Source organism: Henckelia pumila, chromosome 3 (genome assembly GCF_033568475.1).
Source record: "Henckelia pumila isolate YLH828 chromosome 3, ASM3356847v2, whole genome shotgun sequence".
Classification (NCBI taxonomy): domain Eukaryota; kingdom Viridiplantae; phylum Streptophyta; class Magnoliopsida; order Lamiales; family Gesneriaceae; genus Henckelia; species Henckelia pumila.
This window is the reverse complement of record NC_133122.1, coordinates 202,784,568-202,856,656: the sequence shown is the minus strand read 5'-3', so window position 1 is coordinate 202,856,656 and position 72,089 is coordinate 202,784,568. Positions and strand designations below refer to the sequence as shown.

The window sequence follows — 72,089 nt, the reverse complement described above, 5'->3', positions numbered from 1 at the left end:
AACTTATGACTAATGGGCCCTAAGCTGTTAGCAGCCCACATTATAAATAAGTTATTGCAGTACAGAAATTACACAACAGAGGCTCACAATTTTCAAAAACCCTAGTTTTCTCTCTAAAAGTGGCCGCCCCCCTCCCCTCTGCTCGGGAAAATCCAGCCTGTGAATTTTGAATTGCAGTCTGGTTTAACGGATCAAATTCGTTAATTCTTTTCGTAGAAACTTCTGATAGATTTTCTAGTGCAATCTATCAGAGGGATTAAATCTCTGTTCGTGGACCTGATTGAAGAACAATTCGTCCATTAGTTCCTGGGATATACAACAAGAGCAGAGTAATCTGTTGGTGTCCATAATCTCGATTCGAGATTGGAGGTAAAAATTTATAATTTTTATTTAATTTTTACACGCACAATTTAATCGCAAAGTTTTGATACCCATTATGGAATCGTTCCATATAAAATTTTAAACTTCCGCTGCACCGGGTATCAATTCTGATTGATCTGATCGTCGTTCTCCAACAGTGGTATCAAAGCCAGGTTGCTCAGATCAAGCGATTAAATTAATCGATTGTACAAAAATTTTTAAGCCTCGGTTTTTGAAACAAAATAAATTTTTTTAAAATAAAAATATTTTTTCGGGCAAAACACGGGCAGCGATTGGATCGCTGCCCAGGGGGCAGCGAGGGTCGCTTCCCATGGGCGGCGACGTGATCGCTGCCCGGCCCGAGCCCCTTTGGGGCGCGGGCAGCCCAGGAGCGTCCCGGGCGGCCCGCGAAAATTAATTTTTAATTTTAAAATCAAAATTTTAATATGTTAAAATTCTATTTTTGGTCCAATCGAAAATTGTTTTTGATTGGTCCACGAGGCGTCGGATCGAATTGTTCGAGTCCGAAAATTTTAAAATTGATTTTTGGATAAATTTGAATTTTTGGAAAATTTATAGATTTTATCCGTTAAATCAGATTTTATGAAATTAATTATTTTTGGTACAATTGATGATAAGATATGATCTTATGGAAATATTGAGTAAAATATGATTTTATGTATAAAATTGGATTTTATATGTAAAATATGATTTTATTTGATAAAAAGATAAAATATGATTTTGTATGTAAAATAAGATTTTATATATGGAATATGATTTTATCCTTTTAAATTTAAATTGCCATTGCATGTTATCCAATAAATTAATTTTGAATTAAATGTTATTGGATAAGGATGATCGATTTCCATGACCAATTTTGTAGGTGTATGTTAGGAATTTACATTTGTTTTTATTGTTGTTGGATTTATTAATGGGCCTGGTATATGGCCCAATATGAATTGTCATATGTAATAAAAGTGGGCCTGGTTTATGGCCCGTTCCCACCCCTTGAAATGTATCCCCTACTTGTCATGGTTATTTATTGTAAATACATTAGACTTAGTGGGAGATGAAGATTTGAAGACGGAGGTGGGCCCAGCAGACAATAAAGACTGAAGAAATGTCAATTGGAAGCTCAATGTAATAGGATTGCATTGCATACCTGCATATTACCTAGGATTGGACTTAGACTCGTGATTGGCAACCACGGATCGATTAGAAATGGAATCGATCATCCTATATAATATATGATATTATAGTTGTATGCATGTTTTAGACAAAATTGTATGAATCCCGCAAGCATACAAATTTTAAAATGATGAGACAAATTTTCAAAATTAAAATCCCTCATTTTAAATATGATTTAAAATTGATATCAAGATAAATAAAGGAAATTTAAATATTGTTTAAATGTTCCTACCTTCCATCAACGATCAATGTATGAGATGCTACCCGCGGATACGGTCCGGCTCATATTATTGGAGGGGCCCGTTCGTCGGAAAGCTGTACATTGGATCGACACATGTTGTAAGTTGGGTGGAACTCCCATGGGATCGGCTCATATTATTGGGGGATCCACATGGCGACCGTCCATCACAACTTAATATTGATGGGTCATCTTGACATGTCACAATAAACGGCGTCATATTATTGGGCCCTTATTGGACATGAGGTAAAAACGTGGAGGTTGCTTTGGAAGCAATTGGACTCTACCTTTTGAAAATTATGGTTGGCTGATATTATTCGGGACCATAGTTTGTCAATTGGACTCCATGTTTCCACTAAGGAAAATAGTTTCCCGTTTTCACTAGAGGGTAGTGAAATCGTTAAAATAGTGGGAGTGAGATTCATAAAATAAATTTTGCCTATTTTATGTCTTAGTAAATTAATTAAACAATCACTGATAATTGTCTGTTTCTTTTCAGTATTTCATAAAGATGAATTCGCGCAATCCACTATTCTCTATCCTCGAACAAAATAAATTGACTGGCGCAAGCTATACGGAATGGTTCCGTAAGTTGAAGATTGTCTTGACCTCGAAGAAGATGCTCTACGTGTTAGAAAAATATCCTCCGAAGGAAGCACCAGCTGATGTAAGTCCGGAAGAGTTGGCCAAACTTGATACATGGTGGGACCATGATATCAAGGCCAAATGCTATATGCAAGTCTCGATGTCTGATGAACTCCAGAGGCGATTTGAGGATACCGTGAATGCTGCTGACATTCACGTACAACTCAAGGAACTTTTTGGGGCTCAATCGAGAGCTGAAAGGTTCGATACTGTAAAAGAGCTAATGACGTGTCGCATGCGTGAAGGTACTTCGGTCCGTGATCATGGGGTACGAGTGATTTGGCTCATACAGAAGTTGGTAACGCTTGATTTGGTGTTGGAGCATGAACTCAACGTGGACTTATTACTTCTATCTCTTCCTTCTTCGTTTGACGGATTTGTGGTGAATTTCAATATGAACAAGATAGAGGCCTCCCTTGAAGAGATGGTCAATATGCTTGTAACATATGAATCCACTTTAAAGAAGGATAAACCGGCTTTCTTGGTGGGCTCCTCTTCTTCTGCTAAGAAGGGGCCAAGTACAAAGGGTAAGAAACGTTTTGCCCCACCCAAGAAAAATGGACCCGAGAAGAAGTACAAGACAACGGCTTCAAACATGGAAAAGTCCAAGGATGTTTGCCATTACTGCAAGAAACCCGGTCATTGGAAACGTAACTGCAAGGAATATCTAGAGCATTTGCGAACTGGAAGGGTATGTTCTATATTGAAATAAATGTTTCACTTAATACTACTTCTTGGGTATTGGATACCGGATGTGGATCTCACATTTGCAATGATTTGCAGGTGATGACAAGAAGTCGCAAGCTTAGAATGGGTGAGACCCAGCTGAGGCTCGGAAATGGTTCCAGAGTTGAAGCTAAAGCTGTGGGAGATGTTTATTTAATTTTTCAGAACGATTTTAAGTTACTTTTGAGAGATGTTTTATTTGTTCCAGATTTGATTAAAAACATTATTTCTGTTTCTATGCTTGATAGAGATGGTTTTTCTTGCAATTTTGTGAATGGGATTTGCAATATTTACAAGAATGAATGTTTGATTGGAAATGGACAACTTGAAAACGATCTATATAACTTAAAATTAAAAGACGTTCCAATAAATTATGTTGATAAACCGGTAACAACAAACAAAAGGAAAATCGATAGTCAAAACCCGACAAACCTTTGGCATGCTAGGCTAGGTCATATTTCCTCAAGGAGGATGAACAAGCTAGTGGGAGAGGGCATGTTTGATATGTCTGATATTAACTCTCTATCTACTTATGAATCCTGCCTAAAAGGAAAAATGACTAAATCTCCTTTTAAGGGGAAACCTGAGCGTAGTCAAAATCTGTTGGATTTGATCCATACAGATGTTTGTGGTCCATTTAGAATTAGTACTCAATATGGCCACACCTACTTCATTACCTTTACTGATGATTATTCTAGGTATGGGTATTTATATTTAATGAAATATAAGTCTGAAGCATTTGAAAAGTTCAAAGAATTCAAGGCTGAAGTAGAAAACAAGCTAGGTAAAAGTATTAAAGCACTTCGATCAGATCGAGGTGGAGAATACTTAAGTACCGAGTTTTTGGACTATCTGAAAGAGAATGGGATTCTCTCTCAGTGGACTCCTCCTATGACACCACAGCTGAATGGTGTATCGGAGCGTCGTAATCGAACTTTGTTGGACATGGTTCGATCCATGATGAGCTTCACTGAGCTTCCACCTTCGTTTTGGGGCTACGCGCTTGAAACGGCGGTGTTGTTGTTGAACAATGTCCACACCAAAGCAGTGGACAAAACACCATACGAGTTATGGAATGGCAAAGCTCCTAAGTATTCGTACTTGAGGATTTGGGGATGTCCTGCTTACGTGAAGCAGACAGTGGGAGATAAGTTGGATAGTCGATCCACCTTATGTTATTTTGTAGGGTATCCAAAGAATTCAATCGGATATTATTTCTATCATCCTGCTGAAACAAAGGTGTTTGTTTCAAGGAATGCCACCTTCTTGGAGAAGGAGTTCTTATTGGATAAGAAAGGCGAGATGATGGAACTCGAAGAAATTCGAGAAGAACCCGAAATACAAAATAATGATCCTACACCTCAGGAACCATTGATGGACACGCCTATACCTAGAAGATCCGAGAGGACTTCTAGACCTCCTATTCGATATGGTCTTCTTCATGAAGGGGATCAAGATGAACCCGATGTTGGATGTGATCCAAGAAACTTCAAGGAAGCAATTTCTGATGCGGATTCAAATTTATGGCTTGAAGCTATGCAGTCGGAAATAGATTCGATGCATACAAACCAAGTTTGGTCTTTAGTAGATCCTCCCGATGGAATTGTTCCAATAGGGTGTAAATGGATCTACAAGAGAAAGCTTGGGCCTGATGGTAAGGTATTGACCTACAAGGCACGATTGGTGGCGAAAGGTTATACTCAAAGACAAGGAGTTGACTATGATGAAACCTTTTCACCAGTTGCAATGTTCAAGTCCATAAGAATCCTTATTGCCATAGCTGCTTGGTATGACTATGAGATATGGCAAATGGATGTGAAGACTGCATTTCTTAATGGAAACATTAAGGAAGAGATCTATATGACGCAGCCTGAGGGATACACATCCATGGGAAGCGAGCATAAGGTATGCAAGCTTCAGAGATCAATCTATGGTCTCAAACAAGCATCAAGAAGTTGGAACCAGAAATTTCATGAAACAATAAAAGATTTTGGTTTCATCAAGAACCCGGAGGAACCATGCGTGTACAAGAAAGTAGTTAAGGATGATGTGACATTCTTAGTACTTTATGTTGATGACATCCTACTCATTGGGAATGATGTAGGGATGTTGCAGTCAACAAATATATGGTTATCAGGTAGATTCTCGATGAAGGATTTGGGTGAGGCATCCTATATTCTAGGGATACAGATCTATAGAGATAGATCTAAGAGAATGATAGGACTCACTCAATCAACTTATATCGAAACCATATTGAAAAGGTTTTCAATGGATGGGTCCAAGAGAGGACATCTACCCATGTGTCATGGAGTTTCTCTATCCAAGTCTATGTGTCCCAAGACTGATGAAGAGATAGAGAAAATGACACATGTACCATATGCGTCAGCCATAGGTAGTATCATGTATGGGATGATATCTACCAGACCGAATGTAGCATTTGCTCTGAGTGTCACGAGCAGATATCAATCTAATCCCGGTCAAATGCATTGGAAAGCCGTGAAGGACATTCTTAAGTACTTACGAAGGACTAAGAATATGTTCATGGTATATGGAGGAAGAGAACTAAAATTGGAAGGCTATACCGACTCTAGCTTCCAAAGTGACGTGGATGACTCGAAGTCAACCTCTGGATTTGTGTTCATGCTCAATGGCGGTGCTGTCTCTTGGAAGAGTTCCAAGCAGGACACCACAGCGGATTCCACCACTGAGGCAGAATACATTGCGGCATCAGCTGCTGCTAAAGAGGTCGTTTGGATGAGGAATTTCGTCCAAGAGTTGGGCGTCATTCCTGAAGTTGTTGGTCCAGTTCCGGTGTACTGTGACAACACGGGTGCCATTGCTCAGGCAAAGGAACCAAGGTCTCATCAAAGATCCAAACACGTACTGAGGAAATACCACATCATCCGGGAGATCGTGGAAAGAGGAGACATCACTGTCGAAAGAGTGGCCTCTGCAGACAATATCGCTAATCCACTTACTAAGCCCTTGCCAGGACCATTATTTGACAAACATCGTGAAGCAATGGGTCTACGTAGTATGACTATTTGGCTTTAGGGCAAGTGGGAGATTGAAAGAGTGGGTGCCCGGTGAGCCAACTTGTGGCTAAGGGCTTTGATGACTCTTTGTATAAACAATCTTTTGTTTAATATAATTTACACTTTTATTAATGGCAATGACTTTATCTTTCTTCATATTGTTATATTGTGATATACTATTGTTGTTTTGATAAAGACCTTGAATATACTATAGTGTATGTAAGATGTGGTAGTACATGGGGATGGCTATCATGAAACACATCTTATAGTCACTGTATATTCTAAACAGTTCCTAGTCGATTGAGCCGTCCGTTAATAAGGATAAGGATCGCTCGAGATTGAGACTAGCATTTGCGATGCCGAGTACCACGTTTCATTGGTATGGAACATAGAGATGTTCAAAGCATGCAAATGGATATTCATACGATGAATGATCGAACTACCCTATCCGGACTTTCCAAGTGGTTATCACTTATCGAGTGGATAAAGTCCGCGGTTTTGGCTGTACACCATTAGTCCTTACTACTTGAAACATCATTGAGACTCTATATGCTATTACTGTACTTTGACTCGTTTACCGACTCTATTGGGGTCATCAGGTGTCGGGATTGGGTACAGTTATGACACATATAGGAGTCGATGCTTTGTTGTCAAGGATTCATCACATACTTGCGAGTGTGGATATCCTATGCAATCTGAGGAGATATTAGTGTGACGAATCTCTGGCCAGAGTACATGATGTGTTTTAAGAAATGGTTTCTTAGTAGCACATGCGATGTCACTATTTGATCTTCAAGATGCATTGCATAGTTATCGAATCTCGAACGACTCTCGATTTACCAATGGTTGTTGATTCGATCGGGATATATGGATGGAGGGACCGTACTGTACGCTAACCAAAATTATTGGTTCTTGCAGGCACTATCAGTGATACCTAGGGAATCATGGGGCGATGTTGCTAGGCGCTCTTACCATGATTCGATGGGCAAGTCAGAAATTGTTGTTCCGAGTCACAAGGAGTTGTGAGCCCACGGCTAGCTGTATCCCTGAACCATTGAGGGTCACACAGAGTAATGGATTTTTAATCCCCGTTGAGATAGTTAAATTTAAAGAGTTAAATTTAATGAACAAAGAAGTGGGACTTCTTATTTAAGAGTAGAGGAGTAAGATTTCCTAAAATGACATAGGGATGGGCATTTTTGGAAATCACTGAATACGGATTCAGAAAATTTATCTTGACTTTAAAAGGTGCAGAAATGGTTTCTGTGCACATTGGTGAAATTGGTTTATCAATCTGAGTCACGATTGTTAGCAGCCCACATTATAAATAAGTTATTGCAGTACAGAAATTACACAACAGAGGCTCACAATTTTTGAAAACCCTAGTTTTCTCTCTAAAATTGGCCGCCCCCCTCCCCTCTGCTCGGGAAAATCCAGCCTGTGAATTTTGAATTGCAGTCTGGTTTAACGGATCAAATTCGTTAATTCTCTTCGTAGAAACTTCTGATAGATTTTCTAGTGCAATCTATCAGAGGGATTAAATCTCTGTTCGTGGACCTGATTGAAGAACAGTTCGTCCATCAGTTCCTGGGATATACAACAAGAGCAGAGTAATCTGTTGGTGTCCATAATCTCGATTCGAGATTTGAGGTAAAAATTTATAATTGTTATTTAATTTTTACACGCACAATTTAATTGCAAAGTTTTGATACCCATTATGGAATCGTTCCATATAAAATTTTAAACTTCCGTTGCACCGGGTATCAATTCTGATTGATCTGATCGCCGTTCTCCAACAGGCCGTCCTCTTGGCATCCCACTCCTTGGGTAAGGCGCGTAGAGCTCTCCTCCACACTTGTTTGGTTGGATATTGTTCCCCGAGTTGGGCTAGCTCATTGATAATTTGAGTAAGCCTTCGGAACATAGTATCTACATCTTCGTTTGATTCCATCTCGAATGTTTCATATTTGAGTTGGAGTAGATCGATTTTCGTCTCTTTGACTTGATTAGTCCCTTCATGGCATATCTCCAACTTGTCCCATATCTCTTTAGCTGTTGAGCACATTGACATCCGGTTGTACTCATTCATATCTAAGGAACAATGAAGAATATTCATGGCTTTAGCATTTTGAGAAATTAATCGCATGTCCTCCTTGGAAAAGTCGTTCATTCCCTTGGGAATTTTGACACCCTCAACCTCTTTAGTAGGTATGTAGGGACCTTTCACAGTAACTTTCCAAAGATCATAATCTACGGATTGGATATATAGGGACATTCGGTTTTTCCAATATCCGTAGTTTATGCCATTGAAAAGAGGAGGACGATTTGTTGATTGCCCTTGAGCATAGTCGCTCGCTAAATTTGCCATAGAGCCTTTTTGAAAATATTTTGTAAAAAAGGTGGCTCTGATACCACTTGTTAGAACCTAATGGGGGGGGGGATTTAGGTTCTATTGGCAACTTTAGCAATTTAAAGCGATTATACAAGTATGCAAGCGGAAGACTTAAGCAATCAAATAATAAGTGCGGTAAATAAATGTGTAATGTAAATAAAGCAGTAAAAGGGATAAGAGATGTTTATGGAAGTTCGACGATAAATCGTCTACGTCTCCCCTTCTTGGTTAAGTCGATTAACCAAGGATCCACTAGCACTTCGAATGTCTTGGCCTTGATGGCTCCAAGGATAGCCTTACAACTTGACACGATCACCGCGCCGATACAACTCAACACTCTTGGCCTTAAGGGCTCCAAGGATAGCCTCAACACAACACTTGCCTTCACACTCAAGTGCTTACAACGATAGCACAACACACTTGGCTTCACACTCAAGTGTTTACAACAATAGCACAACCAACTCACAAACTATTTTTACAAACACTCTCAAATATATCACACAAACACTTTGATAGTGAGAAATTGCTTGCAAAGGAGAGAAGAGATGAGTTGGGATGTCTCCAAATGAACTTGGATGGCCTCTATTTATAGTTGGCAAAGATTTGAATCTGATTTGAGTGCTTGGAGCGTGTGTTAAGAAGTCAAGGAGAGACAAAAAAGTGTTCGGCGCCGCTGCCATCTTTTTCCCAGCACTGAGCGGATTTTGTGGAAAAATCATATCTTCCAATCTAACCGTTGGATTAATCTTAAATTTGAACTGAAGCTTTAAAACATCTAGATCTTTATTATGCACGGTGCAGATTTGATTTGAACAAGTCAAACGTTTCCAGTAATTTTCTGAATTCACTTCATCATGTTTTCGAACCTGTTCTGTGCAACAAATTTGAAAAATTCATATATCTTAATCCATCCGTTGGATTGACCTGAAATTTGGACAGAAGCTTTATAACATCATAATACGGAATCGGATTGGTGGAGATTTGATTTGAATTTCTTAAACATTCCCAGTTATTTTCTGAAGTAGAATCTTCATGGTTTCGTTCCTTGCAGAAGTGGGTACTGTGCAGAATATATGGAAAAATTCATATCTCTCATTCTAGCCGTTGGATTGCTCTCAAATTTGGACAGTACTTGTAACACTTCTTTATCTAGATTATGACTGGTGGAGATCCGATTTGGAGTCATAGAAAATTTCCAGTAATTTTCGGAAGTTGCTGCTTCATACTTTGGCTTCTTCTTGTCTTTTTCTTCATATCTCTTAACAATGTTCCATCCATTCAATGAGCAATACAAGACTTTATAAATACATGTATAGCTTCAAAATAACTTCCAATAATTTATTTTTCAATAAATCTAATCTGCAAAATCTCACTTTAAATGATTAGTAACAATTAACCGAGTTTTGTAATCATCAAAACATAATATTATGAGACTTGTTAATGCATTAAAAACATTAATCTCATAACACGAGATTTGTATGCGTTTAAGGCGTAACAGAATGTTACAGCATCCTTAACTACTTTCTTGTACACGCACGGTTCCTCCGGGTTCTTGATGAAACCAAAACCCTTTATTGTTTCATCAAATTTTTGGTTCCAACTTCTTGATGCTTTTTGAGACCATAGATTGATCTCTGAAGCTTGCATACCTTATGCTCGCTTCCCATGGATGTGTATCCCTCAGGCTGCGTCATATAGATCTCTTCCTTAATGTTTCCATTAAGAAATGCAGTCTTTACATCCATTTGTCATATCTCATAGTCATACCATGCTGCTATGGCAATAAGGATTCTTATGAACTTGAACATTGCGACTGGTGAAAAGTTTCATCATAGTCAACTCCTTGTCTTTGAGTATAACCTTTTGCCACCAATCGTGCCTTGTAGGTCAGTACCTTTCCATCAGGCCCAAGTTTTCTCTTATAGATCCATTTACACTCTATTGGAACAATTCCATCGGGAGGATCTACTAAAGTCCAAACTTGGTTTGTATGCATCGAATCTATTTCCGACTGCATAGCTTCAAGCCATAAATTTGAATCCGCATCAGAAATTGCTTCCTTGAAGTTTCTTGGATCACATCCAACGTCGGGTTCATCTTGATCCCCTTCAAGAAGAAGACCATATCGAATAGGAGGTCTAGAAGTCCTCTCGGATCTTCTAGGTATAGGCGTGTCCTCTGAAGATTCTTGAGGTATGGGATCATTATTTTGTATTTTGGGTTCTTCTCGAATTTCTTCGAGTTCCATCATCTCGCCTTTCTTATCCAATAAGAACTCCTTCTCCAAGAAGATGGCATTCCTTGAAACAAACACTTTTGTTTCAGTAGGATGATAGAAATAATATCCGATTGAATTCTTCGGATACCCTACAAAATAACATAAGGTGGATCGACTATCCAACTTATCTCCCACTGTCTGCTTCACGTAAGCAGGACATCCCCAAATCCTCAAGTACTAATACTTAGGAGCTTTGCCATTCCATAACTCGTATGGTGTTTTGTTCACTGCTTTAGTATGAACGTTGTTCAACAACAATACCGCCGTTTCAAGATCATAGCCCCAAAACGAAGGTGGGAGCTCAGTGAAGCTCATCATGGATCGAACCATGTCCAACAAAGTTCGATTACGACGCTCCGATATACCATTCAGCTGAGGTGTCATAGGAGGAGTCCACTGAGAGAGAATCTCATTCTCTTTTAGATAGCTCAAAAACTCGGTACTCAAGTATTCTCCACCTCGATCTGATCGAAGTGCTTTAATCCTCTTACCTAGTTTGTTTTCTACTTCAGCCTTGAATTCTTTGAACTTTTCAAATGATTCAGACTTATATTTCATCAAATATAAGTACCCATACCTAGAATAATCATCAGTAAAGGTAATGAAGTAGGTGTGACCAAATTTTGTACCAATACTAAATGGTCCGCAAACATCCGTATGGATCAAATCCAATAGATTTTGACTACGCTCAGGCTTTCCTTTGAAAGGAGATTTAGTCATTTTTCCTTTCAGGCAGGACTCACAAGTAGATAGAGAGTTAATATCAGACATATCAAACATGCCCTCTCCCACTAGCTTGTTCATCCTCCTTGATGAAATATGACCTAGCCTAGCATGCCAAAGGTTTGCCGGGTTTTGACTATCGATTTTCCTTTTGTTCGTTGTTACCGGTTTATCAGCATAATTTATTGGAACGTCTTTTAATTTTAAGTTATATAGATCGTTTTCAAGTTGTCCATTTCCAATCAAACATTCATTCTTGTAAATATTGCAAATCCTATTCACAAAATTGCAAGAAAAACCATCTCTATCAAGCATAGAAACAGAAATAATGTTTTTAATCAAGTCTGAAACAAATAAAACATCTCTCATAAGTAACTTAAAATCGTTCTGCAAAATTAAATAAACGTCTCCCACAGATTTGGCTTCAACTCTAGAACCATTTCCGAGCCTCAGCTGGGTCTCACCCATTCTAAGCTTGCGACTTCTTGTCATCACCTGCAAATCATTGCAAATGTGAGATCCACATCCGGTATCCAATACCCAAGAAGTAGTATTAAGTGAAACATTTATTTCAATATAAAACATACCCTTCGCAGTTCGCAACCGCTCTAGATATTCCTTGCAGTTACGTTTCCAATGACCGGGTTTCTTGCAGTGATGGCAAACATCCTTGGAATTTTCCATGTTTGAAGCCTTTGTCTTGTTCTTCTTCTCGGGTCCGGTTTTCTTGGATGGGGCAGAACGTTTCTTACCCTTTGTACTTGGCCCCTTCTTAGCAGAAGAAGAGGAGCCCACCAAGAGAACCGGTTTATCCTTCTTTAAAGTGGCTTCATAAGTTACAAGCATATTGACCATCTCTTCAAGGGAGGCCTCTATCTTGTTCATATTGAAATTCACCACAAAACCGTCAAACGATGAAGGAAGAGAGAGAAGTAATAAGTCCACATTGAGTTCATGCTCCAATACCAAATCAAGCGTTACCAACTTCTGAATGAGCCAAATCACGCGTACCCCATGATCACGGACCGAAGTCCCTTCACGCATGCGACACGTCATTAACTCTTTTACAGTAGCGAACCTTTCAGCTCTCGATTGAGCCCCAAAAAGTTCCTTGAGTTGTACGTGAATGTCAGCAGCATTCACGGTATCCTCAAATCTCCTCTGGAGTTCATCAGACATCGAAGCTTGCATATAGCATTTGGCCTTGATATCATGGTCCCATCATTTATCAAGTTTGGCCAACTCTTCCGGACTTATATCAGCTGGTGCTTCCTTCGGAGGAGATTTTTCTAACACGTAGAACATCTTCTCCGAGGTCAAGACAATCTTCAAATTACGGAACCATTCCGTATAGTTTGCGCCAGTCAGTTTATTTTGTTCGAGAATAGAGAATAGTGGATTGCACGAATTCATCTTAATGAAATACTGAAAAGAAACAGACAATAATCAGTGATTGTTTAATTAATTTACTAAGACATAAAATAGGCGAAATTTATTTTATGAATCTCACTCCCACTATTTTAACGATTTCACTACCCTCTAGTGAAAACGGGAAACTATTTTCCTTAGTGGGAACATGGAGTCCAATTGACAAACTATGGTCCCGAATAATATCAGCCAACCATAATTTTCAAAAGGTAGAGCCCAATTGCTTCCAAAGCAACCTCCACGTTTTTACCTCATGTCCAATAAGGGCCCAATAATATGACGCCGTTTATTGTGACACGTCAAGATGACCCATCAATATTAAGTTGTGATGGACGGTCGCCATGTGGATCCCCAATAATATGAGCAAATCCCATGGGAGTTTCACCCAACTTACAACATGTGTCGATCCAATGTACAGCTTTCCGACGAACGGGCCTCCCCAATAATATGAGCTGGACCGTATCCGCGGGTAGCATCTCATACATTGATCGTTGATGGAAGGTAGGAACATTTAAATAATATTTAAATTCCCTTTTAATTATGATATCAATTTTAAATCATATTTAAAATGAGGGATTTTAATTTTGAAAATTTGTCTCGTCATTTAAAATTTGTATGCTTGCGGGATTCATACAATTTAGTCTAAACATGCATACAACGATAATATCATATATTATATTTTAGGATGATCGATTCCATTACTAATCGACCCGTGGTTGCCAATCACGAGTCTAAGTCCAATCCTAGGTAATATGCAAGTATGCAATGCAATCCTATTACATTGAGCTTTCAATTTACATTTCTTCAATCTTTATTGTCTGCTGGGCCCACCTTCGTCTTCAAATCTTCATCTCTCACTAAGTATAATGTATTTACAATAAATAACTATGACAAGTAGGGGATACATTTTAAGGGGTGGGAACGGGCCATAAACCAGGCCCACTTTTATTACATATGACAATTCATATTGGGCCATAAACCAGGCTCATTAATAAATCCAACAACAATAAAACAAATGTAAATTCTCTAACATACACCTACAAAATTGGTCATGGTAATCGATCATCCTTATCCAATAATATTTAATTCAAAATTAATTTATTGGATAACATGCAATGGCAATTAAATTAAAAAGGATAAAATCATATTTCATATATAAAATCTTATTTTACATACAAAATCATATTTTACCTTTTTATCAAATAAAATCATATTTTACATATAAAATCCAATTTTATACATAAAATCATATTTTACTCAATATTTCCATAAGATCATATCTTATCATCAATTGTACCAAAAATAATTAATTTCATAAAATCTGATTTAACGGATAAAATCTATAAATTTTCCAAAAATTCAAATTTATCCAAAAATCAATTTTAAAATTTTCGGACTCGAACAATTCGATCCGACGCCTCGTGGACCAATCAAAAACAATTTTCGATCAGACCAAAAATAGAATTTTAACATATTAAAATTTTAATTAAAAATAAAAATTAATTTTCCCGGGCCGCCCGGGACGATCCCGGGCAGCCCGTCGCTGCCCATGGGCAGCAATGGACTCGCTGCCCTTGGGCAGCGACTTTCGCTGCCCCGGGTTTGCCCATTAATTTTAAATTTTTAAAATCCTTTTGTTTCAAAAAAAAAAACCAAGGCTTAAAAATTTTTGTACAATCGATTAATTTAATCGCTTGATCTGAGCAACCTGGCTCTGATACCACTGTTGGAAAACGGTGTTCAGATCAATCAGAATTGATACCCGGTGCAGCGGAAGTTTTAAAATTTTATATGGAACGATTCCATATCATGGGTATCAAAACTTTACGATTAAATTGTGCGTGTAAAAATTAAATAAAAATTAAATTTTTACCTTGAATCTCGAAACGAGATTATGGACACCAACAGATAACTCTGCTCTTGTTGTATATCCCAGGAACTGATGGACGAACAATTCTTCAATCAGGTCCACGAACAGAAGTTTAATCCCTCTGATAGACTGCACTAGAAAGTCTAACAGAAGTTTCTACGATGAGATAGAACAGATATGATCTGTTAAATCAGTCTGCAAATTCAAAAATTCACAGACTGGATTTTCGAACTCTGTAGGGGAGGGGGGCGGCCGAATTCTCAAGAGAAGAGGCTCTCTAGGTTTTCGAAATTATGACCTCTCTTGTATAATTTCTGTACTGCAATAACTTATTTATAATGTGGGCTGCTAACAGCTTAGGGCCCATTAGTCATAAGTTCAATCCTGACAAGCAAAGCCCGCATGTTCAAAAATTAATATAAAATTCATCGTGACTCAGATTGATAAACCAATTTCACCAATGTGCACAGAAACCATTTCTGCATCTTTTAGAGTCAAGATAAATTTTCTGAATCCGAATTCAGTGGTTTCCAAAAATGTCCATCACTATGTCATTTTAGGAAATCTTACTCCCTCTACTCTTAAATAAGAAGTCCCACTTCTTTATTCACTAAATTTAACTCTTTAAATTTAATTATCTCAACGGGGATTAAAAATCCATTACTTGTGTGACCCTCAATGGTTCAGGGATACAGCTAGCCGTGGGCTCACAACTCCTTGTGACTCAGAACAACAATTTCCGACTTGCCCATCGAATCATGGTAAGAGCGCCTAGCAACATCGCCCCATGATTCTCTAGGTATCACTGATAGTGCCTGCAAGAACCAATAGATTTTGGTTAGCGTACAGTACGGTCCCTTCATCCAAATATCCCGATCGAATCAACAACCATTGGTAAATCGAGAGTCGTTCGAGATTCGATAACTATGCAATACATCTTGAAGATCAAATAGTGACATCGCATGTGCTACTAAGAAACCATTTCTTAAAACACATCATGTACTCTGGCCAGAGATTCGTCACACTAATATCTCCTCAGATTGCATAGGATATCCACACTAGCAAGTATGTGGTGAATCCTTGACAACAAAGCATCGACTCCTATATGTGTCGTAACTGTACCCAAACCCGACACCTGATGACCCCAATAGAGTCGGTAAACGAGTCAAAGTACAGTACTAGCATATAGAGTCTCAATGATGTTTCAAGTAGTAAGGACTAATGGTGTACAACCAAAACCGCGGACTTTATCCACTCGATAAGTGATAACCACTTGGAAAGTCCGGATAGGGTAGTTCGATCATTCATCGTATGAATATCCATTTGCATGCTTTGAACATCTCTATGTTCCATACCAATGAAACGTGGTACTCGGCATCGCAAATGCTAGTCTCAATCTCGAGCGATCCTTATCCTTATTAATGGACGGCTCAATCGACTAGGAACTGTTTAGAATATACAGTGACTATAAGATGTGTTTTATGATAGCCATCCCCATGTGCCACCACATCTTACATACACTATAGTATATTCAAGGTCTTCATCTAAACATCTTATAGTATGTCACAACATAATAATATGATAAAAGATAAAGTAAATGCCATTATAAAAGTGTAAATTATATTAAACAAAAGATTGTTTATACATAGAGTCATAAAAGCCCTTAGCCACAAGTTGGCTCACCGGGCACCCACTCTTTCACAAGAAAACATACTCCCCTACCTCAAAATGGAGTGGCCTGCGGTGAGTGTTCGCGTAGCTAGCCTGTCGATCCTGGGCTGCCTTAATCCTGCGTCGGATCAACTCTACTGCATCAATCATCTGCTGAATCATCTGAGGAACCTCAACCTGACGCTCGCCAACCTCGTCCCAAAACAAAGGTGTACGACAACGGCATCCATAAAGAGCCTCAAATGGTGCCATGCCAATGCTGCGATGGAAACTATTGTTGTAGGCGAACTCCACCAAGGGTAAATGATCATGTCACGCTGGACCAAAATCCATCACCGCCGCGCGAAGCATATCCTCTAAAGTGCGAATAGTATGCTCCGACTGTCCGTCCGTCTCTGGATGATAAGCCATACTCAAACTCAAGGTAGTACCAAGGGCTCGCTGGAAACTACCCCAAAACCTCGAGGTGAATCTCGGATCTCTATCGCTGATAATGCTCAACGGAATCCCATGCAATCGAACAATCTCCCGCACATACAATTGCGCCATCCTATCAAAGGTGTAATCGCGGTTATAGGGAAGAAAATGCGCTGACTTCGACAACCGATCCACGACAACCCAAATAGCATCACAATTCCTGGAAGACATAAGCAAGTGGGTGACAAAGTCCATCGTCACATGCTCCCACTTCCATTCAGGAATCTCTAAGCTGTGAAGTAACCCTCCGGGTCGTCTAAACTCTGTCTTGACTTGTTTACACACAAGGCATCGGGACACAAACTGATAGACACTACGCTTCATCACTTTCCACCAAAATCGAGAGCGAAGATCCTTATACATCTTCATGCTGCCTGGATGTACAGAGAATCGACTGCGGTGAGCTTGCGATAAGATCTCATCCCTCAAAGTAGAATCCTCGGGTACCACAACTCGACCAGAAAGACACAACAGACCTTCTCCATGCAAATGGAAACCAGAAGTATTATACCCTCAGCCAAACGGGTTAACTTCTGCGTCTTCAGATCAAAATTCTGAGCTTTCCGGATTCGTCGATACAACGATGGCTCTGCAAGCATGGAGGAAACACGAATTCCTTGCTGTTCTTTCTTATGACGGAATGTGAATCCTGAAGAACAACACTCTTCCACTGCCTTCCGTACCGAATTGGTACGAAGGGAACTCGCATAGACTTTGTGACTAAGCACATCAGCAACAGGATTTGAAGAACCTGGATGGTACTTGATCTCACAATCGTAATCCTTCAACAGATCCATCCAACGACGCTGCCGCATGTTCAACTCAGCCTGAGTGAACAGATACTTCGAACTCTTATGATCGGTGAAGATCTCAAATCGTTCTCCGTACAAATAGTGACGCCATATCTTAAGAGCAAATACAATGGCTGCAAGCTCTAAATCATGTACGGGATAGTTCTCCTCGTGAGTCTTCAGCTGTCTGGAGGCATAAGCGATCACGTGGACATTCTGAGTCAACACACACCCCAAACCCTGGAGAGAAGCATCAGTGAAGACTACAAAACCACCTGATCCAGACGGTAAAGCAAGAACTGGAGCTGTCGTCAGACGATGTCTCAACTCACGAAAATTGTCTTCACAAGCATCAGACCAAACGAAAGAAACATCTTTCTTCGTCAACTGAGTCAAAGCCTTAGCTATCTGAGAGAAATTCTCCACAAAACGACGATAGTATCCTGCTAAACCAAGGAAACTACGAATCTCAGAAGCTGTAGTCGGACGTGACCAATTCAAAATAGCCTCTGTCTTGCTAGGATCAACAGATACGCCCTCCTGAGAAATTACATGACCAAGGAACACAACTCGGTCAATCCTAAAGTCACACTTACTCAGATTTGCGTACAACTGTCTCTCCCTCAAGACCTGCAGTACAGTATAGAGATGGTAGGCATGCTCATCCATGCTGCGAGAATACACCAAAATGTCATCGATGAACACCACCACGAACTTATCCAGAAAGTCACGGAAAACTCTGTTCATCAGATCCATAAAAACAGCTGGAACATTAGTCAAACCAAACGGCATTACTAGAAACTCATAGTGTCCATACCGCGTATGAAATGCTGTCTTAGGAACATCCTCCTGTCAAACTCGCAACTGATGATACCCAGACCGAAGATCAATCTTCGAATAGACAGAAGTACCCTGCAACTGATCAAAGAGATCGTCTATCCGCGGAAGAGGATACTTATTCTTCACTGTCACCTGATTCAACTGACGGTAGTCAATACACAACCGCATCGAAACATCCTTCTTCTTGACAAACAGTATTGGGGCTCCCCATGGCGAAACACTAGGTCTAATATAACCTTTATCAAGAAGATCTTGCAATTGCTTCTGCAGCTCTTTCATTTCTGACGGTGCCAATCGATAAGGAGTTCTGGAAATCGGTGCAGTCCCTGACACTAACTCAATGCCAAACTCAATCTCCCTTACTGGTGGCAAACCTGGAATCTCCTCCGGAAACACATCTGGAAAGTCACGAACCACTGGTATCTCTCGGATATCTGGCTCTCCTAAGGATGCGTCAATGGCGTAGATAAGGTAGCCTTCCCCGCCAGACTCTAAAGCACGCCGGGCCTTCAGAGCTGAAACCACTGGCATCGGGGTCACGCTCCCTCACCATAGAAATACCATGACTCGTCATCCTCTGGACGAAACTGAACAAACCTCTGATAGCAACCCACTATTGCTCGGTAGGTAGTCAATAGATCTATCCCAATGATGCAATCGAAATCCTCCATCGCTAGAATCATCATGTTAGCACTAAGCTGATGTCCTTCGAAATCCAAAACACAACCCACAACTAGATGCTTGGCTAAAACCTCGCTCCCCATAGGAGTAGAAACCACTAGCAACACGTCTAAAGGAATAAACGGCAATCTATACTTCTTAGCAAAACGTGCTGAGACAAAAGAATGCGATGCACCGGTATCAATTAAAACAAATGCAGGAAAACCACATAAACTACATATACCTGCAATCATCCGATCACTGTCAGCCTCTGCCTGCTCCTGGTTAAGCGCAAAGACCTAACCCTGGGTACCCGAGAAGGAGTCTGAGTAGGCTGTCTCTGAGACTGCTGGCGCTGCTGCGAATACTGCTGCTAGAAAGGTGGCTGCTGGTACTGAGGTGGCTGAACAGATGCCTGAGAACCTCCGAAACCACTCACTGCCCCAATCAGCATAGGACAATCCCTCTTCATGTGACCCTCCTGGCCACACTGGAAACATGCAGTGGTCGATCGACCACATTGTCCTGGAGGATGCCTGCGTCTGCACTGACTACACTGGTTCGGTCTCTGTCCACCAAAACGATGCACTCCCCCAGATCCAGAGGAAGAAGAAGAAGTACCTCATGGCTTCTTGAAGGACTGCCCCCTAGGGCCCAAAGCACTAGCACTCGCTGACCTGGAAGAAGAAGAGTAAAGTCTCATGTTCCTCCGAATACTGTCCTCGGCCTGGCGACAACGGTCCACCAAATCCTCGTAAGTCCCATCGCCGCCCACAGCAACCATCCGATGAATATCAGGGTTCAACCCTTGAAGGAAATGATCAAACTTCACCATAGAACTATCAGCAACATGAGGACAAAAAGGTAGCAGATAAAAGAACTTCTTCTGGTACTCCTCGATCGTCATCATCCCCTGTCGCAAACTCAACAACTCACTGGCTTTCGCCTGACGAAGAGCTGGAGGAAAATACAACCTCTGATAAGCAGTACGGAACTCAACCCACGTAGCTGCACCTCTAGCTACTATGAACGGTGCGGAAGTAGATCTCCACCACTTCCTCGCTCTGCCCTCAAGCATAAAGGCAAGAATTTTCATCCTATCCTCAGCCGTGCAACGGAACTCCTGGAAGCACTGCTCCATCCTTTCAAGCCAATCCTCCGCCTCTTCAGCTGTCTCACCACCCGTCAAAGGTCTAGGGCTAACCTCCTTGAATCTACGCATACTCACTCTCTTGCGCTCCTCGGGATGTCCCCGACGTCTACGATCATCCGGATCGCCCCAACGACCGCCGTCTACGCTACCGTGGCTTTTGTCGTAATCTGCCATCTGTTGCACAAGAACAGATAATTACTTAATCCGCTTTACGATATTCCCAGTGCAATGCGTCGCTCTGATACCAAAAATGTAGTGACCCAACCCGGATCCACTACCTAATCAGAGTTACAGTAAAAGCGCACGCAATAAAAGCTTAAAGCGTAAAGTGCGGATAATTAAAATACAACAAATCCAATCGACAGAATACAACCGACGATATCACAAGTGTATAAATACTGTTATACAACCAAATCGAAGGTTCAGGGTAAATAAATCCCTACCCTCTACAACCTCGCACTCCCCAAAGCTCAATCCTGCTAAGAGCTGCCTGGACCGTCCAGCCTCAAACCTGCCCCGCCACAATGTACACAATACCCAAACACAGGGGCGTGAGCTAGAACGCTCAATACGAAGCAATGATATAAATACAAATATGCGCACATAGATGATTTAAAACTCAAGTGAAAATACTTGCTCATGGCGCCGAGAATATACAGTACCGGCTAGAGAGCGACTCCGCGGGGTACTCGTATACTCCATATCAAGGCTGAGCCAACCCCATCCTGACCCGAATCCAAAACAGGATACAAGCCTCATATGGAAACTTTCATACCTGACTCGAGTCCAAAATGAGATCATTGTTCCCTATGGAGACTGTCAATGACTCATATCTCTCCGGATGCAGTCACACGTAAAATCATGTATGTGCTAAGATGGTAAAACATGTTAAAACATGATAAAGCATATAGCACATACTCATGCAACATACATGCAAATATATCATGCCGGCTATCTCGGTCAGTACTTACGTACCTCTAACACTGCTGGTCAAACCTAGCTCCACTGACCTAGACTTCAAGCCTACAAGTTCAGTCTACTGCTACTACAATGCAAATATCCATGCATCAATGAAAAAACTCTAAAAGCCTTAATTAAGCTATTGCATACTCCTAAATATTTTTAGGATGCCAAAGCTATACCTGCGTCCGTCGTTAGCCCTTTGCTGTCGATAGCCTCAAAACTAGGCCATAGCTCCGCGACGATGTCTAGATCACTAAGCCACTTCCAGATTCCCCGTAGGACGCCTAGATCGTCCTAGATCTGAGTTATAAGGCTTAGGAATCGAGAGAGAAATGAGGAAATTGGTGCGAGAAAATGAATTCTCGGACCCTCTATTTATAGACAGCGTTCGGAACCTTCGATCCCGATTCGGAACGTCCTATCACAATCGGAACCTCCGATCGTACCTTCGGAGCTTCCGATCTCTCAATATTACGTCAGCCCTGACGTCACCTTGCTGATGTAAGCGATGACGTGTGCCCTGGTCTAGATCGGAGCTTCCGATCTCGTCGACGGAGCTTCCGATCTCGATCGGAGCCTCCGATCCTAGCACGGAGCTTCCGATCCACTTCGGATCCTCCAAAGTCTACTTCGGAGCGTCCGATCCTGCTGAACCAATTCAACTAATTCGAGTGCTCTGAATCCATTTTTTAAGTCCGTTATCCCAACAGGAACTTACTTAATCATGTTTTACTTAATCTAAACATGATCACGTGATTAATTACTCATTAATTACTAATTAGAAATGCGGGTTACTACAGTTTACAAGCTCGTGACTTTGGCTTTGATGTTACCGGTCTCAACTGCTACAATGGAGAGAACATTTTCTTCTATGAAGATTATTAAGAATCGTCTTCGTAATCGAATGAGTGATCAATATTTGAATGATAGTTTAATTACTTATATTTTGTATCTTGACGAATGAAGTCATTATAAATTATTTTCAGAAAATGTTAAGTCGTAGGGGTTAATTGTAAGTTATATTTGAAATTTAACAACATTATTTAATTTCATTATTATATTTGAACTTTTGTTATGTGATTATATATATATATATATATATATATATATATATATATTTGTGATCTTTGGTTCTCTATTCGGTTATAAGCACCCCCTAGATAAAATTCATGGATCTGCCCCAGCTTTCACTGCATCATGTGGACTGGTTTTGATTGACTTATAATTGTATATATATTTTATTATTAATAATAATAATAATAATAAACAAAAGTATTAGTGGTGTAATGTCAAAGCTCTTGCCAGTGTCTGGTGAGAATTAGTTTGAAACATTGAGATGAGACCTATATATTTAATTGTCCTCTAAGTTAGTATCAATTTTTAATATATTAATTCAAATAATATGATGAAAGATGAATCACGAGTGATTAAATTTACGTCCCAACATCGTTAAAAGTTTTATTGTATCTACATGTACTATATATTAAGCTTCAAAATCTTATTGATATGAAAAATGACTATTATACCCATAAAAAAAAAAAGCACAACTATAATATTAACTTCGTTTGATAACAAAAATCAAATTAGATAAAGGTAGAAATCAATTAAAATAGAAAGAAGAGGAATTTAGAAAAAATAAAAAAAGCGTACATCATGTAGAGATAAAAAGTAGCATAGCTAACTCCCACAAGCATAGACATGGCCGTTACTTACAATTGGAGACTTGTGGCTCTCACCCCAAACTCTGCGCCATCTTTCTATGAATCAGTCCCTTTAATCAATCCACAATTTCCATCTCTCTCTTGGTATGCTCACCACACACACAATTAATTCATCAAATACAGCTCACTCTGAGGCAACTATGGCGGGGGCGGCGCCGCTAGCGAACGGGGTGGAGAAGGAGGAGACTCAGTTCGGAAACATCGACGGGCCTACCAATCCCATGGTGACACCGCTACTGACGGATCTCTATCAGTTTACGATGGCCTACGCGTATTGGAAAGGAGGCAAGCACAACGAACGGGCAGTGTAATTATATGACTGTTTACTACTATATTTTATTTTCTGATTTGATTTTGTTTGGCTCACTAAATTATCCGTTTCTCTTGACCTGCCTTTGAACGTGTACGAAATTTATCTTTAATTAGCTAGTTTTTATGGTTCAACTCATGATGTATAAGTGAGCACATCTGGATTGGAGGAAGCATAATGATTACTTCCGTACTATCATTGATGGTGTACTTGAATCCTTATTGAAATGAATTTTGATATAAAAGTTATAGAATGATTTGTCATATAACACGATTGTACTGGGAGAGAGTCTGATTTTGTCCTTCTGTATTCATATGCTAACACCTGCATGTGCCTGTCCACAGATGGCTAACATGGGATAAATATTCAAAGGATCAAAATATAATAGTATTATTTTTGGCCATGAGAGTTATTTGGAATTATTTTAGCTCCGAGGAGAATATGTAGTTTTATGTGAGAGCATCTTCATTCTAATGATGCATCTTTTTTCAGGTTTGACTTGTATTTTCGGAGGAATCCTTTTGGAGGTGAATATACAGTTTTTGCTGGTCTAGAAGAGTGCGTAAAGCTAATTGCAAATTTTAGATTTACGGAAGATGAGATTGCCTTTATCCAATCATCTTTGCCTACAACATGTGAGGTATATCGATTTACTGGATGTGTCAATCATCACATAGTAGTTTGCTTTTATGTTCACATTTTTAATAATTGACTATGAGTTTGAAACAAAATATGATATAGTGATGTACGCATATACGAGTTTCTGCCTTATCGATCCTTGGCATTTAACTTTTGGCTTCAGATGTAGTTGATTAGCATAAAATGATCAAGCTACGTGAGCCATGGATAAATGTTTTATGCACCTTCTTAAGATATGGGACCTTTAATCTTTGTTTCTGAAAATGAAGATGCCTCTATACAATGAATGCTTTTTTTTCTGAACAAACTTACTTGTTCAGCTCACCACTAAAGATTTTGTAATCATCCATATTCCATATTGGATACCCGTTGAATTGTAGGGAAGTGACCATCTAGTTATTCAGTAACAATCCACATTGTAAAAGATGTTGACTCTATGCTGTCTGTCGGACCAGGGGCTCTGTTTGGTTTAGTTTTGCTATTATCTTTATCAAGAAATTCTTTTTCCCGTATTTTTGAAGAACTTCAGGGTTCTGTTTCTTTTGTTCCGGTGGCACACTGATCGAGGATTCAGAAATAATGTTGAGTTTTGATGTTTGATTTAGGTTGGCTTCTATAACTACCTAAGGGGAATAGATTGTTCAGATGTGGAGATACATGCTTTTTCTGAAGGTTGTGTTGTGTTTCCAAGGATGCCATTGATGAGAGTTGAAGGACCAGTAGCAGTAAGTATCTAGTAGGCAATCCCGTTTAAAGCAATTTATTTCGAGATCTTTTCGAAGTTATGAAACAATATTTATATATTGGTTGCATCAGTTCATTGGTTTTAGTTGCTGCTTCTCATGAGTGCTCTTGTTTGTCTTTTAAGGTGGTTCAACTGCTTGAAACCCCACTTTTAAACCTAGTAAATTATGCATCTTTAGTAGCTACAAATGCTGCAAGGCATCGTTTTGTTGCTGGAAAGTCCAAACTACTTCTTGAATTTGGGCTGCGACGAGCACAGGTCTTATCTATTGCCTGTTATGTTTTATCTTGAAGTACTGGTCTTTTTTTGTGATTATCAAATGGTTTGTTTGTCTGCTTTTCATGCAGGGCCCTGATGGTGGTATAGGAGCCTCAAAGTACTGTTACATGGGTGGATTCGATGCGACAAGGTGATTCACAGCGATGAATCAAATTTGAAATTTTCTTTTCATTTTGTGGGTGTCATCTGAAAATGATGTCATTTTTTTTAGAATTATGACGATTATGTCAATTTTTTTTTTGTTAATATTATGACAATTTTGTCAATTTGATCCTATATTTCTTGTGGTCCTTTTTTATGTATGGTTTCAGAAGATTGATGGAGCCATGAGATTTTGTTGTCTTTGTGTTACCAATCTTTTACCTTGTCAAAGGTGTGCATCATAAATTGACAGTGTAAATACATAAATGTGTGTGTGTGTGTGAAATGATATTATGTTTAGTCATAAGTAATCTCAAGTACCTCTGAAATCAATTTTATGAATTGGATTTGTTGGCTAAGGAAAAATATCTGTCATCCTATAATTTTGGATGTCAAATTCCAAAAGTGGCATACCGTTGATAATTAGCATTTTGGTTTTCACATGTGTATTTGATCAAATGGCCTAGCCCGAAGACAATTTTGATCCTTCCCTTGTTGAACTAGCCAAACATTTTACTGCTCTGTCGGTCTGATTGTTTCAGTTAGCTTTGTAGTGATCTTCAGCCTTTAGAATAACTGCTTGTATTGTTCTTTTGATACAATTATTGATCCTCAAAAAGGGAAATATCATGGATCTATTGGTCAAATCAAAATAAGGCACGCAGAAACGACACTAATCCTTTTGCCCTCCAGTTTTAATGTAGCTTCCTGTTGATAATTGAACTTTATTCGTGAGCTTATCTGTCTTTGTTGTTTCTGTTAACAGCAATGTTGCAGCTGGAAAACTATTTGGAATACCACTTCGTGGAACACATTCCCATGCATTTGTCAGCTCTTTTCTGGTAATTACTATTTTATTTATTTATTTTTTATTTCAACATTGGGGTGAGGGGTTTTTTTGCTTTTACATGGGTCCGAACCCACGCCTCTCCCTCAAAAGGGAGAGGTTTATGCCACTTTACCTAAGTGGTGGTGGTGGTGGTGGTGGTGGTAGTTACTATGTTTATGCATGTCAAAGATTGTGTTCGCCAGAAGGAACAATGCTGAATGGTTTCTCTCTTCTGGATTATATAGGCATATAATTAAGAAAAGGAAAGGTTTTTGATTATCTGAACTATACATCCCTTTATAGTTATTGTTTTATAAACAATGTGTGTAGTACCATGTAGTGATTGATTTCTTGCTGGAGTTAATGAAATCCACCTACTTTTTCACTTAGTTGACGATGCCGATGCCGCTTCCTAAAAATATATTAACCACTTCAGGTTTAAAAAGTTGGCATTTTCTTAAGATTTTTTTTTAAAAAAAGACTAACATGATTTATAAAATGGCTAATTTTTTTATAATTTTTGTTAAATAAAAAAAGCATGACTATGGCGAAAATTGATATTTATGCCTCCAAAGAACTGTACTAAAATCATACTCATACTTATTTTCTCACATTAATTTATTATGCTCACACACATTTTCAAATCAATTTTTATCGAGAATTTTTAATTGGAATAAAAGAGAATAAAATGAATTAAAATATTAATATTTTAAATATTATTTCGGATTAAATTTACGTTCACAGAGCTTTTTTTAAAAAATAAAAACGAAAAGAGCTATTGAATGTTCACTAAGCTATTGTATTTTGAAGACATCGAAAGAAGTATATTTATTGATTATATAATTAATTATAGATCTGTTGTTTAAAAACAAATTACATATTTTTCCTTTTTATCTGTTCCTGATGCAAAGAGATTTTGGAGATGGGGTTAGTAGATTTGGGGATTCAAATTAATATTCAATATAGAAATGAAACTTGATTTGATAGAAAAGGTCTGTTTTTCTATGAACAAGTACATATGGAATGACTCTAGGATGAGGAATAAAGTTCATCTATCTTTTTATTCATTGTTATCCAGAATTAGACTAGAATCTTCGCCTTATGTATTCCTTAATTTTTTTTAAAAAAAATACTTTATGAAATGAGGGAGGTGTTACATATGGTTTTTGAAGTGGTCGTCTTTTTTATTTAAGCAATTTTTAGGGGAGGTAGTTGTATTTGACTTATCGCCGCCCATGCTACATGGCAATGAAAACATATCATATTCAAATTAACTATTTTATGATTTGAATGCTCAGCAATATGTCAATAACTTGCTATGCATATGATATGATCTATCCATTCCAAACATTTGATTGTGCAGAGCTTTCATGAGATCACCAAGAAGTCACTTCATAGTTGTGATGGCTCAAATGTTTGTGAAGATTTTGTTAGTTTGGTTCACTCTTGGTTAAGAAAATTGAAGGTATAGTTAATATATCCCCGCTGCTTTATATTTTCTTTTATCTCATTCTCGTTCAGTTTCAATTTCATATCCTCCTTGAATTTTAATACGAAATCTTGATATACTTGTTGGCTTTTAGTGGGAAGCATGGACTTTCAATTTTTATTTCAGTAACTACTTTCTAAATTCATCATGTTTGTGTGGAGCCCACATATGTTGTTTTTCAGTACGTGCAAGCTGATATCATAAAGCTTAAGAAATAGCCAAACATTAGACCAAAAATTATATCAATGCATTCGAACTGCACATCCCCATAAATCACAAGTTCACAAAATCACTACTCTGGTGTAACGTATAACTATCCCCTGACACTGGTTCTTCAATTCTTTTTCTGTGTGAAACATTCTGAAATTTTAAGTTCTAAAGCATTTAAAGCCTTTTATGAGTATGATCTTCATTTTCTTATTTCTTATCCCAAAGTATAATATAAAGTTGTGAAGTTAACTTTCTTATTGTAATTTGTTGAGATGAGGTTGAATATCACATCACCTGACTAAATAGGTTGAGATATATTTCTGGTGTGTTTTAACGCATTGAGAAATCTTTGCCTTAAAATGGTGTTATCTGATTCAAACTTTTCATCTGATTAGTGTACAGATTTATTGGGCAGTATTTTTGGCGAAACAAATCAAAGTGAGCTGGCTGCTTTCATCTCTTATGCTCTTGCCTTTCCGAGAAACTTTTTGGCCCTTGTTGACACGTATGATGTAAGTGAAATTATTTAGTTCAATAGATTCTCTTTGCTTATTCCGTCTTGTTTTCTATAGCATTTCATTTTTGGAACGACATACGTCCTGACTTTTTTGTCAATGGTTGTCAAGAAGCCTAGATTAATTCCATGCAGATACTGCTTTGTTGAATTACCACCACAATGACAATTCATCCTTTGCCTATTTTTGTATTTTTTGACTGGTATGTGGGGCAGAGGAATTTGTGTAATGTCACTCAGGTATATAATCTAATTAAATAATTAAGGGCCCTGGATGCATACTGAAGCAAGAATAATTTCGTAAATCTTGTTTATTTTTGAAATTGTACAGCTTTTATACAAGTTACATGATCATAATAAAAGATAATTAAATCACTAATCGATCTTAAGATAATTTCCTATTCTAGATAATCTGCAAAGAAAGGAAAGTGTACAAATTAGTATCTACAATATCTCCTAAATATTTCTGAAATCTTCAACATTCCCCCTCAAGCTTAGGAATAGATATCTCTCATTCCAAGCTTGCTACGAAGATTCTCATGACTTGGCTTTGTGAGACTCTTGGTTAGGATATCAGCTTCTTGATCATGAGAGGAGAAGAACCAATTCCTATTTTTTTCTGTCATGAAGTGACTCTTGTAATCTTTTTGAACAGGTAATGAGAAGTGGTATTCCTAATTTTTGTGCAGTGGCTCTATCTCTAAACGATTTCGGGTGCGTCCAAGTCTTATTCATTTGTTGGTTCTTTATGTCGTGAATCCTATCTATGCCAGCCTTATTGTGTTGTTTTGAGTTAATATTAGTTATGTGGGTCCACCACCTGGAGGCTCAATGGACATCATGTTTCTTTCAATATGGTTTTGCAAATATCTATCATGAATAGTGCAAACATTTAATAAGTATTAGTGTATCCGGCGATGTCATGCAAAGAGAACATCCTTGGATAGTTTTTCTGATTCTGATAGAAATTTAGGTTACAACTAGTTACATTATAACTGCTAGATCAGCGACTGAGCTATAATATCTGTATGCAGCAGCAGCACACAGTTAATTAGAATCTTATAGCTTTTTTAACTGTTCGAATAAATTCTAGAAATTACTTGGTTCCTTTTTGGTTGGTATGTGATTCTCGAAACATTAAAGGTGGTTTACTCATTTACAGCATGTGAAAAATTTATAGAGTTGTGTGAATAGATTTGACCATTAAGTTACATAGTTGTAGATGCATCCCTCTTAACTTCACTTAAACTGCTGATCATTGATCTGACAAAAATGTGTTACAAGTATTCTCCTATTCATCTGTTACGATCCAGGAGGGGATATGCGCCCATATCCCCTCCTGGACTTGTAACATCATCCCACTTCTACATGTTGAGCCCATTTTCCTTCTAACACCTTGTTTTCTAAATATCCTTTTGCAGGTATAAAGCAATAGGAATTAGACTTGACTCCGGTGATCTTGCCTATCAGTCATGTGAGGCCCGAAAATTTTTTCGGGTGATTGAGAAGGAATTTGGAGTGTCAGATTTTGGAAAGACGAGCATCACTGCTAGCAATGACCTCAATGAAGAAACTTTAGATGCTTTAAACAAACAGGTATAGAAAAGAAGCACTTAGTGTTCAAAAAGCCAAACATATGTTATTGTTATTTACTAATGTCATCATGTCAGCATGGCCGTACTAATTTGCAATTCTATAAAATTATTGTCAGGTGATTGTTCTATCATGCTGCCCCAAGTCATTGATATGCCACATAGAGAGTTCACTTGTTTAGCTGTGATTTGATGTCTCTTTCAACTGCATTTACTCTAGCAGTAATCTTTAGGAGCTGCCAACATCTTTCGTGTATTTTCCTGAATGATATGGTTACGAAAGCAAATCACTTGGGTTTCCCTTCTATATTGATTTCCGCTTTTAAAGAGATTTTATTATCAGTTCTGGAATGGAATTGAGTGAGATCTTATTTTTGGTGCTCAACTAGTATGAGTCACTAAAAGACAGATATAATAAAATATTTTCCTTGTTTTATCCGTTGGGTTTGCATTTTTTCACCTCTTTATGTTTTCACCAGGGTCATGAAGTTGATGCATTTGGAATTGGAACTCATTTGGTTACATGTTATGCTCAACCTGCCTTAGGTGTCGTTTTCAAACTGGTCGAAATAAACAACCAGCCACGTATAAAACTTTCTGAAGATGTCTCGAAGGTTTGATCCTCGTTATATCACTTCAACCTATATTCTAGAATAGAAATTCATTCATACAACTTTTGCTTCAGGTCTCCATTCCATGCAAAAAAAGATGTTACAGATTGTATGGGAAGGAAGGGTACCCACTTGTGGATATTATGACCGGGGAAAACGAACCTCCTCCCAAGGTACTTCTTTAATTTCTCTACTTTCTCAATGCTCCGTAGATTTCCATGGAAACCTCCTTGCATTAAAAAAAAAGTGTTCGTATCTTTTAGAGGGATGATATATTGACTCCTGTTGGATGTATTACAATAAAGATTGTTTGCACATTCTTGTAGAACTAAGTTGGAAGTAAGGATCTTGGGCAACATCCTTATGAAGTACCTCAGTCAGCCAAAAAATTTATCGTTCTAATGGAAGTTAGATTTTTTTGCAACATTTAATTATTATGATGAAACATTTGCACGATTACTAGTAATCATCGCATTTGCACTGCTTACTTGTGTAATAAATGATCTTGCCTCTCAGCATAACCACTCGGCGTCTCAACTATTGTTTAAATTTTATGAAATTCAGGTTGGTGAAAGAATTCTGTGTCGCCATCCATTCAATGAATCCAAAAGAGCATATGTGGTGCCACAGCGTGTCGAGGAGCTTATGAAATGTTTTTGGCCTGGTAAATCAGGTGTGGTTTTTGTTTTCTGGTGTTGTTCCATGATATTATGCTAAACCTCTATTAACTGCATGGCCTATTTTTGGCCAATATGTACCTTGTTGTTCCATGATATTATGCTAAACCTCTATTAACTGCATGGCCTATTTTTGGCCAATATGTACCTTGATGCCTACTAGTAAGTTGAAAAGCGATTTAAAAAAAAAAAAATTAATTTAAGCACTTACTTTTCACAATATAATGCCATAGGCATTACTTGGTTTCTCAAATTGTGTTCCCTTTGAATGTATAGCATATAATCCACGTGTTTCATCAGCATTTTCTAGGAGTCATAATTTGTGTATCTTAGATATCCATCTGAATATTACCGGTTGGAAATTATAATAAATGCTTTCAATGTTCCGTATTTTCCCCCAAATATTGAACTTCCATACTCTAGGATCATACTTGGTGTAGCACTTCATCTTGCTGACATTCAATTCTTGGACGAACCATCACTTTCTGCAAGCTATGGTATTTCGTATTTGAACTTTCATGTTTTGTGTCCATGGAACAAAATCTCATGTAATACAGCCACCACACGGCTCAATCTATTTTTGTGTATCTTGGTCATTGTGTTGAGTAGCATTACCAAATATTTTTAGAGGCCATTCTTATTTATGGGTCATCATGTTGACAATATTCATTTGCTTTTTGTAATTTGTAGGAAAAGATAGAGAAGAGTTACCGCCCATAAAATTGATCAGAGAACGATGTATTAAACAACTGGATCAGATGCGACCCGACCACATGAGAAGGTTGAACCCAACACCTTACAAGGTACATTCAGTAATTTACACTTACCAATACCTTTTTGGCTTTTCCACCAGTGAAAAACAATTGCATCTTTTCTTCCAATTTCGTAGCAAAGTCCCACAGATTTGTTACTTTATCTCCTGAGCAGGTTAGTGTAAGCGCAGAATTATATGATTTCATTCATTTCTTGTGGCTCAATGAAGCACCAGTTGGAGAGCTGCAGTGAATGTGGGATCATATGATATACGGAAGGAAAAATAGTTTTAACTGGGAACCAACCAACCTCGAGGAGCACAGAAATTTTCAGGGTCAACGTAAAATTTCAGTTCAAAATAACATCCATTTCCTTCAGGTTTCTGACTTTCCTGTATGTGTGTGTATTGGTAAAACCATATGTTAATCAATGTCTGTGGTAAAGCTTGTCAATGAACCCAAGAAGTCCAAGTAAACTCAAAATACAATATGCATATCGTCTTTCTAAATCAACGTGGTGGTGTATAAAGGTCTAAAATACTCTAGAAACCCAAGTAATATAGAATTAAAATAGAATGCAACCATTTTTATATTTATTTTTTAAATAAGAGCTCTAATATGTTGGATATTCTATTAAAATAGGGGTGTTCATTGATCTGTTTGGTTTTCAGTTTTTTATTTCGGTTTGATAAATATATCCGATATCCAAACTGTTTTCTTTCGGTTTGGTTTTATATCAAAACGATTCAGTTATTTTAGTAGGTTAATTCGGTTTTGATATAATTATTTAAATTAATGATATATTTATATAATTATTTAAATTAATACTATAATATGTTATTTTTACATTGATTTTTTTAGTAAAACCTTTAAATATAAAATTAAAATAAATAAACATCAACTAAAAATTAAAAATTACTAAATATCGTCTCCTAAAATATAAAATATATTTATATATAATAACTTTAAAAAAAATTCAGTTTTGACACATAATCTGATGCCTAAAATAAACTCCGGTTTTAACATTTGTATTCAAATTACAAAATCCGGTTTTCAATGTTTTCGGTTTGAATTTATGATTTTTTCAATTTTATCCGAATTTAGAACCACACAGATAAGTAAAGCTAAGCTACTAGTGTGGGACAATAGTTATGCTTCTTCACTGGTTTATATAACGAGCACTATGTCGTATATATTCTCTGTAGTTCATTGTTTGAATACAATGATTATATACATTATACAAACATTGGGAACAAAAATACTGGAAACTCTGCTGTTTGCCACTTTTCGAACTAAACGATAACCAACAAGTCTTTAAGATCAACCCACCCATAAGCGCACCTATCTCGGATTTTCTGCACTGTTGTTGATGCGGCGTCAACCAGAGGCCGAATTCTGGACAGTTCTTTCTCCACAGCCAATCTTTTGTTAACTTCTATCTGAATTCAATGCAAAATTAATTTCTGAATCTATTTACGCATTTCTGCGTACGTTCTTGTGTAGTGTGGTGATTGAAAAGGAGCAAATGTAACCTTGTCAATGTGGCGTGATGTATCCAAAATGTAGCAGAAGTAGGTTAGCTGCCGGTATAAATCTGCTTCAGTATACTGCAGTAAATTGCAAAGGAAGATTCATCAATAACTGAAATTGTGTGAATAGATGGCAAATTTTCCGAGTGAAGTTCGAAATTTTGGCTTCAGTCCTGATCGGGAATCGTTAAAAGATAACTCTTTTCCTTCAGCACTGAGTCAGCTTACCATGTTCCAATGTGGATGTCTTTATTTTGTTCCTAGATCGACGGTGTACCTTGATTTTAAGTCAACTCGTTATGTTTCACATGGTCCGAATGAATATCAGAAACCCCAATTGAAAGAAATTTGGAAAAATAGAGAATCGAGAAAGTGACTTAATCGAACTTTTAAAAGGTTTAATCAATGAGATATTTAATTTCGGAAACGTTGGTCAAGTCATCAGATTTATATTTTGCATTTCTGAAAAAGCAGTTAACAAGTTTTCGATCACAGCAAAATTTGTGGTTCTGTTGTGTTCTAATTGAAATTTTATTTTCCCTTCACATTTCTGACGTATGAGTCGATTCTGACTAAATTACAGTGCCAATGAGCTAAACTATAATTGGTGACTGAATGGACCCGATATAATTTGATGAGATAAATTTATGACTGAGTCACTGAGCAAAAAAGGAGAGAGAGGACAAACCTTTCTTAAGAGATGCCCATTACAGCGTGGATAATTTGGACAAGAGGTTCCTCTCTCGGAATCCCCAAGTAGTCGAAGGTTCACACTACGGGTAGTGTAGTTGCAAGTTTCATCATCACACTGCAAGAAAAAAAGAAATGACGAGTACAGTTCAACCGTGTTCTGTTATACTATGTTAAGGCAACAATACACGTATTTACCATCATTATGCCCCGGTAATATGTTGACATAAATCCTTCTGCTTGCTTTTTAACCTGACAAAAAACCAAGCAATGCCAAATTAATCATGAAATACCGTTGCAGAATTTATAACATAAAAGCTCATGAAAAAAATTTGTATTTATGCGTGAAGTATAGAGAACTTGGAGGAGAATTGAAAGTATCTCGTCAGCCGAACGTTCCCTAATTTCTAAGGGGTTTAGGCTGATCGCTCCACTCCCTATTGACTCGAATACACGGGCAATTAAGACTGTAAATTCATGGTTCTCAACAACAAAAAACCTCAAGGAGCCTATCCACCATGGTCCATGTATAATTTAGAGCAGCAAAATTGCCTCTGTTTTACATGCATATATCTAATGAAAGAAGAAAAATTACCTGGTTAGCTATGAGAGCAGGATATATTCTCCCTGTATCACCTTCTTCTGGACAGTTTGGACACCACAGCCTCTGCCAGAATTTATTGACTGATGATCCAGCTTCGATATCTGCTGGCATTGGATTGATTGACGCGCACACTGAGCTCAAAATAGGGGAGCATTCAAAGGTGCTGAAGCAACTGGGGCACGATAAGACCAGCGGTTGACAACCTCGATATCTGCAATTCACATAACATCAGATCCAACAAATATCCATACCCTGCTGACTTTGTCATGAGACAAAATAAAACTACTTTAGGATTCGAGGAAGCAAGAGAGTGATTTTAATTTTGTGATAAACACAGAAAATTATAGACGTAACACAAAATGAAGGGATCTGAAAACAGGATAGGAAAATTACTTCGATTTACTCGAGCAAGAAAGCAAGCCTCTAGAAAACATGAAATTTTTTTTTATCTATTACTCAAATGAAAATAACATTTGCTGATGTATGAATACCAGAAAATGAGGTTAACCCTTCCATCTTTTCAGAAACTTTAAGCGATAAAAGTTGAGACATTTTATACAACAGATCAGCAGTCAAGAAAACAACACAAAAGAGTTACAAGGAATATGAAGAAAATAATATCTAAATCTTGACTTTTGATAGTCCGTGGATTGGCTTAGCACGCTAGAAATGAATATCATTTACAAAGTGACGGGTACCTCTCTCCATCATCAAATGTACTTAACATCGAGCTGGAAGGATCATTGCGGACAGAATCATTGAATTTGTTATGGAACTGAGGAAAAAAAGATTTAACAGTCAAACAGTTGTATCCAAACTGCATTTGTACATACAGTGTGCTTGAAAATTTAGAAGGCGTGCTACATCATTTACCTTTGATGAATCAAGCCCCAAACAATCAGCCAAACGTGATGGACTTGTACCCTGTATTGATGCACAGAGGCGTGATATCACAGGATGAATCTGCATAACAATTGGAAAAAGTTTTGAGCAAAATAATGCACCACATTAAAAAACCAACAGTCTCATTACCTCAGTTCAGCACGTAAAAAACCACAAACCTGCTGTGCCAGATAATAATCAATGTCAATTATCCAGTTCTGATTGTCTCCTTTCAGTTCATCAGGATGCCTTGCCCTCTGGGCAATTCCCATAGAGGTGCTTGAATTATTTCCCTATGATATGCAACAAGTGATCATGTACTGTCTGATATCAAGATTAGGAATCATCCCAAGGGACCAGCAAATTAAGCACCTAAATCTATCTCACCAACAATGGTAAGAGAAGGTGAGAATCGAACCTGCTCAGCACAAATTATATAGGGTACTGTATCTCCAGAAGAACAACCAGTAACATAACCTTGTCTCTTCAGCCTAAGTGCTACCTAAAGAGTAAAAATAAAATAAAACAAGAAGAATATAAAAACAAGTTAATGTAAAGTAAAACATGTAAATATGTTGCCGGTAATTCTTCTCACCTCTACGTGAGGCTGATTTCTAGCATCAGGATATGCTTCAGGTGGTTTGGTTAGTGTCTTGGTGATCACATATTTTTCTAACGGTATCTGTCCATTCCTCACTTCCTCTTGTACCTGAAATTAAATAACAAACAATTTACCCTGGCTTTCTTTTATCACTGACTCATATTACCCAGAGAAGAAGCCGGTGCATGATGGCTTCCTCATGACAATGGGCTAAGGCTCCAATTCCTTCTCTTCAAATATTGCGAGCCCATGATGCGAAAAGATTAACATTTCGCCCAAAATTAAGTTGAAGCCTCGACCAATCTTATGGCTTCAAATTGATTTGCGTGAAAGAAAACAAAAATAGCGTGAAAGTAATCTATAACATATTTTAATTTCTCCACTATAATCTTTGGACAAAACAAATCATCAACAAAGGTTCAATGTATCAATCTTACTCAGAATATCATATCACACAACTCATAGAAGATTATCTTCTAACAAAGTCAATACTAATTATAAATTAGCAGTAATAAAACATAGATTAACTCAAAGAGAGAGAACTAATAGTTGAAATTAAGTTATGGATTGTGTAACTTGCTAAAAACTACCTTCACTAGAGAATTGTGTATTTCTTCAACCACGTCCTCACAAGACCTGCAACATTACAGCCATATACGGTAAGCTTCCGAACTTTGAGTAGCACTAGGAAAACTCAATCATTAAATTCCAAACCAATTTATTTAACCCAGTAAAATTATATAAAAAAGGGCAAGTAAACTCGCCCTCCAGATAATATTCGACTGAGGCAGAAATCTCCCATTTCCTTTGACAGCAAGCTCCAGTCACGACGTACCATATCAAGCCCTTTCCGCTCAATAACCTGCAACTAACTAAATTAGTGAGTTGCAAGTTGCAACAGAAGACAGGATATTAGATTGTATAGAATCTCCAGAAAAACTGAAGGAAGCCACCTCGTAGGGCGTGCCATCTTTAAATTGCAATTTGACAGCAGCATATTTCTTCTTCTTGAGCAATAACATTCTCTTGTACAACCCATCAAGGTCAATCTCCAAACACCTGTATTTTTTGTTGACCTAGCAAAAGAAAAAGGATACGTCTATTACAGGGCATACAGGTTATAGAATGTATGCATACACTTCATTTGGCAACCAAAACAAACTTTTTCAATAAAGCCATGAGCATTGAGTTGAAGCCGAGAATAAATGGATGGAAACAATCTTCCAGTACATCCCAAATGCATATTCTCTATCCAGACTCATGATTGATAGGATTTAGATTAAAAAATTAAGACAGCTTTTTTTAGCCAATGATTCGATCATCATACTAATTCATGCTTTTGGTTCAATGTATTGCAGCAGATTTACATTCGACAGATAATGCAGAAGTCCGTTTCACTGAATAAGTTGCACCTAATACTAGCATCTAGAGATGCATGCACACCTCTTGAATGACTTTTCCTGCAATTAATTTAGCTTTTCCAACATCATCGAGTCCGCTGTAGATCATTATTGAATCTGTGTCACCATAAATAACCTGTTCGGAAAGAATAGACGAACTTAATTGTTTAACAAGTAGCAATTAAACAAGAATCAACATAAATATAGAGATCTGATCTCGAGTGCTTTGACAAGAGTATAGACCTCCAAGTTCAGCGTATTTTGAACAAGATCAACGGTGCTCTGTAAAATTTCCCTTCCCTGCACAACTTGCATGAGTCGATCAACAAAATTCTGTTTCCGATATGTTGATCTAACATGGCATCATACATATTTAAGCAAAGATGAACTTACTTGTAGTGTTATAAGTTCTGCAAGTGCTTTTGCATAGAATCTGGAGTTCGAAAACCCCAGGCATCCATACATGCTGCATAACAAGTTTGTTTTAATATCTGCAAATGATAACCAATGGAAGTAACACAAAATAAAAGTGAAAGAAGAAAGTTAACACTAACCTATTAGCTGTCAGCTTTAGAGCTTGTTGCTGTATGTCAAGTTGCTGAACCTTGAGACCTGATGCTGTTTTTAACCATGATTTCACCATTTTCCGTCTCTCCACCAAATTCTTTAACAACTGAGCAAATGCAGTTATTCATCAGAAAACAATATATTTATATGCAAGTTTTAGAATCAAATGACCTTTTGGTTATTCAAATACATGTACATATACTTATAAGGCTAGTTACCAATTTTTTAATTTGTGCTTGTTTGTTCTGTTCTTCTTACAAATGATAATTTAGATGAAATTTTCCATGAATAGAAGAGGGTAGAGATGATTTGGAATATTAAGAGTCAGGTTAGAGAAGTAAAAGCTAATCCGTTCACTCAAAAGTACTTACCTAGAGGTATGTTAGATCAGAGGCCAATAAATGCCTAAATATGGGTATTTTTATAACCAAAGCATGAATGATTATAAAAGGTTGGATATATTACAATTTGGTGGGACCTGGCTTTGACTGATTATCGATCCTGTCAAGTTAAAAGGTATATGTAGGACTGCATAGAATCCTTGGTGTTCTTGGGCTAAAGAACCAGGCTACTGATATCAAAACATCAATTATAAGGCTATGATAATTCATTAAGATTAGATAACGCTTCAACAAGAAAACATAAGAGTAAAAAATGAACATAAACAGATATACACAAGGTAGTACAAAGAAATATTGACCTCAATTTCATACAAACAAAAAATTTCTACCACATAAATACATATAAATCCAGAACAAGGCAACTTTTTCGCTACTTGTTCCAGTTCTGCTAGTCCCATACATGTCACTCCTTAGCAATCCAACCAATAAGATCTAAGATTCTTTAATTCATTGCTTTTTTTACTAAAGGAGCAAACTGGACCTTATGATTTCTCACATAGAGACCAATGTGAGTTTCATTTGATGAATTGGTCGGCATCTTTTTCTATAGGTTGTATATTTGTTGTCACGGTAAAAATATGGTTACATAACGTTTGGAATTACATTAGGTATGGCACATGTTGGTTTAAGCAATGGGACCAATCCATAAGAAAAGGGAGAGTCCCTACATCCAAGGTAATCTTTACCTACACACAAATGAAATATATCTATGAACATTAGAATAGAGTGAAGGAAATTCGAGAACAGAGTCTGGTAAAACTTTTATAATCATGCATGACAAATTTGGAAGTTTACTGGGTGTCATATATTAACACAGACATCACCAAATGCAGACGAGGAATGTCTGCTAAGATGTCACATCATTCATTGGACAATAAAATCTCATATGCATTTCAGCTAGGTGTTTATGAAATCATAATGTTTTACCTCCGGAAGAACTCCAGTCTTTTTACTAGATGGTAAACGGGAAACAGATCCATCAGCCGATTTGTTAACAGTTGTGAAACATATATTGTATTCCTGCAAAATTGTCAACGAAAAGAATGAAAATGATTAAGAAAAAAGAGTAGCTTTACTTGAAGAATTTCATTTAGATATTGAGGCAAATAGAGAGAAAAGAGATGCGCAAAGAAAGAATATGAAATACAACTGACCTGAATAATAGAAGGGTAAAGACTGTTGAAATCCAGAAGTAATACATACTTGTCATATAGTCCTTTCTTTGGCTCTAGCACTAATCCACCAGAATAGGAAGGACCCTTTTTGCTTTTTCCATGATTATTCTCTGGAGGCTCATCATCCAAATTTGTATCATCTTTGTCAATATCTCCGTCTTCCGCACCATTTATTTTACGTTTTGTTGTCTTTATTTCCTTGGATTGAACGGAAAACTTGTCCGGTACCATAAATTTCTTAGCATGGAACGCATGCAACAAGAGATATTCCACTCTTTGAGCTCTAGCACCCTGAAATTAGAAACCAAAGCAGCAGGCTTATATGATTTAATGGTTTTGCAGGATTATGCTTCTCGCTAAGCTCACGACAATTGTCACCTGAAGAGTTTTGTGCCAAAGATTGCCACTAATATTTGTCAGCTGTCGTGTGAGGGGAAGAACACTCAAATGGAACATGAGTTCCATTGATAACCACGCATCTGTCTCCCCATACTCAATCTGAAAGATTAAAAGAGGATATATTGTGGTCATCATATGGCACGAATGGTTTAAGATGACAAATATACGCATAGATATTCAAAATACAAATTTTAAATATTAGAATTATGAAGGCTATACAAGTTCCATGAGCGACTCAGATCTTTGAAGCATTTGAGGAATATCATGAGGAGTTATCTCCTTTCTATCCTTTTTCAGTTGCGTCTTTGCTAACTGTGTCAAGGAATAGCTGACCTGAAGAAGGAACACAAAGTAAACATTATGCTATATAAATTATATAACAGTAAACACTACATTCCACCTCTTTTAATAGGTCACGAGCACAGATGTAAGTGTCACATAAGAGTCGACCAGCAATGCATGACATGATTCCTGAACTTGCCCCTGAGCCGAATATGGAGTTTCCTTTGTTGAGTTTGGGCATCACAGAGCGCTTGAGACGGCCTATTTTGGACCACATATTGCTGGGAACCTTGCATGCCTGAGATGCAACAATATGTGAAGCATTCTCAAGGAAGCTACATATTTAAAACCTAACTGAAGACCAGAATACAAAAGGACATATAGTACAAAAAGATAAGATCTAAATTAGATACAAAGAAAGGAACTTGATATTATAAGGGTAAGAGTGATGCAAAGAGGCTTTAATAGCTCTTGCAATATATCAAACATCTATATTTAATGCAAAAAAGCATTAAGTACCTGCACTCTGTGAAGAAGGACATCCAAGTCAAACCCAGATATGTTGTGCCCAACTAGCACATCGCTGTCCAATTTGTACAACTCAATCATCAATCGATTCAATAAAGCTCTTTCACTGCGATGTGGGCCAATGCAAGAAAACATTAGGAAGTAAAATTTAGGAGTGAACCATTAAAGAAGGAAGCTAAAATCAGACCAATAACACAGCTGACAACAATACTAGCCTGCTTTCATAGCAAATCACGTTTGACCCTGCCTTGGCATTTTTGTCAGTTGCCTCCTTTGTAAAACCCATTGGAAATATGCCACCATCAAGTTTCCGCACAACCGTAAAGTGACTAAGCACACCCAAACGAGTCCATTCCGAGCCCAACATGGGAATATCAATCTTGAAGTTCATAATAAACTATTAGATAAATTTAATGTGGCTGTATTACTAAAGAAAAGCATTTACACAGCAAAAGGAATCCAATGTGCACGAGTTCCTTAAACAATTTGAAATCTTTAGATAGCTTTACTGACAGATGTTAAATCAGTGAGTTATGCAGGTAAAATATAGGAGCATAACCTTTACATTTATATATACTAGAACTGCAACATACAAGGATGATATCAGGAACAACTTACTCTCAATATCTCTTGTTTTTCAGCCATTAATTCAATCACTGATGCCTCGATAAAGCTCAGATTTACTTCTGCTCAAGTTCTTGAATGCTAATGTCATTGAGTCGTTTTCAGTTTGATATACATACAAGTATATATTGTTGCAACATTCTATCTAAATATAAAAGTATCCATTAATGTGATCCCTAACCAGAACCACAATCTTACTATCACTATGGCGCCTATTTTAATTCACAAACTATCTAATTGTAAAAATAATATGGTTATGCTATGAGTATTCAAAATGATAAAACAATAACAAAATTATCAATTTTAAAATTTGCATTTACAAAAAATGGAGTGTAAACTTCATCTTCTTTCTATTTATTTTAATAGACTAATGAAAAAAGAGAAATCAAACAAAAGAACATCCATTAATTATTTTTGAAAATAAAGATAGAGTTCATAAAGGGGCATTTGATTATCCAACCTTAGTCAACTTTTCAGTTTGGAAAAATGACATTATGTAGTGTATTTCAAATTCAATAAACTGGGGAGTGTCATTTTTTTAATAAAAGAGTTTGATAATGATAGTTGATTTAGATGACTCAGGAAGCTGATTTAAATTTATCTATTATTATTTTTTAATTATAATATATTTATTATATCTTTTAGAATTCTAGTTGTATCTCAATACTTTTCTTAGAACTCTAGTTTCATTAGGATTCTATATTGATTATGTTATATAAATAGATAATAGGTTGCATAATAAAATATATTCTTTGGCTTTTCTCAAATTCATATCTGGCGTTAATTCTCTTGTTCTTCTAAAAAAATATCCAACAAATTGGTATCAAGAGCCAAGTTCTTGAGATATTTGTGAGATATCAAAATTTTCATAATGAATTCATGAACATTCTTTCACCACAATTGTGATGGAACAAATTATCAAAGTATGGACTTATAGAATGGAAGCATATCTAGATGTCATTGATTTATGGGAAGCCGTTGAACAAGAATATGAACTTCTTAAGTTCCAGATCTGCCGACATCCCAATGATGGCACAAATCAAAAATCAAAAGTAGAAAAAACAAAGAAAATCAAAAGCAAAACCCAACTTGTTCACAAAGAATATGAAGGAAGCGAAAGGATCAAAGGCATGCAAGTGCTGAATTTAAACCGAGAATTTGATATGCAAAGGATGAAGTAATAAAAAACGATCAAGGAATATTCTGACAAAATTCTCAGTATTGTCAACAAAATCAGACTTCTCGGTACAGATTTTTCTGATTCTAGACTTGTTCAAAGATTCTAGTTATAATTCCAGAAAAGTTCATCATTTCATCATTTCAAAATTTGAAAGATATATCAAGTATTACTTTGGCAGAATTATTGAATAAGCTGCAAGCACAACAACAAAGAAGACTTAAGAGGAAAGAATCACGTGCAGAGGGTGCGTTCCGAGCCAAGTCACATAACAATTTTGATGGCAAGAACAAGAAAAAATATGGCAACACACAAGTCTTTCCACCTTGTCCCAACTGCAAAAAACCAATCATCCATAAAACAAGTCTAGGTGGAGTTCAGAAGCAAGATGTCACAAGTGTGGCCAGTTAGGGCACATGGAGAAGATATGCAAAACTCAATAACAAAACAAAGCAAAAGATATAGAAGATCAACCTCATGAAGAGTTGTTTGTCGCATCATGTTTTGCCATGAATAACTCCACAAAAAGTTTTCTGGTCGTCAGCGGTTGTACAACCAAGATCTTTTCAAAGAACTTAACAAGACTGACGTTTCTAAAGTTAAAGTTGGAAACGAACAATCCATTGAAGTAAAAGGCAAAGGAACTATAGCAATTGAAGGGCACTCGGATTTGAAATTATTTTCTGATGTTTTATACGTTCCTGAACTTGATCAAAATCTTTTGAGTGTTACTCCATTGTTGGAAAAAAAAGGCTATAATGTGTTGTTTGTAGACAAAAACTGTGATAAAATATGCAAAAGGCATTGAGATATTTAAAGGCAAAATGCAACGGAAGAGTTTTGTATTAGACTTAATGGAGGAATATGTTGATGCACCTTCCATGAATAAAGACAATTTGGTGAAAAGTTCAGTTATTGATTATGTTATATAAATAGATGATAGGTTGCATAATAAAATATATTTTGTGGCTTTCTCAAATTCATATCTCACTTTAGTTCTCTTATTCTTCTCAAAACTATCCAACAATGATAGATTTCATTTTTTTTATTCCCCTTTATTTACTAAAATCCATTAATTAATGGGGGAAAAAAAAAATCAAATAAAAGGGAGAAAAAAAAAAGAGATAAATCAAACTGAAGGAAATCCATTAATTATTTTTAAAATAAGGATAGAGTTCATTTTAAAAAAATGGAATGTAAATGTCATTCCAAAAATAAGAGACTAAATTTCATTCTCCTTTTTATTTTAAAATTCATTAATACATGATGAAAAAAGAGAAACCAAACAAGAAAGACATTGCATTCGAAAAAATGGAGTCTAAATTTCATTCTCCTTCGGTTTATTTTAAAATCCATTAATATATGAAAAAGAAAAACCAAACAGAAAGACATCTATTAATTATTATTTAATGAAGAAGAGGACATATATGTAAATTTACAATTCAAACTCATATTATAAAATAAATATAGAATGTAGATTGGTTTCACAAACAGTAATGGTTGGGCGAAAAAAAAAAAGGAAAACGACACAATAAAGAACAGGAAAACAAGAGACACTGCTTGCCAACCACTTATAATGATGAAGATCAAAGAAGAGCATGCAAAAACTAAAATATAATGAAATAGGAAAAAATTAATACAAATGAGGTTCATCAGATATACCTTAGCCTTATGGCAGCAAATGACAGAAGCAGACACAATTTCATTTGTATTGTGTTTCTCATTGATGATAGTTTTCAAATTTATTGCTGCAACAACAACAGGAGGTAATTCTGTTATATTCTTCGAGGAAGCTGCAACTTGAATATCCTTTGGACTGTCAACAGTAACCTCAAACATACACCAGCTCACCTGATCGAATGCAAGAAAAAGGATTAATGGAATGAAAATTAAAATTTGCGTGTCTAAACAGCATAACACAGTGCTACAGAGGTCTCACCCGTTGAGGAGCAGAGCAGCTGGAGAATTTCGATACCGATAGCCACGATGGCCCTTTAATTTTTCTTTTGATTAGGAAAAGCTCCAAGCCACTGCAATATTAATGATTCTTTCTTAAATCAGATGGTATGTGTTAGAAGGACATACTGATAACGGGAAAACTTGAACAGACATTATTGGGAAACAATTTGGTCCTCAACGAGACAAAAATCACCAGAAAATAAATTCCCAGGTCAGCTAGCAATACCAAATTTTTTTAAATATTTTCCACTGTTTCTAAGATTATGAAGGTTCTGATCATCTATGCACCCAAAAACTATAATAAAAAAGGGGCAACTTGTTTGTCAATTAATGAACAAAATCAAAAGGGGATAGTTTTTACTGATACCTGTTATGAGTTCCAAGCAAAGCACGGAAGTTGTTTCCCTTAGAATCCGATGGAAGCGGTGGATCCTGTGAAGTCAAAGAACAAGTGTGGTAACTTCTCTGTTCCTCAAATTGTCGCCGCCCATCACCCCGATTTTTTAAACTCAGTGGCACCAGGCGATGTTGAAAAATCGGCTGTCTTTAGTGTTTTGGGGGTTGCTTAGGCGAATAACAAACAGTCCAAGGGGGTTCGAAATTTTTTTAAAAAAATTAATTTGAAAAAATTGATAACTTTTTTTAAAAAAATAGTTAACAAATTTATGTTCATTTTTGTTGAAATATAAGCACATAAAACTTTTATGCACATTACAAGCATGATTTAAAAAAATATTAATGAAAATGTTGAATACATATATTCATATATATATTAACTAATTTTAGATATTATAAAATATTTTTTATATATTTTTTAAAAAACCGACATTTTGCTTGAATGGCAGTGGAACTGCTGAAATTTTGAATATATATCACAAAGCAGCTGATCGAGTTCAATCCTCATATACCTTGAATGGATAATTGATCTTGAGGACATAGTTATCCCCATAAGGTATGTCTGATCTCTCAAATGCATAGTTTCTCTAAACGACAACAAAACAAGCACAGAGTGTAAGGATTTAACAGTTGATTTTACAACATTAGCAAGACTATTCAACGTCGTCTTAATTGGAAAAAGAACCAAGTGCTGTTAAGGTTCAAAATTTGCCTTCTACTGTTTAAACTGGAAAATGACCTGACGCGCTATATCTGCAAAATGGTACGAACCTTAACAGGTGCCATGCTAAAACTTGAAGTGTTACACTCCAGCAACTTTTTTGCCATTTCGGACTTCAAGTCAGACGCCAATTCCTGACAATAGAAATAAATTCATCAAAAAAAGGAGTAAAAAAATTAATATGCAAGCAACTGATGGAGTGAAATTACATGAAGCCGAACTCGTAAAGCTGTTCGAGACTCTACAACATCCTTTTCTAGCTTAGTGATTCTATCTTTGAGATCTGTTGGTGACATTCCTGACTTTTCCCCATCTCTCCCTTGCTTTGCAATTGTGTCTTTGAAAGCCATTAGAGTCATTTGAGACTTCTCAACATTTTTCTCTAGCTCTGCGATTGTGTCAGTGTGTGCAAAAGAAAAGGTTGGGATGGCATATATGCATCTATGCGAGTTCTTTACGACCACACAACAACTGTGATATGCAGCTCCAGCTTTGACCTATAATAATTACACCGGGAATTCATGGATTGTGTTACCTTCTAAAACACAAATGCAGAAGATAATCTAGCAAGTTGCATACATGACAGGATACTTTAAGGCATATTTGCATTGAACCAATGTTGAATCTAATTTAAGATCGCCATTTCATTGAGTGAGTATTGTGGGGAAGCAAATTTGTCAAAGATTGATCATTTAAACATGCAAATTAATTGGTGCCTGATATGAAACATAAAAAAAGAAAACACATAAAAGCTCGATAGGTTAATTTGTATGACATCTACTGGCCCTACTGCAAATAAAACAAAAGAACCAGAGAGAGCCCCCCAAAATTGATCTTACCTCTCCTTGAAGTAGAATAATGGAACATCAGAGGTGGTGAGATTAGTATATACAGATATTTGCCTGAGTTTATATGTTCTCTAAAACTGCATTCGAATACTTTCTGGAGAACTTATGGAGGAAAGAACAGAAAAAGAGAGAAAATGTGGGATTTAACAAACTCGATTTTGCATCCTCCACAGGACTAGACCAGAATATTTACACCTTTTGATCACACTCTAAAATGCTATCTGCGAGTCAAAGTTACTATATAGATCATTCATCATCACTATAGAGTCCACCCTCTGTCTCAGACAGCAATGTAAGGTTAGCTACAAAAATTAGCAGATGATCACAAATACAAAAGGCAAAACCAGAAAAGCACACGTGCTGCTTACATACCTTTCCAAAGAGATAAATATTCCCAGCATTAGCACCATAAATCTCCTCATATGCATCAAGTATGTAGAAAGACAACGATCCATCAGACTCCAATTCAAAGTCCATTTTTTCCTGGCTGGTTAAGTTCTGATTCATCCCACGCCCAGATTCGTTACAATCAGCAGTTGAATTTTGCCCTGCACTTCTCACGGCCTGCCACCCCATTGTGGCACTCAAAGCTGGATCTCTTGGCTCTTCAATTTTTGCATTAAGAGTAGACACTTTTTTCCCAATCTCTTTAACAGATGATCCATCCTTCTCCTTGACTTCATTTTTTATCAAACATTCTTTGTCCTCCTTTCCATCCTCAGTAGCTTCACTCTTCTCATTTCTCCTCTCGTTCACTATTTTATCAGATGAACTAACTCCTTTTTCTGCGATGTCGAAGCTCATCTCCTTACTTCTCATCATTTCAACTTCCTCGGTATAGCACTTCCATGACTCTCCATCCGGGACGTCTTGATGACCTCCATTTATTTTAATTCTAGTATCTGGACTAATGCTTCCAAAGACGGGCTTCTCAATTTTAATTTTAACTGGTAAAACCCCTCCATGGGGAGAAGCGGAATTTTTGGAATTGTTAAAACTCAAATTACTAATGTTACCTCTCCTTCTCCTCTCCTTATCAGTCTCATCGGGTGCAAACTCAGCAATCACATTATCAACAATACTATCACATGCTAAGTTCTTCTGTTTATCTTTTTTAAACACAGAGGAAGTAAACATATTAGAAATCTTCTGCTTACCCATCAATGCTGCCGCTGATGCCAACGCCGAAGGCTTTTTCACAACGTCCCTGGCCTTCTTATCCGCGTCATCATTTCCATTACTTTTCTTTCTTTTCCGCCTATCGGATTCTCCCTCAGATTCTTCTGAAGAAAAGGAGGCGCCAGCGAGCGACCAGTCTTCTTCCTCACCTTCATCACCGTACCCTAGACCGTTGTCGTCTACTATAAACCCTTTGGCTTCCTCGCGGCGCTTCGCGACTAGAGCTTCGTACTGGTCTTCATCCACCGTGTCATAAATCGGTTCCTCCATCTTAATCTGGAAGCCTCCAGATTCGAGCTCACGACGGCCACCGCTGCGAAGAGCCTTGAGACGCTGTAGTGCTTCCGAACGCGCCGTCGCGGCAGGACCACGGGTCCGCCTCCTCCCCTCCACCGGCTCCTCGTCTGCCATTGGTCTTCGCTCTTGGTATATTTCCCACACAAGAATTCTGAAGATTGTACTCTCTGGATCTAAAGATTCGGAGAGGGGATATTTGCAATGGCGGGAAATGTGTGTTTGGCGCCATACTGAATTCACTCGGACTCGATTATTTCATGGGCTGGGATTTAGTTATTGGGCTTTGGATCCAATCCAAGATTCGAAATGAGTAGATGAACTGGGCTAATCAAATTGTATACTTAGCCAAATCCGATATCCGTCTCGCTTTCCTTTCACCTTGTGGATCCGGAAATTCCAATTAATATTGGACCTGTCAAAATCTATTAAATTTTATATTGAATAAAAAATTTAAAAGGTTCAAAAATTTACAAATCACTAAATTTATTTTTCAAATTTATATTAATAACATTTTTTAAAAAATTATTATAAGTTAAAATCTATCAACTTTGTATCCAATTCATAATTAATAAAAAAAATTATAATGATATATATTTTCATATTATACATATCATAATAAAATGAAATAATTTTAAATATTATCCTAAAATTATTGACAATGTATTAATTATTTAATATATGAAAAATATAATTATATCATTAATAATATATATACATATATATTTTACATTTATATAATATATATAGATATATTTTACATTTATAGATACATTTATAGACCCGTTGGGTCGGGCTAAACTCATCCCGTCGAAACGGGTTTAATATGGCTCCGAGTTTAAATTCGGCTCATGGTCATCCCTAATCTAGACAAGGACATATCCAATTACATTAATTTTAATTTGATTTAAATAAAATATATGGGTTGTTTTAAGTTCGACACTTCTTGTTATAAGGATACTGTTTAGTCCATAAATAAATTTTATTCTCAGCCCAGATTAGTAAGATGTACTTGGCCCAATTTCGTTGGAGTAGTGTAATTGTGGCAGCCCATGCAAAATAATAGGAGCCCAAAGTTCAAAGAATGCAACAAAATTGGAAGCATAAGTTTTGGGGTAGGACTAAGTCAAAATGAGTCATGGGTAGTGGAGACAAATGTGGCTCATGAATTAAGGAAGTCGAGAAGTAGGGAGTTGATTCCAACTTGTAAAAAATTGGACGGCAAAAGAAGAAATGATTCATTCACAAACAAACCATCACAAATCCAATTCAAGCTCCAAAAATCTCTCAATTTTCAGCAAATATTTCTACAAATTTTCGAAACTTCATCTTGTTTTTATTTTTTCCGAAAATTCTAGCGCACATTTCCAACACTTTTTCTTAGTTTCTCGTAGTGTCCAGTAGCATATTTTATGTTTTTATGGAAATTTGTTGTCCATATTTGATTTCCTAGTGGCGAAGTTAAGATTTCGATTACTATTAAGAAATTTCCTTCAATTTATTTATCATCTTCTTTGTTGCTTAACCGGTGTAATTGAGACCGACGGTGAGACCGGGGCTCATTTTCGCTTGGTTTTAGAATTTAGATTTTATATTTAGGATTGATTGTTATATCATGTTCTTATGATTTCCCAGCTATGATTTGATCCATATACCTGCTGATATGTTGGGTTTGAGTTGTTAAACATCTGATATGGATGTTAGACATGTTATAGAAGTGTTCGGAATCGCCGAGTTATACCGATATGCCGTCGAACTTATGATTTGAAGTGATTTGCTATTGTTCTTGGACTTAGAAGTTGCTAAAGTTTTAGCTGATGATTCCTTGCTTGTTATGCTATGATTTCAGTGTTTAAACAGGGCATATAAACTCGAGAAGTCGACTCCGAAACCGATAGAAGATAGAACAAGGTTGGTAGAGTTTGCCTTGAAGTCTTGTTGAAGTTTGGATTGAATTTGAGCAGATTTTGAGATGAGTTTGGTGATTGATCTTGTACAGACTTTGACAAGCTAGAAGACATCTTACACATCATGTTTGAAAGGTAAAAGTGGACTACTATTTGATTGGGATTATAACTCGAGATGGTTTGTATCGAGTTTCCCTAAATTACATACTTGTTTGCTTAATTGCTCTTATGTGCTTTACTTTGAGTTGTTGAATAAGTTCTTGATATAATGAATGTTTTGATGATGATATATGTTGCATTCATCTTGAAGACTTATTCTTTGATTTTGAAATGAACGGAAACGTTCGAATAGACGATTTGAGGGATTGCATATGTATGGCCTGGGTGGTTGTTTTAGCCTAGTGTCTGATTTGCATATATGATGACTTCAAAGTCTAGAGAAGTGAGATAAGTAGCCCCACCTCGATCGGGAGAGTCGATGGATTAGTTATGATATCTACTTCTCGGGATCCCAACCGACGAATGACGAAATGAACCTTGTTTTGAAAACATGCATTGCTTTTCTTTATATCATGATCTTGATATATATTTGCTATGTATGTTTAGTTGCTTTTACTGGAAAATTTATTTCTCACCGGAGTTATCCGGCTATTGTTTTGTTGTATGTGTCATTGCAATAGAAGGGAGTGGAACCGGGCAAAAGAGAACTTGAAGAACAAGGGAATGAGAAGATAGCGTGATGATCCGAGTTAGATGAGTTGTGTGAGCTGTCGATGTTTGTATTGTGTTCCAAACATGATTATGTTCTAGCTACTTGTTTCAAAACTTGTAGATGATCTAGTTGTTGTCTTATAGATGTTTATAGGATTTGAAATGTTATGTAAATCCTTGAGACACCAAGATGTATCTTGTTCTTGTTGATATGACATTGCTTCTTGCATGTTTATGATCCCTAATGATTATGTTTTAAGGTTTTGTGATGATTCCATGTAACGTCCGGAAATTTGCTACGTAAATCCGCATGCATAACTAGGAGATTTAATAATTTTAAAATAATGTGAAAATGTGTTGAATTGTTTTTATGAGTTAGTATGTGAATTATGTGATTTATTTGCATGCTTTAAATATTGTTTCGGTATTTAAATTTATATGATATGATTTATGAATTTATTTGAGAAAAATTATTTTATGATCGCGTAGGCGGGACAGTGGGCGGACGAGATGTTGTTTTCATCCAAAATATTTTATGAGATTTTTAGTAGCCTTAAAATATTATTTTAAGGTATTATTTCAAGAAAATTATAGTGTATATATATATATATATATATATATATATATATATATATATATATATATATATTTATAGGTCCGTTTTTACCCAAGATAAGTAATTTTAATGACTTTTATTAAGCTTTAAAAATCCCATTAATTATAATTTCGGGATTTAAGGTTAAATATCAAATTTATATTGTATTTAAGAGTTTTAAAATTCTATATGTTTAGAGTATATATTTATCTTAATTATCTATTTATTTATTAAACTCAGATTATCTTTTTTTAAAAAAAGATTTATCCTATCTCACGCTTAAACTCTCTAAGCCTCCTCTCTCATCCTTCTTCCCCATCTCTCATTATCTATGTCAGAGAACACAACACACACGATTTTTCTTGAGGTTTTTCGGCAAGAAATTTTCAAGCCGTTCGTCTCGGCGAGCCCGATACGCGTCAATTTCTTCGTTTTGTCCAAATCTTCAACAAGGCACGTCTCGAATCCATTCTTGAACACCATTTAAATCATATTACACAGTTCTTTTTAAACATGAATGATCAGATTATGTATGTGTTTGTGGTTTTGAATGAAATTCTTCACATGATCATGCATGGTTCACGTTTTTAGGTGCATAACCCATGTTTCTTCATATATTCTGATCTAAGGCTGTTTGAGGGGCTGACCACATTGGTTGAGGGCTGAGTTAGGGTCCTTAGGGTCGTGATTGTATGGTGGTTCATGTGGCTTAATCACTGGTTTAGGCTGGGTGCACTATAGAAGACAGATTGGGCGCAGGTTGAGCAGTTTCAGAAAAACGGCTCGTTCTTGGTCCATAAGTTGAGTTAGGGTCTGGTTCTGGTGGGGTTAGAACCGCCAGACCTTGGGGAAGGTATTCCAGGTGGTGCTCCGGTAGGTGGTGGCCGGAGCTGGGCGGCCAAATGGCCTGAAGTGTCGAGTCGCGTTTTGCGCGTACAGCAGCAGAGGGGTTCTATTGTTTTGGTTCGTTCTCCTTCTACAGAGCTTGGTTTTAAGTCAAATTTGTTGCTTTAGAACCGCCTGGATGTTAGCTAAGTATGGGCAGTGGTTTCACGGCCAAAGGTGGCCTGAGCAGGTGGCACGATCAGTTTTTCTGAAGCCGCTCAGGGCTGCCGTGAGTTGGGCTTTGGGAGAGGAAGGCTAGGGTTGCGTCTTGTGTTTTGGCGGGCCGGGCTTGGTTTTTCGGGTTCAGGTTGGGTAAAGTCTTGATGGGTCAAAATATTTTTAGTCCGGGTCTAGATTTTATTATTTGGGCTTAAGTCTCTTATTTTAATTAATTAATTAATTAAGAGTTCAAGTTAATAAATTATGGGTTGGGCTTGATTAATTAATTGGACTAAATTAATTGGATTTAATAATTATTAAGGTGAGCCCACTAATTTATCATGGGCCATGTGATCCATGATTTTTATTGGGTCAAGTTGAGTCGGGTTAATAATTTTATCGGTCTAATTTATAGTAATGGTTAGTTAATAATTTTATTAATTTAACTTTAAATTAATAAGTTGATGGGCCTAAATTATGTTTTAAGTGAGCCCATTAGTTTCTCATGGGCCTAGGGGCCCATGAAGCTAATTGGGCCAAGGCAGATTGGGCTTTTGGATTTTTGGGTCAGTCTAGGAATTTTTGAGTTTAAGTCTAGTGGTCAGTAGCTCGAACAAGTCCTTGGAAAAATAAATGTTCGTAAATATATATTTAATTCATGCATGCATTTTTATTAGATATATAAGTATGGTTTTTAAGAAAATAAATCAAATATATATTTACGGACAAATTTTCATGAAATAAAGAAATAAATGAGATTTTTTTTAAGTTCATGCATCATGTAAGAATTTTTATGATAAGTTTAAATGTATGTTAAGAAAAAAATATATTTTTTATGGAAGTTGAAGTGAAGGTGGAAAGTGATGTGGTTGGAGGTCGGGATACCTGGGCCCGGTGACCTTCCTAATGATGTATAAGTATGATGAGCTTATGGATCCAGCTGAGAGGGCTGGTGAAGTGGCAGCACAGAGGTGGAAACCCCACCGCCGCGTACGTTGGTTTATAGATTGATCAATCGCTTAGTATGATGCCACCGACATGGATACGTCCTATTGAGAACTAAGAAATCATGATAAGTTATTTTATGAGATTTATTAAGTATGATGATATATGTTTAGCATTATGATAAATCAAAATAATTATTTTATTTCAAGTTTATATGCATATAATTTTAAGATCATGCACGTATAATTATTATTCACGTATTTTATATAATGTGTGCTTGTGTGTGGTTTCATTTTGTTATATAAGGATAGAATGTGCTGAGCCTCTAGGCTCACTAGATTTAAATGGTGCAGGTGAGCAAAATGTCAATAAGGATAATGTGTTCCCGACTGGCGGCGAGAGCGTATGAGTTTCCAGGCGGCTAGAACCCGTGACCATTGCTCTAAGATGAATTTTATGTTGAGACTAGAACACTTATTTCCGCATATATTTTATTATTATAGATTTTTAGTATATGCGTGGATTTTACGTTTAAGTATTTATTTTCTAAGTTTTCATGAATTTTTGTGAAAGAAATATTATTTAGGAATTTTATTATGGAAATTTTTATAAATGATTATTTAGTAATTAATGTTAGGTATTTAGTTGCATGCTTGTACTTTTATTATTATTTATGTTTATCGTGTAGATGCATATTAAATTAAGAAAAGTTATTTTTAAGTATGATGTATATATATATATATATGTATTGCATATATATTTTTATATTCATTATTTTATAATTAGAGATAGAGATAAAAAAAAAAATCAGTAGTACTTTTAGGATGTTTCATTTGGTATCAAAGCCATGGTCCTTGGAGGGTTACTAGCTTGCTGCTCGGAGCTCAGAAGCCGCACTGGCAGTCTGTAAGTTTTAAATGATTTAAATTATGTTTTATGCATGGAACACATGACTTATGTTTTAACGATTTATGAAAGGAGAATTTAAAGTTATTACAGTATTAAAGTTAAAAATACTTAGTTATGCAATGCGGTTACGTAGAGAATTTATGGAAATTAGAGTATGCCTTTGAGACGCGTTACACACCAGGATGACTAGAATGATATATGTTTAGAAAATTAAGTTTGATAATTTATGAGACGTAAGTTTGACACTTAGATTTGTAGATTAAGTTATGATTTTAGATTTAAGTTTGACAAGTTAGAATTTTTTTTGAGATTTAAGTTGAATTTTAGATATATAAATTAAGTTATGTTTTTGGGATTTAAGTTTGAAAATTAGTTTTGAAAAATTTTAGTCATGTGTTATTAGACGACTAAGTTAAATCAAATTTCGAGGACGAAATTCCATTTAAGGGGGAGAGAATTGTAACGTCCGGAAATTTGCTACGTAAATCCGCATGCATAACTAGGAGATTTAATAATTTTAAAATAATGTGAAAATGTGTTGAATTATTTTTATGAGTTAGTATGTGAATTATGTGATTTATTTGCATGCTTTAAATATTGTTTCGGTATTTAAATTTATATGATATGATTTATGAATTTATTTGAGAAAAATTATTTTATGATCACGTAGGCGGGACAGTGGACGGACGAGATGTTGTTTTCATCCAAAATATTTTATGAGATTTTTAGTAGCCTTAAAATATTATTTTAAGGTATTATTTCAAGAAAATTATAGTGTTTATATATATATATATTTATAGGTCCGTTTTTACCCAAGATAAGTCATTTTAATGACTTTTATTAAGCTTTAAAAATCCCATTAATTATAATTTCGGGATTTAAGGTTAAATATCAAATTTTTATTGTATTTAAGAGTTTTAAAATTCTATATGTTTAGAGTATATATTTATCTTAATTATCTATTCATTTATTAAACCCAGATTATCTTTTAAAAAAAAAAAATTTACCCTATTTCATGCTTAAACTCTCTAAGCCTCCTCTCTCATCCTTCTTCCCCATCTCTCATGTTCTATGTCAGAGAATACAACACACACGATTTTTCTTGAGGTTTTTCGGCAAGAAATTTTCAAGCCGTTCGTCTCGGCGAACCCGATACGCGTCAATTTTTTCGTTTTGTCCAAATCTTCAACAAGGCACGTCTCGAATCCATTCTTGAACACCATTTAAATCATATTACACATTTCTTTTTAAACATGAATGATCAGATTATGTATGTGTTTGTGGTTTTGAATGAAATTCTTCACATGATCATGCATGGTTCACGTTTTTAGGTGCATAACCCATGTTTTTTCATATATTCTGATCTAAGGCTATTTGAGGGGCTGACCACATTGGTTTAGGGCTGAGTTAGGGTCCTTAGGATCGTGATTGTATGGTGGTTCATCTGGCTTAATCGCTGGTTTAGGCTGGGTGCACTATAGAAGACAGATTAGGCGCAGGTTGAGCAGTTTCAAACAAATGGCTCGTTCTTGGTCCATAGGTTGAGTTAGGGTCTGGTTCTGGTGGGGTTAGAACTGCCAGACCTTGGGGAAGGTATTCCAGGTGGTTCTCCGGCAGGTGGTGGCCGGAGCTGGGTGGCCAAACGGCCTGAAGTGTCGAGTCGCGTTTTGCGCATACAGCAGCAGAGGGGTTCTGTTGTTTTGGTTCGTTCTCCTTCTACAGAGCTCGATTTTAAGTCAAATTTGTTGCGTTAGAACCGCCTAGATGTTAGCTAAGTATGGGCAGTGGTTTCACGGCCAAAGGTGGCCTGAGCAGGCGGCAGGATCAGTTTTTCTGAATCCGCTCAGGGCTGCCGTGAGTTGGGCTTTGGGAGATGAAGGCTAGGGTTGCGTCTTGTGTTTTGGCGGGCCGGGCTTGGTTTTTGGGGTCCGGATTGGGTAAAGTCTTGATGGGTCAAATATTTTTAGTTCGGATCTAGATTTTATTATTTGGGCTTAAGTCTCTTATTTTAATTAATTAATTAATTAAGAGTTCAAGTTAATAAATTATGGGTTGGGCTTGATTAATTAATTGGACTAAATTAATGGGATTTAATAATTATTGAGGTGAGCCCACTAATTTATCATGGGCCATGTGATCCATGAGAATTATTGGGTCAAGTTGAGTCGGGTTAATAATTTTATCGGTCTAATTTATAGTAATGGTTAGTTAATAATTTTATGAATTTAACTTTAAATCAATAAGTTGATGGGCCTAAATTATGTTTTAAGTGAGCCCATTAGTTTCTCATGGGCCTGGGGGCCCATGAAGCTAATTGGGCCAGGGCAGATTGGGCTTTTGGGTTTTTGGGTCAGTCTAGGAATTTTTGAGTTTAAGTCTAGTGGTCAGCAGCTCGAACAAGTCCTTGAAAAAATAAATGTCCGTAAATATATATTTAATTCATGCATGCATTTTTATTAGATATATAAGTATGATTTTTAAGAAAATAAATCAAATATATATTTACGGACAAATTTTCATGAAATAAAGAAATAAATGAGATTTTTTTTAAGTTCATGCATCATGTAAGAATTTTTATGATAAGTTTAAATGTATGCTAAGAAAAAAATATATTTTTTATGAAAGTTGAAGTGAAGGTGAAAAGTGATGTGGTTGGAGGCCGGGATACCTGGGCCCGGTGACCTTCCTAATGATGTATAAGTATGATGAGCTTATGGATCCAGCTGAGAGGGCTGGTGAAGTGGCAGCACAGAGGTGGAAACCCCACCGCCGCATACGTTGGTTTATAGATTGATCAATCGCTTAGTATGATGCCACCGACATGGATACGACCTATTGAGAACTAAGAAATCATGATAAGTTATTTTATGAGATTTATTAAGTATGATGATATATGTTTAGCATTATGATAAATCAAAATAATTATTTTATTTCAAGTTTATATGCATATAATTTTAAGATCATGCACGTATAATTATTATTCACGTATTTTATATAATGTGTGCTTGTGTGTGGTTTTATTTTGTTATATAAGGATAGAACGTGCTGAGCCTCTAGGCTCACTAGATTTAAATGGTGCAGGTGAGCAAAATGTCAATAAGGATAATGTGTTCCCGACTGGCGGCGAGGGCGTATGAGTTTCCAGGCGGCTAGAACCCGTGACCATTGCTCTAAGATGAATTTTATGTTGATACTAGAACACTTATTTCCGCATATATTTTATTATTATAGATTTTTAGTATATGCGTGGATTTTACGTTTAAGTATTTATTTTCTAAGTTTTCATGAATTTTTGTGAAAGAAATATTATTTAGGAATTTTATTATGGCATTCTTATAAATTATTATTTAGTAATTAATTTAAAGTATTTAATTGCATGTGTGTTCTATTATTGTACTTATTGTGTTTATGTATATTAACTTAAGGAAAATTATTTTTAAGTATGATATATATATGTATGGGCATATATATATTTATATTCATTATTTTATTATTAGAGAGTTAAAAAAAAAAAAATTCAGTAGGAGTTCTAGGATGTTTCATTCCATCTTATCAACTTTATCATGTTTAGCATGCTTGTTGGTTTATGATGATGTATGAAATTATTAGGAGTTGATGCTAGGTGAAATGGCATGAAAGAACTCGATTTGACAGCAAAAATTTCTGTTCTGTTTTCTCCTGGAATTGTGCTCGCTCGATCGGGCATTTCCTACCGATCGAGCGAGGCTGTTATAGCAGAAACAGAACACTTGAAGGAAGTGGCTCGCTCGATCGGTCATTTCTTGCAGATCGACCGAGACCACTATTATCTGCACCCGAGAGTTTGAGCATTTGTGCTCGCTCGATCGGTAACTTTTTACCGATCGAGCGAGGTGCTCCGATTTTAAAAAAAAAATGTTTTTATTCTTTTGTTTAGACATTGATTATTGTCTATTATTGTTGATTAATTGATTATGAGAGATTAGAACTTGGGTCGTCACAATAGTGTTATTGTAGTGTAAATTTAGTTATACTATAGTGTAATGCTAGTGTTATTTTAGTTATACTAATGTGTTATTGTAGTGTAAATTTAGTTATACTATAGTGTAATCCTAGTGTAATTTTAGTTAAATTATAATGTAATTCTAGTGTTATTTTAGTTATACTATAGTGTAATTGTAGTGTAAATTTAGTTAAACTATAGTGTAAACCTAGTGTAATTTTAGTTATACTAAAGTGTAATTCTAGTGTTATTTTAGTTATACTATAGTGTTATTGTAGTGTAAATTTTGTTATACTATAGTTTAAACCTAGTGTAATTTTAGTTATACTATAGTGTAATGCTAGTGTTATTTTAGTTATACTATAGTGTTATTGTAGTGTAAATTTAGTTATACTATAGTATAATCCTAGTGTAGTTTTAGTTATATTATAGTGTAATTCTAGTGTAATTTTAGTTATACTATAATGTTATTGTAGTGTAAATTTAGTTATACTATAGTGTAAACCTAGTGTAATTTTAGTTATACTATAGTGTAATGCTAGTGTTATTTGAGTTATACTATAGTGTTATTGTAGTGTTAATTTAGTTATACTATAGTGTAATCCTAGTGTAATTTTAGTTATACTATAGTGTAATTCTAATTTTATTTTAGTTATACTATAGTGTTATTGTAGTGTTAATTTAGTTATACTATAGTGTAATCCTAGTGTAATTTTAGTTATACTATTGTGTAATTCTAGTGTTATTTTAGTTATACTATAGTGTTATTGTAGTGTAAATTTAGTTTTACTATAGTGTAAACCTAGTGTAATTTTAGTTATACTATAGTGTAATGCTAGTGTTATTTTAGTTATACTATAATGTTATTGTAGTGTAAATTTAGTTATACTATAGTATAATCCTAGTGTAATTTTAGTTATACTATAGTGTAATGCTAGTGTTATTTTAGTTATACTATAGTGTTATTGTAGTGTAAATTTAGTTATACTATAGTGTAAACCTAGTGTAATTTTATTTATACTATAGTGTAATGCTAGTGTTATTTTAGTTATACTATAGTGTTATTGTAGTGTAAATTTAGTTATAATATAGTGTAAACCTTGTGTAATTTTAGTTATACTATAGTGTAATGCTAGTGTTATTTTAGTTATACTATAGTGTTATTGTAGTGTAAATTTTGTTATACTATAGTGTAATTCTAGTGTTATTTTAGTTATACTATAGTATAATTCTAGTGTTATTTTAGTTATACTATAGTGTTATTTAGTGTAAATTTAGTAGTACTATAGTGTAAATCTAGTGTAATTTTAGTTATACTATAGTGTAATGCTAGTGTTATTTTAGTTATAATATAGTGTAATCCTAGTGTAATTTTAGTAATACTATAGTGTAATTCTAGTGTAATTTTAGTTATACTATAGTGTTATTGTAGTGTAAATTTTGTTATACTATAGTTTAAACCTAGTGTTATTTTAGTTATACTATAGTGTAATTCTAGTGTTATTTTAGTTATACTATAGTGTTATTTAGTGTAAATTTAGTTATACTATAGTGTAAACCTAGTGTAATTTTAGTTATTCTATAGTGTAATGCTAGTGTTATTTTAGTTATAATATAGTGTAATCCTAGTGTAATTTTATGTAACGCCCAAAATTATTTAATTTTGATCCGAGAATATTTAATTTGGGAATATTTAGAGTTTTGATTTAAATTTTAATATTTTTAAATTATTTAGGATTGAAATTGAATAAATTGAGAATTTGAGGACTGAATTGTAATTATTGCATAGTTGAGGGGCTAAAGTACAAAATCTTATATTTGAACGGGACACTTGCTAGCCTTGAAATTGTTCACGTGTAATACAACATTTTCATCAGATTTCCAAGTCAAGAAACCGAGAGCAAGAAACAGAGACTTTGCCAAGCTTTTTCCTTCATCTTTCAATTGCGATATCTTTTGCTACGGTGATCCGATTTCGATTCCGAAAGATATTCTGGAATCCTCGCAAGACGACCTTAGATTTGATGTAAGTTTCTTCTTTGATTATCAAGGTTTGAGAAGTCTAATTTGACAGAGATCAGATGTTGATATAAAAGTGTGGTTGTTAACCTTCTACCTTTGATAATCTTGAAGTTGAGTTGAAGATTGATTTGTATATCATGTTCTTATGAATTCCAGCTATGATTCGATTGAATAACTGTTGATATGTTGAGGATTATGCTGGTTTTGAATTGTATATAGCTGATGTTGTTCTTGATATGTTCGGAATCGCCGAGTTTATACCGATATGCCGTTGAACTATTGATTTGAAGTGATTTGCTATTGTTTTTGGATTCCGAAGTTGTTGAACTATTAGCTGATGCTTCCTTGATTGTTATGCTATCGTTTCAGTTCTTGAACAGGACATTTCAATTCATTGATCTTAACTTCGAAATCGATAGAAGAAGGAACAAGGTTTGAGACTATTCTACATTCAAGTTGTATGGTTTTGAGCAGAATTGAGTCAAGGCTTATATTGGTCATCTTGTACAGCTTTGAACAGTTAGAAGACATCCTACACTTCACATTTGAAAGGTAAAAGTGGACTATTATTTTGTTGGGATTACAACTCGAGATGGTTTGTATCGAGTTCCCCTAAATCACATACTTGTTTGATTATTTGCTCTTATGTGTTTTACTTTGAGTTATTGAATAAGTGTTGATATAATGAATGCCTTGATGATGATATATAAGTTGCATTCATCTTGAAGACTTATTCCTTGATTTTGAAATGAACGAAAACGTTCGAATAGACGATTTGAGGAATTGTATATGTATGGCCTGGGTGGTTGTTTTAGCCTAGCGTCTGATTTGCATATATGATGGCTTCAAAGTCTAGAGAAGAAAGATAAGTAACCCCACCTCGATCGGGAGAGTCGGTGGATTAGTTATGATATCTACTTCTCGGGATCCCAACCGACGAGATAAGAGATGAACCTTGTTTTAAAACATGCATCGTATTTACTTTTATATCATGAGTTTGATATATGATTTGTATTGCATGTTTAGTTGCTTTTACTGGGAAATATATTTCTCACCGGAGTTATCCGGCTATTTGTTGTGTTGTATGTGTCATGACGATAGGGGGAAGTGGATCCGGGCAAAAGCGAAATTGAAGAACAAGGGATGAGAGATTAGCGTGATGATCCGGTATAGAACTGAAGTTGCTGTCTTATATGTTTAGAATAAGAGTTGAGGCTTTGAATTAGTAGACTTGAACTTTAGTTAAAGTGTTGATAGTTGATCTTGTAAACATACACTTGAAATGGATGTTCTACTCTTTCCTTGAGTTGTTAATGTATATATATGTTGTTGACTTGATATGATTTCTATACCATGATGATGCTTTTGGGAGTTGATACAACATGTTTAGAACTTGATTCTTACTTTGTGCATGTTTTAGTAGATCAAAGGTTCAAGTTTGACAACAAGTTTTAGAGCTGGTTTTGAGCTGCATTTTGTGGGCAGGAAACTGCCCAGGGCCGCGCCCGAGCTGCAGAAAACAGCAGCCCGAGCACAGCCAGGGCAGTTGGCTTCTGTTTTGACACCAACAGGGTGCGCCCGAGCGGCGCATTTCAGCCGCTCGAGCGCAGCCCATTAAAAAAAAAAGAAATTCCAGCTTTGAATGCTTGGTGTTTGCTTATCTTTTATTCATGATCTTGGATTAATTTTGTGAATTTGAGAGATTAAGAACCGGGTCGTCACAACAGGTGGTATCAGAGCAAGACAATTCTGGATTTAGATAGACCATGAGTGGGGTAGATCGAGTCTTCTGCCTTACTTATTTATTTTTTTTTATCATGCTATGATTTAATTACGTGATTGAATTACATGTTTTAAATGCTAGCATGATTTACTTTCAAGTATTTTATTAGAAGATGTTGTATTTATTTTATTTGAAAGTATGATTACGATGATTAAAGATGCATGCCTACTGGAATATCTGAACTGATTAGAGGCATGGATTCTGATGATTTATGATATGCTATCTGATTATCTGAATTAATTGGAAGCATGTCTTGTTGAGTACTTCAATTATTTATTTAAAGATTGAATCAGAACCGAGTCTTGATCAGAGGTAAGATGATCAGAGGAGGACTGAGATAATTTGATGATTTGGTATCCTAACCATTTTGATAATCAGATATGTCTCGAAGACCAGGACGACCTCCTCTGAGACCCCATGTTCCTATTTCTCTACCAGAACAGACAGTTCATACTCCACCGACAGTTGTCACACCGATAGTGCCTGCAATTGCAGTCCCGAGTAATGAACAGGGCAGTACATCACGAGATACGACAGATATGACTGCAACTACCATGGAAACACTACTGAAACGTTTTCAATCCTACAAGCCGCCAACTCTGAAGGGTACTGAAAATGCAGTTGATGTGAAGGATGGCTAGATGACATGGAGATGTTGTTTGATTCACTTGACTACGGTGATGAGCGAAGAGTCATACTTGTTGGACATCAGTTGCATGAAGTTGCTAAAAGCTGGTGGTTCACAACAAAGAAATCTCTGGAGCGTCGAGGAACTATTCTTACCTGGAATGTCTTCAAGATAGAATTTTATCAACGTTTCTTTCCGGTATCTTATCGAAAAGACAAGGGTGCTGAATTTGCTAATCTGAAGCAGGGAAATTTAAATATTGAAGACTATGTTGCTAAATTCACTACATTGCTACGTTTTGCTCCACATTGCTACGTTTTGCCCCACATGTTGCAGATAGTGACGAGGCTATGGCTGATCAGTTCATTAATGGACTGAATCCTGATGTTTTTACACTGGTAAACACAAGGCGACCAAATAATTTTGCTGATGCCTTGAACAGTGCCAAAGGAGCAGAAGCTGGCTTGATACAGCAGCGAGGAGTTTCGTATATTGCACAGCCTCCGAGACAGTCACAACCTTCAGCTTCAACTCAGCAACAGTCGTCTCGATTTGACAGTGGTGGCAGTAGCAGTGGCAAGAAGGGATATTTGCAAGCTAGAGGAAAACAATTTAAGAAATCTGGAAGCAGTTATTCAAGTTCCAGTGGTACGAAACAGAAGTCTGGGGTATTCTGTAACACTTGTGGTGGAGGACATCCAACTGATCAGTGTCGAGGTGTATCTGGGAGATGCCATATATACCATCAGACTGGCCATTTTGCGAGAGTATGTCCTCAGAGAGGTGCTGGACAGGCACGAGGTGCAGAGTCATCACGATCAGTGGCTCAACCTACGAGACAAGCCTCCTCTGTCCATTCCTTTCAACCATCACCACCTCAGCAACAGTCGAGGCCAGGAGGAAGTCAGGTAGGCAGTCAGCCACAGAGACAGCAGGCTCATGTCTATGCATTGACGAAGGAGCAGGCACAAGGAGCACCAGATGACGTGATAGCAGGTAACTGTTCTCTTTATGGTTATCCCGCATATGTCTTGATTGATACAGGTGCATCCCATACATTTATATCTGCTCAATTTGTTTCATTGCATTCATTGCCTGTTGAAACATTACCTGTTGTAGTATCTGTTTCTTCTCCTTTGGGGAGGGGTCTTATATCGATTCAGATAGTTAAGAACTGTTTACTACAGTATGAGGGTAATGAAATTGAGATAGATTGCTTCGTACTTGGTATGTCTGATTTCGACTGTATTATTGGGATTGATATGTTGAACAAGTACAGAGCTACCGTAGACTGTTTCCAGAAGATAGTGAGATTCAGACCTGAAATGGCTGGAGAATGGAAATTCTATGGTAAGGGTTCACGTGCCAAGATTCCTCTTATTTCTGTATTATCTATGACCCAACTCTTGCAGAAAGGAGCAGAGGGATTTCTTGTTTATGCAGTTGATGTGTTGAAAACTAGCCCGAACCTGGCTGATTTGCCAGTGGTTAGTGAATTTGCGGACGTTTTCCCTGATGAGATTCCAGGATTACCTCCGTATCGTGAGATTGACTTCAACATCGAACTGATGCCAGGAACTGCACCGATTTTGAAAGCACCTTATCGAATGGCACCAGTTGAATTGAAAGAATTGAAGGAACAGTTAGAAGATTTACTGGCCAAGGGATACATTCGACCCAGTGTTTCTCCTTGGGGAGCTCCAGTATTGTTTGTCAGAAAGAAAGACGGTTCAATGAGATTATGTATTGACTACCGGAAACTGAACAAGGCTACGGTAATGTAACGCCCCACTGTATCAAGACGGGTCTTTTCAGCATGCTTATGTCCTCACTCACACGCACCCTGGAAAACTTCCCAGGGGGTCACCCATCCTATAATTGCCCCAAGTCAAGCACGCTTAACTTTGGAGTTCTTATGTGATGAGCTTCCGAAAAAAAGATGCACCTTCTTAATATGAGTTGTACATATCAAATCTTTTGTACCTCTCATTCCGGTGTGGGATCGGTTCATTCATGTCACCCGTCGCCCATTTTTTTGGTGGGGTTTCCATCTTTCAGGTATTAACCACCCATATTGCGGACCATGTACCGCCCTAGGACTTTTTGGCTCCGGCTGTCACATGCCCACCAGCTTCCGCTTGGTTCGTCCCCGAACCACACCGTACTGGGAGAGGCCAGGCTCTGATACCATTTGTAAAGCCCCACTGTATCAAGACGGGTCTTTTCAGCGTGCTTATGTCCTCACTCACACGCACCCTGGAAAACTTCCCAGGGGGTCACCCATCCTATAATTGCCCCAAGTCAAGCACGCTTAACTTTGGAGTTCTTATGTGATGAGCTTCCGAAAAGAAAATGCACCTTCTTAATATGAGTTGTACATATCAAATCTTTTGTACCTCTCATTCCGGTGTGGGATCGGTTCATTCATGTCACCCGTCGCCCATTTTTTTGGTGGGGTTTCCATCTTTCAGGTATTAACCACCCATATTGCGGACCATGTACCGCCCTAGGACTTTTTGGCTCCGGCTGTCACAGGTAAAGAACAAATACCCTTTGCCTCGTATTGATGATTTATTTGATCAGTTGCAAGGTTCTTCTGTGTATTCCAAGATCGATCTGAGATCTGGATACCATTTGCTGAGAGTTAGGGATTCTGATATTACTAAGACTGCGTTCAGAACCAGGTATGGCCATTATGAGTTTATAGTTATGCCGTTTGGTTTGACAAATGCTCCAGCCGTGTAATAAAACTATAGTATAACTAAAATAACACTAGAATTACACTATAGTATAACTAAAATTACACTAGGTTTACACTATAGTTTAACTAAATTTACACTACAATAACACTATAGTATAACTAAAAAAACACTAGAATTACACTATAGTTTAACTAAAATTACACTTGGTTTACACTATAGTGTAACAAAATTTACACTACAATAACACTATAGTATAACTAAAATAACACTAGAATTACACTATAGTATAACTAAATTACACTAGGTTTACACTATAGTATAACTAAAATAACACTACAATAACACTATAGTATAACTAAAATAACACTAGAATTACACTATAGTATAACTAAAAATACACTAGGATTAAACTATATTATTACTAAAATAACACTAGCATTACACTATAATATAACTAAAGTTACACTAGGTTTACACTATAGTATAACTAAATTTACACTAAATAACACTATAGTATAACAAAAATAACACTAGAATTACACTATAGTATAACTAATTTTACACTACAATAACACTATAGTATAACTAAAATAACACTAGCAGTACACTATAGTATAACTAAAATTACACTAGGTTTACAATATAGTATAACTAAATTTACACTACAATAACACTATAGTATAACTAAAATAACACTAGTATTACACTATAGTATAACTAAAATTACACTAGGATTATACTATAGTATTAATAAATTTACACTACAGTAACATTATAGTATAACTAAACTAAGACTAGCATTACACTATATAATAACTAAAATTACACTAGGTTTACACTATAGTATAACTAAATTTGCACTACAATAACACTATACTATAACTAAAATAACACTAGCATTAAACTATTGTATAACTAAAATTACACTAGGCTTACACTATAGTATTACTAAATTTACACTAAAGTAACACTATAGTATAACTAAAATAACACTAGCAATTACACTATAGTATAACTAAAATTACACTAGGATTACACTATATTATAACAAAATTTACACTACAATAACATTATAGTATAACTAAAATAATACTAGCATTACACTATAATATAACTAAAATAACACTAACATTACACTATATATAACTAAAATTACACTAGGTTTACACTATAGTATAACTAAATTTACACTACAATAACACTATAGTATAACTAAAATAACACTAGCATTACACTATAGTATAACTAAAATTACACTAGGTTTACACTATAGTATAACTAAATTTGCACTACAATAACACTATAGTATAACTAAAAGAACACTAACATTAAACTATAGTATAACTAAAATTACACAAGGATTACACTATAGTATAACTAAATTTACACTACAATAACACTAGCATTAAATTATAGTATAACTAAAATTACATTAGGTATACACTATAGTGTAACTAAATTTACACTAAAATAACACTATAGTATAACTAAAATAACACTAGAATTACACTATAGTATAACTAAAATAACACTAGGATTACACTATAGTATAACTAATATAACACTAGCATTACACTATACTATAACAAAAATTATACTAGGTTTACACTATAGTATAACTAAATTTACACTACAATAACACTATAATATAACTAAAATAACACTAGCATTACAATATAGTATAAATAAATATTACACTAGGTTTACACTAGAGTATAACTAAATTTACACTACAATAACACTATAGTATAACTAAAATAACACTAGCATTACGCTATAGTATAACTAAAATTACACTTGGTTTACACTATAGTGTAACTAAATTTATACTACAATAACACTATAGTATAACTAAAATAACACTAGAATTACACTATAGTTTAACTAAAATTACACTAGGTTTACACTATAGTGTAACTAAATTTACACTAGGTTTACACTATAGTATAACTAAATTTACACTACAATAACACTATAGTATAACTAAAATAACACTAGCATTACACTATAGTATAACTAAAATTACACTAGGTTTACACTATAGTATAACTAAATTTACACTACAATAAAACTATAGTATAACTAAAATAACACAAGAATTATTCTATAGTATAACTAAAAATACACTAGGATTAAACTATATTATTACTAAAATAACACTAGCATTACACTATAGTATAACTAAAATTACATCTTGTTTACACTATAGTGTAACTAAATTTACACTAAATAATACTATAGTATAACTAAAATAACACTAGAATTACACTATAGTATAGCTAAATTTACACTACAATAACACTATAATATAACTAAAATAACACTAGCATTATACTATAGTATAACTAAAATTACACTAGGTTTACACTATAGTATAACTAAATTTACACTACAATATCACTATAGTATAACTAAAATAACACTAGTATTATACTATAGTATAACTAAAATTACACTAAGATTATACTATAGTATTACTAAATTTACACTACAGTAACATTATAGTATAACTAAACTAACACTATCATTACACTATGTAATAACTAAAATTACACTAGGTTTACACTATAATATAACTAAATTTGCACTACAATAACACTATAGTATAACTAAAATAACACTAGCATTACACTATAGTATAACTATAATTACACTAGGTTTACACTATAGTATAACCAAATTTACACTACAGTAACACTATAGTATAACTAAAATAACACTAGCAATTACACTATAGTATAACTAAAATTACACTAGGATTATACTATATTATAACTAAATTTACACTACAATAACATTATAGTATAACTAAAATAACACTACCATTACACTATAGTATATTTAAAATTACACTAGGTTTACACTATAGTATAACTAAATTTACACTACAATAACACTATAGTAGAACTAAAATAACACTAGCATTACACTATAATATAACTAAAATTACACTAGGTTTACACTATAGTATAACGAAATTTACACTACAATAACACTATAGTAAAACTAAAATAACACTAGCATTACACTATAATATAAATAAAATTACACTAGGTTTACACTATAGTGTAACTAAATTTATACTACAATAACACTATAGTATAACTAAAATAACACTAGAATTACACTATAGTATAACTAAAATTACACTAGTTTACACTATAGTGTAACTAAATTTACACTGCAATAACACTATAATATAACTAAATTAACACTACAATTACACTAACTAAAATTACACTAGGTTTACACTATAGTGTAACTAAATTTACACTGCAATAACACTATAGTATAACTAAAATAACACTACAATTACATTATAGTATAACTAAAATTACACTAGGATTACACTATAGTATAACTAAAATAACACTAGGTTTACACTATAGTATAACTAAATTTGCACTACAATAACACTATAGTATAACCAAAATAACACTAGCATTAGACTATAATATAACTAAAATAACACTAGCATTACACTATAGTATAACTAAAATTACACTAAAATTACACTATATTATAACTAAAATTTACACTATAGTGTAACTAAATTTACACAACAATAACACTATAGTATAACTAAAATAACACTAGAATTACACTATAGTTTAACTAAAATTACACTAGGTTTACACTATAGTGTAACTAAATTTACACTACAATAAAACTATAGTATAACTAAAATAACACTAGAATTACACTATAGTATAACTAAAATTACACTAGGTTTACACTATAGTTTAACTAAATTTACACTACAATAACACTATAGTATAACTAAAAAAACACTAGAATTACACTATAGTTTAACTAGAATTACACTTGGTTTACAATATAGTGTAACTAAATTTACACTACAATAACACTATAGTATAACTAAAATAACACTAGAATTACACTATAGTATAACTAAAATTACATTAGGTTTACACTATAGTTTAACTAAATTTACACTACAATAACACTATAGTATAACTAAAAAAAACACAAGAATTACACTATAGTTTAACTAAAATTACACTTGGTTTACACTATAGTGTAACTAAATTTACACTACAATAACACTATAGTATAACTAAAATAACACTAGAATTACACTATAGTATAACTAAATTACACTAGGTTTACACTATAGTATAACTAAATTTACACTACAATAACACTATAGTATAACTAAAATAACACTAGAATTACACTATAGTATAACTAAAAATACACTAGGATTAAACTATATTATTACTAAAATAACACTAGCATTACACTATAGTATGACTAAATTTACACTAAATAACACTATAGTATAACTAAAATAACACTAGAATTACACTATAGTATAACTAATTTTACACTACAATAACACTATAGTATAACTAAAATAACACTAGCAGTACACTATAGTATAACTAAAATTACACTAGGTTTACAATATAGTATAACTAAATTTAAACTACAATAACACTATAGTATAACTAAAATAACACTAGCATTACACTATAGTATAACTAAAATTATACTAGGATTATACTATAGTATTAATAAATTTACACTACAGTAACATTATAGTATAACTAAACTAAGACTAGCATTACACTATATAATAACCAAAATTACACTAGGTTTACACTATAGTATAACTAAATTTGCACTACAGTAACACTATAGTATAACTAAAATAACACTAGCATTACACTATTGTATAACTAAAATTACACTAGGCTTACACTATAGTATTACTAAATTTACACTAAAGTAACACTATAGTGTAACTAAAATAACACTAGCAATTACACTATAGTTTAACTAAAATTACACTAGGATTACACTATATTATAACAAAATTTACACTACAATAACATTATAGTATAACTAAAATAACACTAGCATTACACTATAGTATAACTAAAATAACACTAACATTACACTATATATAACTAAAATTACACTAGGTTTACACTATAGTATAACTAAATTTACACTACAATAAACTATAGTACAACTAAAATAACACTAGCATTACACTATAGTATAACTAAATTTGCACTACAATAACACTATAGTATAATTAAAATAACACTAACATTAAACTATAGTATAACTAAAATTACACAAGGATTATACTATAGTATAACTAAATTTACACTACAATAACACTAGCATTAAATTATAGTATAACTAAAATTACATTAGGTATACACTATAGTGTAACTAAATTTACACTAAAATAACACTATAGTATAACTAAAATAACACTAGAATTACACTATAGTATAACTAAAATAACACTAGGATTACACTATAGTATAACTAATATAACACTAGCATTACACTATACTATAACTAAAATCATACTAGGTTTACACTATAGTATTACTAAATTTACACTACAATAACACTATAGTATAACTAAAATAACACTTGCATTACAATATAGTATAAATAAATATTACACTAGGTTTACACTAGAGTATAACTAAATTTACACTACAATAACATTATAGTATAACTAAAATAACACTAGCATTACGCTATAGTTTAACTAAAATTACACTAGGTTTACACTATAGTGTAACTAAATTTATACTACAAGAACACTATAGTATAACTAAAATAACACTATAGTTTAACTAAAATTACACTAGGTTTACACTATATTGTAACTAAATTTACACTACAATAACACTATAGTATAACTAAAATAACACTAGCATTACACTATAGTATAACTAAAATTACACTAGGTTTACACTATAGTATAACTAAATTTACACTACAATAACACTATAGTTTAACTAAAAAAACACAAGAATTACTCTATAGTATAACTAAAAATACACTAGGATTAAACTATATTATTACTAAAATAACAATAGCATTACATTATAGTATAACTAAAATTATACTAGGTTTACACTATAGTATAACTAAATTTACACTAAATAATACTATAGTATAACTAAAATAACACTAGAATTACACTATAGTATAACTAAATTTACACTACAATAACACTATAGTATAACTAAAATAACACTAGCATTTCACTATAGTATAATTAAAATTACACTAGGTTTACACTATAGTATAACTAAATTTACACTACAATAACACTATAGTATAACTAAAATAACACTAGTATTACACTATAGTATAACTAAAATTACACTAGGATTATAATATAGTATTACTAAATTTACACTACAGTAACATTATAGTATAACTAAACTAACACTAGCATTACACTATATAATAACTAAAATTACACTAGGTTTACATTATAGTATAACTAAATTTACACTAGGTTTACACTATAGTATAACTAAATTTACACTACAATAACACTAAAGTATAACTAAAATAACACTAGCATTACACAATATTATAACTAAAAATACACAAGGATTAAACTATATTATTACTAAAATAACACTAGCATTACACTATAGTTTAACTAAAATTACACTAGGTTTACACTATAGTATAACTAAATTTACACTAAATAATACTATAGTATAACTAAAATAACACTAGAATTACACTATAGTATAACTAAATTTACACTACAATAACACTATAGTATAACTAAAATAACACTAGCATTATACTATAGTATAACTAAAATTACACTAGGTTTACACTATAGTATAACTAAATTTAC

At 35.3% G+C, this 72,089-nt stretch overlaps 2 protein-coding genes across 2 annotated transcripts; one reads left to right on the top strand and one right to left on the bottom strand.

Moving 5' to 3' along the window:
* Positions 1-23,124: 23,124 nt before the first annotated feature.
* Positions 23,125-32,460, top strand: LOC140887482 (nicotinate phosphoribosyltransferase 2). Its single transcript, XM_073294737.1, has 15 exons — positions 23,125-23,466; positions 23,962-24,109; positions 24,714-24,833; positions 24,977-25,111; positions 25,201-25,262; positions 26,040-26,115; positions 27,466-27,567; positions 28,197-28,313; positions 28,971-29,029; positions 29,737-29,911; positions 30,387-30,521; positions 30,593-30,691; positions 31,083-31,191; positions 31,886-31,998; positions 32,123-32,460. Exons 1-15 carry the CDS (start codon positions 23,246-23,248, stop codon positions 32,198-32,200), a joined length of 1,749 nt encoding a protein of 582 aa, XP_073150838.1. The 5' UTR covers positions 23,125-23,245; the 3' UTR covers positions 32,201-32,460.
* Positions 32,461-33,085: 625 nt separating this feature from the next.
* Positions 33,086-48,356, bottom strand: LOC140886704 (DNA polymerase alpha catalytic subunit). Its single transcript, XM_073293425.1, has 31 exons — positions 47,103-48,356; positions 46,092-46,379; positions 45,933-46,016; positions 45,674-45,748; positions 45,133-45,197; positions 44,746-44,836; positions 44,469-44,657; positions 41,221-41,384; positions 40,997-41,111; positions 40,596-40,775; positions 40,415-40,528; positions 40,175-40,294; positions 39,776-40,087; positions 39,549-39,641; positions 38,208-38,326; positions 38,047-38,119; positions 37,897-37,953; positions 37,697-37,789; positions 37,207-37,329; positions 37,018-37,115; positions 36,844-36,889; positions 36,248-36,361; positions 36,071-36,154; positions 35,832-35,945; positions 35,644-35,733; positions 35,469-35,545; positions 34,762-34,981; positions 34,365-34,418; positions 34,165-34,284; positions 33,480-33,554; positions 33,086-33,386 (listed from the first exon to the last, which is right to left on the bottom strand). The coding sequence occupies exons 1-31, from the start codon at positions 48,318-48,320 to the stop codon at positions 33,240-33,242; spliced, it is 4,812 nt and encodes a 1,603-aa protein (XP_073149526.1). The 5' UTR covers positions 48,321-48,356; the 3' UTR covers positions 33,086-33,239.
* Positions 48,357-72,089: the final 23,733 nt, after the last annotated feature.

Bases quoted from the DNA above. Each gene is read 5' to 3' on its own strand.
- LOC140887482 (XM_073294737.1), top strand. From the start codon at position 23,246: ATGCTCACCACACACACAATTAATTCATCAAATACAGCTCACTCTGAG. The intron at 25,263-26,039 runs GTGATTCACAGC...TTCTGTTAACAG, and splicing joins GGTGGATTCGATGCGACAAG to CAATGTTGCAGCTGGAAAAC. The intron at 29,912-30,386 runs GTATAGAAAAGA...TGTTTTCACCAG, and splicing joins TAGATGCTTTAAACAAACAG to GGTCATGAAGTTGATGCATT.
- LOC140886704 (XM_073293425.1), bottom strand. From the start codon at position 48,320: ATGGCAGACGAGGAGCCGGTGGAGGGGAGGAGGCGGACCCGTGGTCCT. The intron at 41,385-44,468 runs GTATATCTGATG...ATGAACTTCAAG, and splicing joins TTTGCTGCCATAAGGCTAAG to ATTGATATTCCCATGTTGGG. The intron at 37,790-37,896 runs GTCTATACTCTT...CTTTCCGAACAG, and splicing joins AAAATACGCTGAACTTGGAG to GTTATTTATGGTGACACAGA.